The sequence below is a fragment of the Anabrus simplex genome, chromosome 2 (genome assembly GCF_040414725.1).
Source record: "Anabrus simplex isolate iqAnaSimp1 chromosome 2, ASM4041472v1, whole genome shotgun sequence".
In the NCBI taxonomy this organism is placed as follows: Eukaryota; Metazoa; Arthropoda; class Insecta; order Orthoptera; family Tettigoniidae; genus Anabrus; species Anabrus simplex.
In genome coordinates, this window is record NC_090266.1 from 418,012,601 (window position 1) to 418,084,689 (window position 72,089).

Consider the following 72,089-nt stretch of genomic DNA (forward strand, 5'->3'; position numbering starts at 1 on the left):
AGAGGCCGTGGTTTTCGACCGACTAATGTCTGGTTTAAAAATACGAAATCAAAGAAGTCTAACGAACTAACTCGCAATTATAAACAGGTGTAGTAATTATGATGATGACATTTCGAGCGATTTGGCTGCGCGATTCCGATCGCAGCCCTGAAGGTGACTCTCCGTGGATTCCCATTTCCACACCTAGTAAATGTTGGTGCTGTACCTTAATTAAGGTCAGGGTCACTCCGTTAATAAATCACAATTGCTCTGCATGTAGGGTTGATACCCAGGTGGTGGATTACCTAGTCGTTCCATGAACGATTTCAAAGTTGCTGAAAATTTATCAAACATCTCCCTTTATAAATTATTCCAGTCCCTAATTCCTCCTCCCATAAACGAGTATTTTCCCCAATTTTTCCTCTTGAATTCCAACTTTGCCTTCAGTTTATGATCTATTCTACCGTTAAAAACTCCACTGAAGCTTATTCGTCTACTAGTGTCATTCTACGCCGTCTCTGCATTGCCGGGCTGAGTGGCTCAGACGGTTGAGGCGCTGGCCACCTGACCCCAAATTGCCAGGTTCGATCCTGGCTCAGTCCAGTCGTATTTGACGGTGCCTTGCCGGTAGATTTACTGGCATTAGAGAACTCCTGCGGGAATAAATTCCGGCACCTCCCGTCTTCGAAAACCGTAAAAGTAGTTAGTGGGACGTAAAGCCAAAAACATTATTCATTTCTGCACTGACAACTCGAAACTATCCTATCCAGTCCTAGCCTCTTTTTCTTATCCCACTGTCGCCATAAAACCTTTTTGATGTTGTGCGGCATTAAACCACTAGGAAAATAAGTAAGCTCGTGTTCTCATCCCAAGGTGGTGCAGCTCTTCTCAGGCACACCCGCAATCGAAGTGAGCTGCATCTGCCACTGCAACCATATACCAGCCCCGTTGCCTGTCTTGAATCGAACCCCGACCCCCGAGGACGGCAACTAATAACACTAACCGTTACGCTACTGAGGTGGAAATAATAATAATAATAACAATAATAATAATAATAATATTAATAATAATAATAATAATAATAATAATAATAATAAATTCGTGTGGCTATTACTAGCCGAGTGCAGCCCTTGTAAAGCAGACCCTCCGATGAGGGTGGGCGTCATCTGCCATGTGTAGGTAACTGCCTGTTATTGTGGTGGAGGATAGTGTGATGTGTGGTGTGTGAGTTGCAGGGATGTTGGGGACAGCAAAATCACCCAGTCCCTGGGCCATTGTAATTAACCAATGAAGGTTAAAATCCCCGACTCGGCTGGGAATCAAACCCGGGACCCTCGGAACCGAAGGCCAGTACGCTGAAAATTCAGCCAACGAATCGTACAATAATAATAATAATAATAATAATAATAATAATAATAATAATAATAATAATAATAATAATAATAATAATAATAATAATAATAATAATTACTCTTCGGTTTCAATTTCTTAGATGAAACTTGAAAAATGTATATAGGTGCTCAAAATATCATAAGTTAAGCGTCCTGAAGTTCTGAAGAATTACAATTAATTTCGTAAGTGTTATAGCATTATAATTTGGGAAAATAAAAGTAAATTGCTGCACATTTCTGTATGTATCATAATTTCTAGTCTCTTCTTCGATACCTCAGCTTTTTTCTTTTGTCATTGACCTTCGGTAGCCAATAATGAAGAAGTGCTGCATCATTCTGCAATTAAGAGTTATTCTTTACTTGAAAACTGAAATTACTACAGCACCGCAGGCTCAATCCACTTATCTATTGGAAGCAGTATCTTATTTTATTTTTCATCTTATGATAAACATGTTTCCGTTAATGTCGTTTTATGCAGTTTTTTGATACAGCAGGTTCGAAAGTTGGGAGCCCACCTCCATAACATAATGGTCAGTGCCATCACCTACTGTGGGAGATTGTTTCCCGACTGATCAGATATTTAAGATTGATTAGAGGTCTGGCACATGACTGAGAACGTCCATGTAACTCACCTCTGATAGATATGTGACAGAAAACTGCTACAGTACACCATCTTCAAGGTTTATCATAATTTGGGATTATAACTGAAACGATGGTAACGTTAGTCTTAAGAGACTTACTATCACCCGGTATTTTCCATCAATTAAAAAGTTGCAAAACCATGGATTTCTGTTCAGGTATGTCCGATTGTCGTAATCGAAACCACTAGTCACGCAGGTCCATGAGTACTTGATAAATTGCTAATTGCTACGTTGATTTCACCTGACAAATTCAAATACAGGTAGTCGATAATTTGTACTTACACTACAATATTTTCAACAGCTTAATTACGACATTTGAATGTGAAATCAAAAGCGTCTTAACTGGCGGCTACAGACATTTCCCTAATTCCGAAATGAACAGCAGTGTGAAATGAATGTATATTGCCTATATGGTGCCAGACATATGTGTCTTTAACTTCGACATTTTAATTGGCAGCCAAAATTAAATTTAAGCCACATTTTTGGAGAATATTTCTCATTCAGGGATTAACCAAACCGTGAATATATTTCTCTGAGTACATTTTATTAAAACACGAATATCGTGTATCATTTTGAGGAGCCACGCCTTACGATAAGAACAAATAATTGAAATGCAGTTGGCCGGAAGTGTTACGTTTCAGCCAGGTACAGTAAATACGTCAGAGCTCATTCGGAATCTAAGGGCTGATTTAACAACTCGAATCTCTTCTATGCATTTCATTGGAAATACATGTTTTTGACCGTTTGGAAATGGAGATCATGGCTAATAAGTAACGCTAATGGTGAAAACTACGTAATCATGCTTTACAAGCTAGTAGAATGTAGGCAGTCTCAGACAGAAGAACGAAAGCCTTAATGTTTCAAGGAAGAATTCCTGAAAGACTAAGAGGAAAAAAATATTTTATCTATCCACTTCGAGCTTGCAATTTCTCTTGTAGATATGCTCTAGGTTTCATAATTTTTCTTCCACTGGTTTATCTCAGAATGAATGCATGAATGGTTCAATAATATAGTTGTGTTGGGATGAATGAACAGAAATATATATGATAAAATTAGTATATCCTAGGTTTTTGAGCCTTAATTCCGACTTCATTATTTATGGATAGCGTAAAGCCGTAAAGTCCTGGGTTTGATTCCTGGCCAGGGCAGAGATTTGTACATGGATCTTAGGGGTGGTTCGAGGTCTACTCAGCATGTGTGTGAGTAATTGACGAGCTAGCTGACGATAACATAGCGTTCCCGGACGAGAAAACTAAGAATTTCAACCAAGAGGATATGTTGGGCGTAGTACGCGTCCATCTTCAGGCCTTAGAGCTGATCGGCGGTCGCTCGGTGTACCAAGATCATCCGGGCTTTAGCGCCATGGGGATTGTTTGTTTCTTTGTTACAGCCTTATATCTATGTGGGGATCACGCTTTTATAAATGTCTTCCATTATGTAACTTGCGTAGATGGCTATTATATAATTCTAATATCTCAATGACGTGTGTATGACTATAATCATTAGGGTCAAGTATTAGGTGCTCCGGGACGTTAGGGAATTTTCTAAACGAACATTCTCCTGGACTAAGTGTAGGGAAATAATATCTATTCAAATTTGTCGTAGATGTGGACAAGTCAACCTCTGACTTTCTTTGGAGAAAGTATCATTTCGTATTCGACTACGAAGTAAGTTAATATTCACTAAACAAGCGAGAAATGTATTTCATATGAGATCACATTTCAGAAAATAAAGAATGCGTACAATTGTGCATAAATGGAATGGTACTAAGCCATAAATGGTGATTTTGAGATAATTTCTTTACAAAATATAAAATATTCTCAGCGAAGTGGTGAATTGATAAGCTTTAACATTTTGTTCAAAGCATTCTTGGTAACCCCGTCTCAGTGTCTTCCTTTTCCTGAAGTTTCATTGTCACTTCATTATTGTAGGTAAATGTAAATATTGTTGCCAGTGCATTTTGAATGAAGGACGTATTATTTAGTGTTGTTAATTGCAATAGGTTATTGATCGTAACATTCACGACCAATTATATATTTATCGAAAGATATTTATTTCAGAGTAGTTAGCCTTACGCTATGGATAGGCTTCATATGTGGTGGAGGTAGGACAATAACAGGTCTGAAATTATGACTATGAGCGTAGAAAGGAAAGGTAAAAGTAACCTGAAAATTCCTTTTCTAAATTATTCAACCACAGAAAATAGGAAGCGTTAAAATCTTACACAGTTTCGTGGTGTTTGAATCTATACAAGCATACTTCGTTTAGCGTAGTGCTGAAGAATGTTGAAAATTTTACTGTTCCGTACTCAGAAGCGTAGTCATTTTACTTCTGACCATTATTTCTTACCGTGCTTTTATTTGTCAAATAGTAATTTTATTCCACTAACAAGCAGTATCATATATCAATAAACGTAAACGAAGGTGAAAATATCCTGATGTAAAAATAATCTTACATCCCACAGCAATTGATATTTAACCACCAATGGATATGATTCCCATAGATCTGCTGATGTGCGCTTCGGACATGTCTTGAACTTAGAAGTCTGGTATCTAGTCAATTTTCCTACACATAATTATTCGTGTAATTCATTATGTTTCGTCAATGGAAACTTTATGTGATCTTAGGAATTGAGTGAATAATCTTGCATTTGGCTTTTATCTAGTGACTAGTGTCCAGTCGAGTTCCAGCGTACAAACAAGCGTGTCATAGTCATGGCAAAAGTATCTTATACACTGACTGACAGAGCAAATGCAACACCCTGGAGGAGTGGTTCTAAAGGGATGAAAGTTGGGGAAAAAACAGAGACGGCACGGACGAATAATTGATGTTTATTTCAAACCGATATGCAGGTTACACAATGCGCACGGCATCGACTCAGTAGGATGTAGGACCACCGTGAGCGGTGATGCACGCAGAAACACGTCGAGGTACAGAGTCAATAAGAGTGCGGATGGTGTCCTGAGGGATGGTTCTCCATTCTCTGTCAACCATTTGCCACAGTTGGTCGTCCGTACGAGGCTGGGGCAGAGTTTGAAAACGGTGTCCAATGAGATCCCACACGTGTTCGATTGGTGAGAGATCCGGAGAGTACGCTGGCCACGGAAGCATCTGTACACCTCGTAGAGCCTGTTGGGAGATGCGAGCAGTGTGTGGGCGGGCATTATCCTGCTGAAACAGAGCATAGGGCAGCCCCTGAAGGTACGGGAGTGCCACCGGCCGCAGCACATGCTGCACGTAGCGGTGGGCATTTAACGTGCCTTGAATACCCACTAGAGGTGACGTGGAATCATACGCAATAGCGCCCCAAACCATGATGCCGCGTTGTCTAGCGGTAGGGCGCTCCACAGTTACTGCCGGATTTGACCTTTCTCCACGCCGACGCCACATTCGTCTGCGGTGACTATCACTGACAGAACAGAAGCGTGACTCATCGGAGAACACGACGTTCCGCCATTCCCTCATCCAAGTCGCTCTAGCCCGGCACCATGCCAGGCGTGCACGTCTATGCTGTGGAGTCAATGGTAGTCTTCTGAGCGGACGCCGGGAGTGCAGGCCTCCTTCAACCAATCGACGGGAAATTGTTCTGGTCGATATTGGAACAGCCAGGGTGTCTTGCACATGCTGAAGAATGGCGGTTGACGTGGCGTGCGGGGCTGCCACCGCTTGGCGGCGGATGCGCCGATCCTCGCGTGCTGACGTCACTCGGGCTGCGCCTGGACCCCTCGCACGTGCCACATGTCCCTGCGCCAACCATCTTCGCCACAGGCGCTGCACCGTGGACACATCCCTATGGGTATCGGCTGCGATTTGACGAAGCGACCAACCTGCCCTTCTCAGCCCGATCACCATACCCCTCGTAAAGTCGTCTGTCTGCTGGAAATGCCTCCGTTGACGGCGGCCTAGCATTCTTAGCTATACACGTGTCCTGTGGTACACGACAACACGTTCTACAATGACTGTCGGCTGAGAAATCACGCTACGAAGTGGGCCATTCGCCAACGCCGTGTCCCATTTATCGTTCGCTACGTGCGCAGCACAGCGGCGCATTTCACATCATGAGCATACCTCAGTGACGTCAGTCTACCCTGCAATTGGCATAAAGTTCTGACCACACCTTCTTGGTGTTGCATTTGCTCTGTCAGTCAGTGTATAATATATAATCCAGTTCCCAAATTCATAGACATAATGTTCAGCAATAAATATAATTTCTTCTTAAGTGAATATCAACTTAATTTTATCAATACTTTGTATAAGCATCGGGTAAATACCTTTACATAAGGTGCAGACTCGTATTCTTGTAGGCAGTTCTTGTGTCTTCATTTTTTGGTTTTGATGGACAAATATTGAATGACATGGTGCAATAGAACTTCCTGGTTTATACGAACAAGTGATACAGCTAAAATTATAATGTTAAATGCATTGTGCTAATAGTAAAGGAAAAATTGATGAGCAATACCCCTCTCCACCAACGTGCATCCTTCCGCTTCCTGACAACCATCCGGGTTTTTATAGGCAATTCAACAGCACATGCGATCAGGTGGTTATCGGAATTGAGAATGTGATGCATCGTCAAATGTATCGTAGTAGGTAGTTTATCTTTTTCATAACCCACCTATCCTTCACTCGATGTTTTACCATCCTATGCGTAAGCGTTTATATACCGATCGTTTTTCATTAATAATCCTTGGTCTAGTTCGATCAATTAAAAATCTATGATGATAAATAGATAAATTGATGTATTTTATATGAAGTAGTAGTTCGCAATTTAAGAAACGATACCATGTATCTGGCAATGCGCTTCCTATCCTTTATTTTCCTTAAGACTGATCACGCCTCCCAGACACGTATGCTTATACAGTCCATTAGAATAGTTTTCACTGTCTTCATTTATCTATGCAAATGTGTAAGGAAAATAATCCTTAAATATATACTTACTGTAGGAGTGCGTAAATACGTCATGCAAACGTGCATTCCTACAGTATGCTACTGTAAGCTTTTTTTTTTACATATACGTGTAACGAGTGAACACGACAAAAATTGTTATGATGGACTGCATATCCATATCTGGTTCGGAGGTTTGACCATTTTTAAGGAAAATATGAATATAAAGAGCGTCGTCGTATTGTTTCTTAATCCTCGAGTAGTATTAGCAGTAGTACATCATGAAATAGTAGTGTCGAATACAGTCAACGTACGTTTCTAGAAGAAATATTGGGTTTATCAAGTGGAGTGTGAAGGAATGGATAATCAAGTAATTGTTGAGACTAAGAGAGGTGACAAGAGATGAAATTCGGTCAGCAACGAATGAAATATGTAAAAGAGGTTTTCTGAGTGGACGATGTGTGGAAAGCATTGGACAATATAGGAACGGGAGATTTGAAGGAGATATACGTAGTAAAAATCGAGGACAGTAACAAAAGTTATTTATAAGGGATAAAAAAATCCAAGGAATATCAAAGAAGAGAAGGTAAGTATGGCACGTAATGAGGATGCTATGAGTAGGTACCCTGAAAGGGATTTAAAGTGTAAAAAATTTCTCCAAGTTTTAATGCAAGTTCAAAAATTATAATATTTATCCGGAAACAATGCTTGGGATAAGTACAATAAATTCTAGTTTAATTTACTTCCACAGCACTTGTAGTTTGTTTGTAATATCCTAGTATTTTGAAGAAAATATAACGGACTGTCCTATGGCGTCGACGGGATAGGAAAGCGCTAGGATTGGGAGTGAAGCCGCCGTGGCCTTAATTTACATCCGCAGCGTTTGCCTGGTGTGACAATGGGAAACCACGGAATACCATCTTCAGGGCTGCCGACAGTGGGGTTGAAATCGACGATCTCCCTAATGTAAGCTCACAGCTACTTGACTCAAACCGAATGGCCATCTTACTCGGTACTCCAAACACACTCTGCTTGATAATCTCCATTAATCATAAAACAATCGCCATCTGATCAATTACATCAACTAAGTGCAAACTAATGAGTTAGAAAATGAATGGTACAGTTGAAATAAACAAGAGCTTCGTACAATCACTCACTTTCTGGGTGTAGTCAGATTTATTGTCAGAACTATTTGGTTCCTTACGGCATGGTCTCACATTATGACGTCTACCTTTCTGATTTTGTCCCGTATACCTTGTTGGCCAAAACGCGTGAGCACTTCGCGCTATGCCACTTCTACTCCCTATAACTGAATTTACTGAATAAAACAAATTATCATAAAATCTATGATGAATTTATGGAATCAGACTCAAAAGTTCCTGTGGGATTTTCCATTTTGCTTCTTCAATCTGAAGGGGACCCACAAGTAACGGAGTGAGTGATTTTAATGGTAGTCGTTCTCTCAATCTTTTTCTAAAGTCTTGCTCATGAAATTCGTAATCAAGATATTCTTCCGGTTTTTAAATCATAACAACTGGCTGTTCATTTCAAAACTCATCCGTCTTAAGCACAATCATTTAATCGGTTGTCTAGATTCAGCTTTTCATTCTGACATCGCAGCAGCTTAATCCACTGCATCAAGTGAAATACTATAAAATTCAAGTAAATAAATTATTAATAAGAACGCCATTGATGATGATACTAACCTTTTGCATTTTAACTCAATCCAGGGCCTAAAGTCACAATATTATTCTTTATATCCTCCATGCTGCCCTACACATATCACCTTTGTATTGGCACACATGCAAAGCTGTGTTAGTAGTTTACTTTTACGTCCGCATATGGTAGCACCAAACGGATATACGAATGAACCACGTTTATCCTCACCAAATAATTTTAATTTTATAACTCGTACAACTTTTTTACTATGAACCTCAATTCACTATTGAGAAATTTCTGATAGTTGTGTAGCAATATAATATTCACTCTTAGTTTCTATAATTTAGTATATTTGATCACAACGAATAATACTTGCATTAGACTAACAAAGCCGTTCCTTCCCCCGTGTATGGTTTGCAAATCAAAACGTGTTCGAAGTAAAGTTCTTATCTAGTATCATGGAGATATTTTGTCATGTAATCGCTTATGGCAATATATTTGCTGACACGAGATATTCTGAATGATGATCTAAAAAAGAAAGAACTGAAAAATCAATTCATTTATTTTGTTTAAATACTTTATAGGCCCTATGTTACACAACGCTGTCGAGCATACTATGCATCTTCGAAAATTTTCCTTACGTCAATTGCGTTATATGTCTGATGATCATGATGATGATGAAGCTTAGGCCCTTCGAAGATCAATCCCCAATTATGTTGTTGCTAACGATGAAGATGATAAGATTGTTGTTCCAAAGAGCCAAGTATCAAGTTCACCATATCCTTGCCAATTATGCTTTTCACTTCTCCATTATTTAATTGAATCACAAGCAAGTATCATAAAACTGCTGTTCTTACGCACCGCATATCATTTCGGTGAATGACGTTGGAATACATCGGGGATTAAGATATCTTCTATGTTCCACATCGTTATGAGTATACCCAATTACTTGCCATCACCATCATGGAGTTTGAGTAGTCTTTAGGATATCTTTCACTTTTAACAGCTTTCTGATTGTAAAGTGTATAGAATAAATAATTTAAGAATGGATGCCATTATATTATTCTTCTTCTTCTTCGTCTTCTTCTTCTTCTTCTTCTTCTTATTATTATTATTATTATTATTATTATTATTATTATTATTATTATTATTATTATTATTACGTTTTCTCAGCACATCATCAATCAGGTGCTATGGTTAGTACGATCCGTCATTTAGAGGGGAAATAATTATCCTCATTGAAATGTATTTCCATCCCAAATAAATTGGCTATTATCTCCACTTGTTACCGAATATTTTTCAGGTGTTCTTATGATTTCAAAATATTCAAAGTTCCGTGGCAACCATACAATCGTCAATTATGTTTTTGCTAGTGATGAAACTGAAGATGATAATGGTTGTTGTTCCGAGGAGCCAAATACCAAGTTTATCAACCTCTTGCCAATTATGCTTTTAACTACATCACCAGCAAATATCACAAAAAAGTTTGAAATAACGTGCAGCTTGCAGTGCCAGATATTCCTACCCATGATCTAATATATGTCTGATATTCATTAACGGTGCCCAAACATGAAATTTGGCTTCATTTATTAATCTACCTAAGTTATCCAATCTGTCTAACATTGAATATAACTACTACAATTTTATAAGAAACCTGCAAAAAACATACTATTAAACAAAGAATTAAAAACACACCATCTTTTGTTTAATAACGTAAGATAGTTTTAAAACAAGAGTAAAATATTGGCAATTTCAGTTCCAACAATTCCTTATTGACCAGAATTTATGTTAGAGATGTTCTGGCTAACAATCACAAAGTACTGACCGGAGCTTTTTATAAAGCCCCAGACGTAAGACATAAAACTGACCTTGAACTTTGCTTAGCCTTTTTAAATCCACTGAAAGAAAATATAATTATACTTCGAGATTTTAATTCAAATCTGCTGACTGCGAGAAACAACGTATTAGGTTTACAATATATGTTCTTTAGCATGGACCTACATATACTACCTCCGGACGACTCACACTCTGATTGACTTAACCTTAACGAACAATCGTAAGAAAGTTTTAAATCAAGGACAGGTTGCAGTGCCGGTTACACCCATGATCTAATATATGTCTGCTATTCATTAAAATGCCAAAACATGAATCTAAATATATTACACGAGGCGACATAAGAAATTGGGTATGACACGATGCAAATTATATGCCGTGGAATGATATTTTAGGAATGGATGATACTGATGTAAAAATAAATAAATGAACTGCTTTGGTTTTAGAGAAAGGTATGACCGATTTACTTCAGAGGAAGAGATCCGGGTGACCTGCCCATCTTCTCCAAGGTTGACTAGTGAGAAGGAATTAGAAAAAGCAAAGCGTGACTCAAGATACAGGATGTTTACAGTAACAGGTAATCCTATTGACTTTGAAAATGATCGCGTTCTTCAAGACAAGGTTAAACTGTTATTCGCAAGTACTAAATTCCCCTATGAACACAGAAGTATCAAAGTTCAAGAACATGACAGGTATATGGAAACAATTACCGTGGTATTACGATGGGTATAGGGTGAAAGTTATTAAAACTGGCCCAGAATATTTCCCTTGATGATTTAAATTTACGCATCACGTCGGCCAAATCCACTATATCAGCAAATAATAATAATATTTTTTCTCCTACGCCAATTCAAGATACATTTTTGTTTAAAGAGGTTGATATAAATGACGTAAAACGAGCTGTGTATTCTGACAAACCTAAAGATGTCTGACACTACGATATAATGTACCTCTGTTTTCCTACAAATATGTCATTTGAACCATTCTGCCGATCTTAACACATACTTTTAACTACTGTTTTACCCAGGGAATTATTACCGACCAGTTTCTAGTCTGCCACCCCTGTCTAAGGTGCTGGAACGCCTGGTACACGAGGAAATTTTTACGTACTTAAATAAATAAGCTTTACCCGACTCTTACAAGCCAGGCTTTAAGTAAGCAACATAGATGAACGACAGCACTGCTAAAAGTGAAAGATGGCATTAGATATGCAATGGACAATAGACAAGATTTAAGTAACGCATTTGATACTGTCGAACCAAGGTTGGTTCTTTCCTAATTCCAGTCCTTAAATTTTAGCCAGATGGTGCTGGAATTTTCCTGTTTCTACCCCACAAACTGCCGGCAGTGTGCTGTTGTAAATAATAATATGTAATAATAAACAACGTGGTGAAAAAATCTTTGGTGTTCGAAAATGGTCAGTCCTGTGTCCGGTTCTGTTCACTTTATAAATGATATCATCAGATCAATTAAGTACTGCAAGTATCATCTTAACGCTGATTATTTGTAAATTTATTGCCGCAATAGAACTAACAATATACAATATGCAAGTAAGTAAATGCTGAAATGGAACTAATTAATGGCTACGCAATTAAGAACAACCTTAATTTTAATCCGCATAAAACGCATGTCTTTATCAATGTTGTATCAAATAATGTGGATCGTTTAAAACAAAATTGGATTCCTACCATAACTTTAAATAATATTCTTATACTCAACCATTAAAAAATCAGCTTGCTCACTCATTATTTTCCACCTTCGATTACTGTGAAGTAGTTTTCATCAATATAAAAATAATTTAAGTGGAAACTACAACGCACTCAAAATTGTGGCATTAGATATAATACGGATTTAGGTTACGATTCTCGAGTTCCTGCTTACTACAAACATCTATCGTGGCTACGAACACGGCAGACTTTACCTACTGTCAACTACTGTTGTCTACCAGGTGCTTACAGAAGACATTACTGCTTACCTCTCCAGCAATTTTCGTAGCCTTGGCTCATTATATCCGTATAATTCTTGCTCAGTGTCCCTCCTAAAAATACCGTCCACCGAGCAACCACGTATCATTGATAATTCACGCTCACCTCCTCAGGAATGCTGAATCAAAAATAACATTTGAAACCTGTTATAAGCAGTTCCTCGTTGCTTCGAGCAAGGTAAGTGACTGTGTGTGAAAATGATGTTAGGAAATAAATGTACAGTTTGAGACGGTACCGAAAATTTAATTTAGTTCTGGGCTTGTAGTAAATTAGTTGAAATCTATAAATTTCATATTAAATGGAGGTTTATTAAGTTCTTTTTCCCTCTTAATGTGTTTTCGAGCTTATTTAACAATGCAAAAAATAATAAAATTGAATTTAAAAAGTATTTACTAATTGGAAGTAAACACAGTTAATACGAATTACAGTAGTTAATTTTGATCTAATTCTGCAATAATTAGTTAAATTTATTTAATATTTGTATAAGTACTTTTCAGTTTGCGTCTCTTAGAGATATTGTAATGAATAGTTACCATATATATGTTATGTAGGTACTTCCTTCTTTTGTATAGGCCTATATATATTTGTCATAAACAATACTGTTATTTTGTTCTTATTAGTATTTTAAGTTTCAATCATTTTTATAGTATTAATAAATAAAAATGCGTATATGGTGAAGTGTAAGAGAGTGCCAGGATCCCTACCTTCACCACGGATAATAAAGGCTTTGCTCTGCCTGTCTACCTGTCTGAAATATATTTCATTGAAAAAACATAAAGACGTGTCTCTTTCTTGAGTGAACAACGACAGACTTAATAAAATGACACTTTTCCTTCTGCTTCTTCTTCTTCTTCTTACTGTTATTGAACTGATGAATTATATGAACAAGTGTAAAGCATTTATGTTATTATCCTGAATACACATTCCTAATAACTGATTTGTTTTAACTTATTTTGACTGATTTCAAGTAATCATTAACAACATTTCTGTACATTCAATGGAGTAAGAGACTGTGAAAACAACTCATGTAATACCAATCTTATGGAAATGCATACAAACCGTTTGCCAATACTTCTCTTCGATACATTGCACGGATGTTAGTTCCAGTGTGCGGTTAGGAAGTAAAGTGTCAATTAGGTCCCTTTTGATCATTTTATCAGTACTAAATTTTAACCTTCTTTGGTCTCGAAAATGTCTTACTATTATATCCATATACCACATATGAGGCTTAAAACTTTTCTCACAGTTTTGAATAATTATCCGTTCACTGGATAAGCATGAAATTAAAGTTTAGGTGAACAATTTTCAAAACGAGGTATGTGAAAAATACGTACAAACGATTGTGAAACTTCGTCATAAAGGCTAATTGCAGCTAGAGCTCGTGGGAGATAAGTCTCGTAATGAAGTACATCTACAAGGTGAATCAAATCCATTCTTCAGAAATAAATTTGAACCATGTGCAATTTCCTTTTTATGTATAAGTTACATGGATACGAGCAATTTAGTTAGGAATAATGGCAATAGTAGCTTCCATAAACCAAAATTAAAATCAAATTGCTTGACAATGGAACTGCATCTATTGATAGTCAAAACTTAGTTACTAATATACTGATTACAAAGTACGCCCGGGGTTAAAATAAAGTTCAAGTTATGACTTAATTGTCAACATTCACGTACTAAACCTTTATATCAGAAAATGTTGCCATTAATACTGTAATTTGAATTGAGCCCAAAAAACACATGATATGAGCAATGGGCACGACATTTCTGACATTTAGATATAGCAATACACCTTAGTTCAGATAATTACCTTTATGAATTCAATTACCAACATTTCTGTAAATTCAATGGTGTAAGGGACTGTGAAAGCAACTCATGTAATATAAAACATATTCATAGAATACAGGGTTCTTAAAAATTATAGTATTACTATATACATAAACATTGAAGCTGAGTAACAATACAGCTTACCTGACAATGCTCTATCAGTCCATAATTTTTCTTAAGATTGTTTATGCCTCCCAACAACGTACGGATATGCAGTCCATTAGAACAACTTTCGTTGTGATCATTTTTTTATGCGCAAGTGTAAAGGAGAATGAACCGTGCCGTAGTGCACTAAAGAAATGTGTTTCCCTGGCGTTCCTTCGCACTCCTACAGTACAGCGTATTTAAGATCCATCCTGCTTTCTACATTAGCATGGGACAAAGAAAAAACAACGGAAATTTTTCTAGTAAACTTGTAGGCGTGACCAGTATTAGTAAAAACAAAGTAAAAGAAGTGTGTTGCCGGATATGCGGTGTTGCTCACGCAGCGACGAAATGAAAAATGGAACTGCTGGAATGAACTTAAAGCATTAATTAACGTTTTCTAAGGTTATCTTCAAAGCATTATGTATCCCATGGTCCTATGGTTTTCTACTTTATAGAATTTCCAGTTACTGCGCGAAAAAGTTCGAACGTTACTGCTCTAAAACGACATCACTACTCAAAATGAACGGACGCAACTAAGACGGAAAACTCACGTATTTTATGTTGGCAGAATGGATGTTATACTGTGAATGTTACCACTGTACATACTTATAAACATATGGTGCTAAGTGGAGAAAATATACCAACTTAAGACTTGAATTTTGAATAAAGTCATTCAACGTTTATTCCCTTTCTAGTCCTTTGTTCGCCTGTTGTTTTCATTTCTGTGGAGTGAGCGGTGAAAACACTGATACCATTAAGAAAACTTGGAAGATACATTTTGAAAATTATATTTGTAATAATTTGTAATGATGGCAGTTTGGAGGCGTTAAAAGCAAAATAAGAAAATAAAATTAAATTGATATTAAAATTATGAGTATGACATCCTATAAATTGAAATACTTCTTCCTGCCTTGATTGGTTTCAGGCAATAATTAACAATTATTCTGTAAATTCAGTGGAGTGAGACGGAAAGAAAATCATACAATAAACGTTTCTTATCTCGACCAGTAAATAATCTGTTTTAAATTTATCCATCTTATTATTGGCCTGCGTGGTTCAATCAGTTACTGCTCATCTGTATTTACGGCAGTCGCCCAGGTATCAGATTCCCTATGTGTTGTTTTTCCTAGCCTTTCCTTAAATGATTGCAAAGAAATTGGAAATTTATTGAACATCTCCATGGGTAAGTTATTCCAATTCCTAACTTCCATTCCTGTAAACGAATATTTGCACAAATTCGTCCTCTTGAATTCCAACTATATCCTCATATTGTGATCTTTCCTACTTTTGAAGACATCACTCAAAGATATTCGTCTACAGATGTCATTCCACGCCATCTCTTCACTGACAGCTCGGAGCATACCACTTAGTCGAGCAGCTCGTCTCTCCTAAATCTTCCCAGCCCGAACTTTGCAACATTTTTGTCGGAAATCACCCAGAACAAATCGAGCTGTTTTTCATTGGATTTTTCCAGTTCTTGAATCAATTAGTCCTGGTGAGGGTCCCATAGGCTGGAACCGTACTCTAGTTGGCGTCCTACGAGAGACTTAATTGCCCTCTCCTTTACGTCCTTACTACAACCCCTAAATACCCTCATAACCATGTGCAGAGAACTGTAACCTTTTTTGCAATGAAATTTATGTGATTACCCCAATGAAGATATTTCCATATATTAACCCCTACGTACCTACAATGATCCTCAAAAGGAACTTTCACCCCATCAGCGCAGTAATTAAAACTGAGAGGACTTTTCCTATTTGTAAAACACCCAACCTGACTTTTAAACGCGTTTATCATCATACCATTGCCTGCTGTCCATCTCACAACATTTTCGAGGTCATGCTGCAGTTGCTCACAATCTTGTAACTTGTTTATTACTCTATACAGAATAACATCATCTGCAAACAGCCTTACCTCTGATTCCAGTTCTTTACTTATATCATTTATATATATAGGAAAACATAAAGGTTCAATAATACTGCCTTGATGAATTCCCCTCTTAATTATTACAGGATCGGATAAAGCTATACCTACTCTAATTATCTGAGATCTATTTTCTAGAAATATAGCAACCCATTCAGTTACTATTTTGTCTAGTCTAGTTGCAGTCATTTTTGCCAGTAATCTCCCATGATCCACTGTATCAAATGCTTTAGACAGGTCAATCGCGATACAGTCCACTTGACCTCCTGAATATAGTATATCTGCTATATCTTGCTGGAATCCTACAAGTTGAGCTTCAGTGGAATAACCTCTCCTAAATCGAAACTGCCTTCTATCAAACCAGTTATTAATTTTGCAAACATGTCTAATACAATCAGAAATAATGCTTTCCCAAAGATTATATGCAATGCATGTCAAACTGACTGGCCTATAGTTTTCAGCTTTATGTCTATCACCCTTTTCTTTATACACAGGGGCCCCTGTAGCAACGCTCAATTCATTTGCTGTAGCTCTTTCATGCAAACGATAATCAAATAAGTACTTCAGATATGGTACTATACCACAATCCATTGTATTTAGTATATCCCAAGAAATCTTATCAATTCCAGCCGCTTTTCTAATTTTCAACTTTGTATCATTCTGTAAATGTCATTGTTATCATAGGTACATTGTAATACTTATTTATTATTATGCACCTCCTCTCTCTGGACACCATCCTTGTAACCAATGATCTTTACATACTGCTGACTGAGTATTTCTGCCTTTTGATGATCCTCCTGGTTCGTAGGCACGGCCCTCCTTGAGATGAGGCGGCTAGGACTCTAGAATCCACTGAGGTCCCTAGCCTGTCAGACGAGACATCCTCACTGTGAGTATGTGTAAGTAACGGTAACACCCAGCTTCACAGAACATTCACCGAACACGCTCATAACGTTTTAAGCAAGAATCGGTCTTATGGGTGTAACGGTCCCACTACCATTTGATTGGCGAGGGACACCTTGGTAACATCTTTGTGAATGAAATGTAATTCGATGGGGAACTATTAATATAAATGGGGCTTATCGAGGAAAGAAGGTAGAAGTGGTCTATTCAACGAAGGATAATGATATTCGGGTAAGGGGAGAATACGAGGAGGAGATAAAGGAATATTTCTTGTAGTGGGTGGGTGTCAAAAGGATAAGGGTAGAGTGTGACGTAGATCTGTTCATGACGCAACATGGTTTCTGTTAGGCACGTAAATGGGCGAATGATGTGTGTAGATATGGGAGTTGGATGAATTAGGACGAGAATTGTCTCAGTGTATTCGCCTCGTGAGGGTGCAGATGATGACGAAGTTGAGAAGTTTTATGAAGCATTGACTGGCATCGTAGTCAGAATCAACAGCAAGGATAGGATTGTCAGTTTCAGTGCGAGAATTGGAAATGGAACTGAAGGATACGAAAGGGTGATTGGTAAACATGGGGAAGAAATGGAAGCTAATAGGAAAGTGAAGCGTGTGCTGGACTTCTGTGCTAGTATAGGATTAGCTGTTACGGATATATTATACAAGCATAAGGCTAATCACCACTACGTATGGGAGAATCTGGGTACCAGATCCACAAAAGACTATAACTCACCGACTTTAAATTCAGGAAAAATATGAAGAATATGCGTGTTTTCCGGGGATTTTTCGATGATATGGACCACAATTTTATCTGTAGTGACCTAAGTATATCTAGGCCTAGGATAGAGAAAGTGAAATCAATCTGCAGACGAGTAAGTCTGGGAAATCTCCACGACGAAGAAATTAGACAGAAGTACATGGATATGATTACTGAAAAGTTCCAAACAATGGACAGTAAGCACGTCAGGATATAGAAAGTGACCGGGTGGCTTACATGGATGCTGTAGTAGAAACAGCAAGGGAATTCCTAGAAACAACTGCGTCTAAAGATGGGATAAATCGAAAATCTTAGTATAAAGATAGTTAGAGCAGCTCGGAACCGTAGAAGGAAGGCATATCAGACATGGCTCCGAACAATTACTGATGCAGACAAGGAATTGTACATAGATGAAATAAAGCGAAATAAATAGTTGATGAAACCAAGAAGAAGTCGTAGGAAGATTTTGGTAATAACCTGGAAAGGCGAGCTCAAGTAGCCGGGAAACCTTTCGGGATAGTAATGAATAATCTTAGGAATTGAGGGAAAAAGAAATTTGGTGTTTTGGGTAAATAAGGCAAACAATGGAATCAATGAACATGTGCAAAGAATATTTTTAAAATCTTTCCAACGTAAAAGGAAATCTTCCTGGTGACGAACCGGACAACTTAATTCGCGGAGAGGAGGACAATGATGTTGGTAAAATTAGGCTTGAGGATGTGGAAAGGATGGTATGTAAATTCCACTCACATACAGCGACAGGAATTGATGAAATCAGACCTGAAATGGTGAAGTATAGTGGGAAGGCAGAACTGCATAGAGTAATAAGATTGGCATGGTGTGTTGGTGAGGTACCTACTCATATGCTTTTAATTTGTTTAAACATGTATATTATGTGGAAAAGTGTTCATGTAATAAAATGTTGTCCCCATTAATATCCAAATTTTAGAAAAGTTTTCCTAAAATATTATATATATATATATAAGAACTATCCCGCCTGTAGGATAATTAAAACATGGATACATTCAAAATAGCTTACGTGCTGGTTAATGTAAGAAACATTCAGTTTACGATTTGGCTTATTTTATTCCCCGCACTTATAATATTTTTTGCTAGTTGTTTTACATCGCACCGACACAGATAGGTCTTACGGCGACGATGGGACAGGAAAGGGCTAGGAGTGGGAAGGAAGCGGCCATGGCCTTAATTAAGGTACAGCCCCAGCATTTGCCTGGTGTGAAAATGGGAAACTACGGAAAACCATTTTCAGGGCTGCCGACAGTGGGATTCGAACGTACTATCTCCCGAATAATGGATACTGGCCGCACTTAAGCGACTGCAGCTATAGAACTCGGTCTTATCATTTTTCGCACTTATGGAATGTGCAATTTACTATCGTACGAGATATTAAATATATAGATTAGGTTGTGCATGTTTTCAAATTAAAAATTATAGTACCTTAATATTCTACTTGGCTTCATAAAGAAATTGGTTTTCGGATATAGCATCCACCGTATCAAGAAATGATACCAATGAAATATGCCGCAGAATGTAATTTAATTAGGATCAAATTATTATATTTCATCAGTTACCCATATTCAACGCTTATTCCGTATAAATTCTGATAAATAACCATATATATGATTATATTGACCAGTTGTTCTTCAGTTTTTATCCCAGTGACGCAACCTTGAAACTATTAAAAAGTAGGTGAATTAATTGTAGCCTAATTGGCTTTCTATACGAACCAGGCGAATATTTTGTTTATGTCCTAAGTATGTAAATTATTTCCAATATATAGCATATGCTACTAACTCGTTTGCACATGGATATTAAGTTTAAAATTATTCATGTACTAAGATGTTGTCCCCATTGATATCCACATTTTAGAAAAATTTTCCAAGAAATATTTGAGTAAATTCCAATTTAGTAAGGATTTAAACTATGACACATAATGACTACTGTACGTGAAGTGTTATTTTCGAATATGTAGACTGATGTTGAGAAATGTTCGTTCTCCATTTTATTCCTGCCACAATAAGAGTAGATAAACATTTCTGAAGTTTTGAGAAAACATTTCTATTTTGTTCGAAAGATAAATAAAAATATTAAAGCGTTAAAAACTAGGCGAATATTTTGTTTACGCACTAAGTTTATAAATGATTCCCAATATATAGCGCATACTGTAACTCGTGTGTACATGTATATTAAGTTGAAAAGTATTCATGTACTAAATTTTGTCCCCATTAATATTCAAATTTGAGAACCTTTATCCAAAATGTTATATATATATATAAAGCGTCCAGGTTTCAGGCTAATTATAATATGTACAGATTGAAAACAGCTTAAAAGGTAAGAAACATTCGATTTATGATTTTGCTTATTTTATTCCATGCATTTCAGCCTTAATAATTACATATTTTCATCTCGGTACCTTATCATTTTACGAGCCACAAATTAGCATATATTAACAGAAAAACGATTAATTTATGATAGATATAGAATGTGCATATTATTATCGTACGTACAGGGCATAGGCATTAAATATGAACTAAATAGATTCCTATCTATAGTATGTATTGCACGTTTCCAATATCACAATTCGATGGCTTTCTTTTAAAACCTCGTACGTCCGAATATTCTTCCTACCCATTATATTCCTTAAGACTGGTCACGCCTCCCGGTCATATATTTGTACGCAGTCCATCAGAATAATTTTCGCTGTGTTCATTTTCCTTTGCTAGTGTCTAAAGGAAAATGGACCTTACCGTACCGTATTGTAGGGATGTTGACTGCATGGCAAATTTACACACTCCTAGAGTATAATGTATTTAAGGTTCATTTTCCTTTACACAGCGGCAGAGGAAAATGACCATAACGAAAATTCTTCTTTTGGACTGCATATAAATATGAGACTGGGAGGCGTGACCAGTCTTAAGGAATATAATGGATAGGAAGAGTATTCGGACTTACGAGGTTTTAAAGAAAGTCGTCGAATTGTAGTTCCTTAAAATTCTACTTGACAACATGAAAATTATTATTAGCCCCAAGGATAAATTTGGTTTACGGTATCCAGGATGATACCAACGGAATATGCTGCAGAAAATATTTTAATAAGGATTCAAATTATTATAATATACTGTAAAATATGCCTGTATTTCAAGTCCATTCCGCAAAATTTCTGATAAATATCTATATATAGCGTTATATTTAGCCGTTGTTCTTCACTTGTATCGTCCTAGTGCGCTACCTTGAAACTATTAAAATGGTAGTGAATTAATTGTAATTGACTTCCTTTAAGAAACAGTAGAATATTACAGTCAATTTAAACTTAGTATGAATTTAAACTATGGCACAATAATTACTGACTGTAATTGTTATTTTCAAATATATAGGCAGATGTTGAGAAATGTTCGTTATCCATTTTAGTCCTGTCATGACAAAAGTATATAAATTGACAAAGGTATATAAATAGGTGAAATTCTGAGAATGAATTTCGATTTTCTACGACAAATAAATATTAATGAATAAAAATCGTTAAGCACTAGGCGAGTATTTTGTTTACATCCTACGTTTTATATTATTTCCATTATGTAGCATTTCGATGGCCTAATTATAATACCATGTATCTGATAATACTCGTCATATCCATTATTCTCCTTAAAACTGGTCATGCCTCCCAGTCACGTATGGATATGCAGTCCATGAGAACAAATTTTGTTGTGTTCATTTTCCTATGCTAAAATGTAAATGAAAACGAAATCTTACATTACTGTACTATGGGAACGTATCGTCGGTTTACTTCTAAAACCTCGTATGTTACAATGTTCTTCCTACCCATTATATTCCTTAACACTGGTCACGCCTCCCAGCCACATGTTTATACGCAATCCATCAGAACCTTTTTCGTAGTGTTCATTTTCCTGTGCAATCGTGTAAAGGAAAATGGACCTTACCTACAATATTGTAGGGATGTTGTTTTCATGGCGAATTTAAGCGGTCCTACAGTTTAATGTATTTAAGGTTCATTTTTCTTTACACGTAATCATAGGAAAATGAACACAACGAAAATTGTTCTGATAGACTGTACATCCAATTGTGGCTGGAAGGTGTGACCAGTCTTAAGGAAGAAAACTGATAGGAAGTGCATTGGGTGATACGAGGTTTTAGAAGTAAGCCATCGGTATGTTTGCATGACGTATTTGCGCATTCCTACAGTATAATATATTTGAGGTTAATTTTCCTCTCCACATAAGAACAAGAAAATGAACACAACAAAAATTGTTCTGATGGACTGCATATCGCATGTGACCGGGAGGCGTGGCCAGTCTTAAGGACAATAATTGATATGAAGAGCATTGTCAGATACATGGTATTAGAACTAGGCCAACGATATGCTGTTAACTCCTTTAAACTCAGTTACTGACAACCTGCAGGAAAATAAGAGGAGAAAACATGAACTGTTTAAGTGGTTCTACAGAAATGGATGTGTATTTGTAACCAAGACAAGGAAACATTGTGGTTATAGCACGGCATTATATTAAAATATTAAACAAATAACTAAATTATTGATATCCTTCACGTGGAAGCTACAAGCGTGTGCATCCTATTTCAACTCACAAGCTAGAGTGTGACGAGTTTATCTCACAAATTTTAAAATATCTTCATTGTTGAAATTTCACGGCTACGTTTTCTGTCAACCTTGTATTAATTGCCAGGGTACTATGTTGTTGCTATATTTAGTTATAAAAATATAAAGTTATTATATTTTTTATTATTGATATGTCTTCAGGTTTGTGACAAGTGAGAACACGTCCACTGTATTTTGTAGTTTTAGATAAAGGTTGCATAGGGTTTAATGTAGTATATTATGGCATTCAGAAGTCGATTACATTATCTTAGTTTCGTGTTAATGGAGGTACGGAATACAGCCTACTTCCGTTCAAAATGATTTTTACGCGTTCTAAACATCAAGGAATATGTGACAATCTTTAATATTGTTATTTACTTTTCATGTATTTTTGTTTGAATCTAAGACAAAAATGCAGTTTGGAATCGCAACCAGATTCTATAACTATGAAGATTATTATTTTGATGTACTAAATGTTCTGTTGCCCTAACAAAAATTGCAATATAATCGGTAAAGTGTATTATTCATTGGATACCTTCAGTATATAAAATATGACCTGGGATTTTATTCTGAATATCGCTCAAAATATATTACTTACCGAACTTCTCAGAAATGGGTTAATTGACGTGTTACTTTATTATTATTATTATTATTATTATTATTATTATTATTATTATTATTATTATTATTATTATTATTATTATTATTATTATTATTATTACCATTCGTGTCCAGCTCCGTATTTTCATTTCTCTGGTGGTTTCAGGTACGATTTCCGCTTCTTCGAGAATTTTAAATTTGCTGTCTGAAATGAAGTGGCATTCACCATCGCCATGAAGACAACTGAAGAGCTATTTGAAGTGGGATGCAGCGATCCCGATAGGGAGAGACAGGCAATAAGGCTGGTGAGGCCATCACACTAATGTAATGAAACTACAATATCTGCAGACTACCCGGTAAGGCAGCGGTGAACTTGGCAGATCCAATGCCATTAATAGACTGCGTGGGCCAGGAGTTTAATTTTTTTCTTCTTCTGATGAGTATTATTATTTTAATGAACTTATGTATATCTTGGGAAATATATATATAGTTTGCTAACGCATCTTATATGGTATGCAAAGCAATTAGAGATAAACAGTCCGCCCCCGTAGCGTAACGGTTAGCACTATTAGCTGCCGTCTTCAGGGGACCGGGTTCGATTTCCGAGACTGCCAGAAATTTAAGAACGGCGGGAGGGATGTTATGTGGTTAAAATGGTACATACAGCTCACCTCAATTAGGAAATCTAGTGGCTTTACGTCGCACCGACACAGATAGGTCTTATGGCAACGATTGGATAGGAAAAGCCTAGGCGCTGGAAGGAAGCAGCCGTGGCCTTAATTCAGGTACACCCCCAGCATTTGCCTGGTGTGAAAATGGTAAACCACGGAAACCATCAACAGGGCAGCCGACCGTGGGATTCGGACCCACTATCTCCCGGATGCAAGCTCACAGCCGCGCGCCTCTAACCGCACGGCCAGCTCGCCCGGTCCTCCATTACGGGTGTACCTGGAAAAGCCGCACTACCTCGGGATGAGGAGACGTGTTTACGTTTTGCGTCCACTCAAAAGACCTGCGCCTGGCCTCTTCGGAGGCCACACGTGATCATCAGTGGTAAATAACCTAGCATTCCAAGGGAAATGTAGCATAAAATAGCACACAACGCCATGAAGGATCCTGTTCGACATGTGACCAGAATGCTGTATTGCACTGTATAAATGCATTTAATGCATACAATGTGATGAGCAAGAACATTTCGTACAGATCTGACTCACAATTTCGTTCAATACCGACCTAGGTGAAGCCAAGAACGAACATGTAACAAAGCCCCCTTCAATCAGATTGAAAAATACTGATTGCATTATACTTCTCTTATTATATTCAAGATATGCTATTATTGAATTCGTAAAAAAAGTAGGAATGACTCTTCCACTACTGACAAGTGTGGAAATGCAACGAATTCTATAGTATTAATTGGCCTTGTGTAATGTAAGCATAATTAAATATTAAATAACTGTAGATTTAAGCCCCATACTTCCGTTTTTGTAAAAGTTATATCTCGGTACAGAGAGAGCCCGTTGTACAGTATATCATTTGCTTTTCTTGTTTTCCTTATAATTATAATTGACACACTAGCACTGTATGCGCGGGGCGTACTTATTATAGCGAAACTCTAAATCGAGAGGAGCACAGCGAGCTGGCAGTGAAACTCATTCTACATTAGAAAATAATACAAAAAATACTCTAATCATCATTCACATTTACTTGACGCGGGCTTGAAGTTGGCGCTGTCTATCGCAGCCAATGGTAAAGCATTCTGCGCAGCTGGGGCCAATAGCAAGTGCAGGGCGTTACGTAGCTGTCACTTTGAGTCTCAGATGGACACGAGCTTTGCTTACAGGAATATCGACCCAGCTACTATCAGGCAGACGAAATGCCACGTACAAAGTAAAACCGGCCTAAAAGTCAACATGCGATTGTAATGAAACTCAAATCCTGCACGTACATGACGAGGAATTCTCTCCGTCCCAGTAGATCCGTACCCTGATATTGCTGCTGAATCAAATGCATTTCTACCGTCTTTCCGTCTCCAAATATTTTATTTATTTATTCAACAATTCCTTGCCGTTATGGTAGATTACTGTAAATGCAAAAGCGTTCTCTCGTACAAAACTTAAATAACATATGTATTAAAAGTACAATTTTTTTCATATAAATTAAAAGATTAAACTCTCCCGAAGATAATATACCCGGTATGTCATTTGAGGTAGTCTCTCATAATACGTATTGGGAAATAATAAAATTCCTTTCATTCCCAACCTCGTACTGCCACTGGTTGGTATAGAGTATTTTAATATTAACCATTGATATACGTGTTTCTTCGACGTTTTTATTTCACAAAATGCATTATCCACTTTTCTAAAAGCCTTACTCGTGTATGCTCATTAAGAGTTATTAAAATCAAATCAAATTACAATACATCTGAAAAATCTTAATATTAAAATATTAGTATCTGTGGTAGTATCCTTCACCGAAAGAGGAAAGATATACATGAAATAAAATTATTAATATATGCATGAATGAACAAAGGTTTGGAAATATACATTGTTAAATCTGTATCGATTGTGAAAAACCGGGTAACTGTAAATGTACCTCCTAACCATTATTTTCCTTAAGACTGGTCACGCCTCTCATCCACTTAAGAATATGCAGTCCATCAGAACAATTGTTCTTGTGTTCATATTCCTTTGCCTAAGTGTACAAGAAAATGAACCTTACATGCATTATACTGTTGGAGGGAATCATGCTCACATTTCTGCAGCAGGCCTATGCTACATTTCCTTTACACATAACCATAGGAAAATGAACACAACGAAAATTGTTCTGATGGACTGTACATCCATATGTGGCTGGGGGGCGTAACCAGTCTTAAAGAAGAAAATGGATAGGAAGTGCATTGGGAGATACGAGGTTTTAGAAGTAAACCATCGATCTGAGACACACTCATGCCACTCCTATCATATTCACAGTGTGGAAGTGAGGTATGAATTTTTGGATCAGCTGTCAAAGAAATCTTGTTACAGGCCAAGTCAAGGATTCGCTAGTCAGACATAAAAGGTCACGCTTTTCCTGCCATAGAGTGACCAGGTTAATTTCCCAGCTTTACCACCCAAACAAGCCAAACCCCACGGTGCAACGGCCCCCAAGGCGACCACTGCTCAGCCCGGAGGCCTACAGATTACGAGGTGTCGTGTAGTCAGCACGACGAATTCTCTCGGTCATTATTCTTGGCTTTCTAGACCAGGAGCTTTATCATCCATCTCCATAAAATACTTAAACAAGTATGGACTATTCAGTGCATTATATTATGGTTTCCTTAAATTTTTAGTGGTACCTACTGCCTATATTAAATGTTGCTCTACTCTCGAGTACTTAGGACATCGATGTTTCAACACGACTTCACCACAGATGGATCAAATATCATTGCGAATACCTTTCAGTCAGCGTATTCGTAATCCAATGTAAAAATAATGACAGACATGATTTAAGAGATAATATTTTAGCTAGTATATATATATATATATGTGTGTGTGTGTTTTTGTGTGGGTGTGTCCAAGAATATTATGAAAGTGAAATATTGTACGTGGTATAAAAGAAATTACAGAAATTAAGTGAAATATCAGTGTGTTTTTCAGGATATGTATGCCTATATACTATACCAATATGCACGCTATCGCATGAACTGTTTAAATTATAATCACAGTTCTAGAACATGACAAGTTGATGATCCTAAATGTAAATTTAAACATGGTTCTAGAACATAATAAGTTGATATTCTCAAATATTGGTATAATAAATTTTAAGAGAAAATGGGATGCTATTATTCTAAGGAAATGATTCCTTCTGCCTTTCTTCATGTATTTATTTATTTACTTGTTTACTTACTTTTTAGCCCGCCTGGTGGACGAGTTCGTTCAGATATCAACTCTAAACGGTGTGAAGTCGTCGTTAGCAGGTTGCAGTCTCCCTGATAGGAAAAATAAATCACCATCAGAATGTTAGCCGACAGGGTAAGAGAGGTGGTGGTATACAATACTAATACCAAATGGCATACCAAAAGCATAAATTCAGTTTCAAACCTCTACCCAGTGTTTATATGGATTGAGAGCCTATGACTCTGATGATGGTGATTGAACCGTCGGATGTTACTCGACAAGATAGAGACATTGGTCTTACCCTCTCCCTGCCTTATTTTCACCGTCATTCCTCCTCAACCGTCACCGCACCTCTACCCAGAAGAGCAGATTGCCCAAGAGCACCAAATCGAACGACCTGAACCAGACATTCCCGGCTCTAAAAGCCAATACCGTAAATAAATCTATATTTCTAAAATAACTTTTACTGACTGACTTACTGACTGACTGACTGCCGTAATGACTGAATGACAGATTCATCATTGCCAAGCCAAAACTACTCCACATAAGGAAATGAAATTTTGGGAATAAATTCATATTACAATGTAGGTGCTCACTAAGGGAGGATTTTTGGATATACCGTCACTAAGGGGGTAAAAAGGGTGTGAATATCTAAAATTAGTGTATGAATACCTCGAAAAATGAGTAGTTTAAAGACGTGAAAATTGGTATTTGGAATCTCTTTTAAAAAGTAAGCAAACACGTATTATTTTGTTTTCAGAAAATCCTGTTAAGTGGGGTGAAAAAAGGTGAAAAATGGGTTGAATGCCTTTTATGCGGATACTTGTAACTGATAAACTGAAGATGTTACAAATATGAACATTTGTACTTGGAATCTTTAAAAATAAGTAAACACGTATTTTCTTAGAAAACCTACTTGAGGGAGGTAAAGGTGAAGGTGAACAGGACTCTCAAAATGGGGTGAATTTTTAAAATTGCTATGTCTCAAAAACGTTAGATGTTAAAGATGTGAAAATTGGTATTTTAATCCCTTTTAAAAATAAAGAAAAACATCCTTTTTCGTTTTCGCAAATGTAAAGGTACAAGGTAAAAAGGACTGAAAAAGGGGATGAATTGTTTTCGTTAGGATAGTGCTATCTCAAAATATGAATATATTGCAGACATGAGCATGTGTATTTGGAATCTTCTTTAAAAATATACAAAGGCGTATTTTTACGGTTTTTGGAAAATCCAATTAAGGGCGGGTAAATAAAATGAAAATCTAGTTTAATTCTGTGTATGGGGATACTTATATATCAAAAAACGAAAGATGTTAGGCATGTGAAAATTGGTACTTGGAATCTCCCTTAAAAATAAAAAACATCAATAGCTAATTGAATCAGGTATTCCAAAATGTTATATATTTGCTGCATTGCATGTGACACACATTAGTAGCGTGGACAGACTCCAAATTCTGAAACTACACACTTTATAACTATCGTAATTATCTACGTTATACTTTTGGTTAAACCTTAAGCGTCATCACAAACAGCAGTGCATGTCCTCAGAGAGTCGTCCTCCCTCATGCCTATAATACCAGAAGAACTGACAATACTGATTTAAAATCGGCCCGTCATCATCACCAAGTTGTCGCTGCAATCAGAGTACCCTGTTACCAGTTAGGACTTTCAGCTCTCCGTACTAACTGCCAACCGACAAAACACAAAATTGTAAGGCTGTTTGCAGGTTACAAGCATAAGTACTGTTGCTGTGACTGTGAGTTTCTATTTTAATTAGTGCAGAATATCTAGTTTTGGAGTGCTTTTGACGTGTAAAATTTGTTAAATCAACATGTCACGGAAATGTGTAAATTCCGTGAATAATTTTTGTTAAATTTGTGGTGAAATGACATTTTCGTCACATAAACGAACTCTGACGCCTCTTGTGAAGACTGCCAATTATCATTACTTTAGTATCAAGGTAGGGGACCAGGATAAATCATGGGCTCCACATACAGCATATGTTGCAACTCTTATTCAGTTATACTACGAGAAGGGATGAAAAATACACTGACTGACAGAGCAAATGCAACACCAAGGAGGAGTGGTTCGAAAGGGATGAAAGTTGGGGAAAAAACAGAGTCGGCACGGAAGAATAATTGATGTTTATTTGAAACCGATATGCAGGTTACACAATGCGCACGGCATCGACTCAGTAGGATGTAGGACCACCGCGAGCGGCGATGCACGCAGAAACACGTCGAGGTACAGAGTCAATAAGAGTGCGGATGGTGTCCTGAGGGATGGTTCTCCATTCTCTGTCAACCATTTGCCACAGTTGGTCGTCCGTACGAGACTGGGGCAGAGTTTGCAAACGGCGTCCAATGAGATCCCACACGTGTTCGATTGGTGAGAGATCCGGAGAGTACGCTGGCCACGGAAGCATCTGTACACCTCGTAGAGCCTGTTGGGAGATGCGAGCAGTGTGTGGGCGGGCATTAACCTGCTGAAACAGAGCATTGGGCAGCCCCTGAAGGTACGGGAGTGCCACCGGCCGCAGCACATGCTGCACGTAGCGGTGGGCATTTAACGTGCCTTGAATACGCACTAGAGGTGACGTGGAATCATACGCAATAGCGCCCCAAACCATGATGCCGCGTTGTCTAGCGGTAGGGCGCTACACAGTTACTGCCGGATTTGACCTTTCTCCACGCCGACGCCACACTCGTCTGCGGTGACTATCACTGACAGAACGGAAGCGTGACTCATCGGAGAACACGACGTTCCGCCATTCCCTCATCCAAGTCGCTCTAGCCCGGCACCATGCCAGGCGTGCACGTCTATGCTGTGGAGTCAATGGTAGTCTTCTGAGCGGACGCCGGGAGTGCAGGCCTCCTTCAACCAATCGACGGGAAATTGTTCTGGTCGATATTGGAACAGCCAGGGTGTCTTGCACATGAGAAGAATGGCGGTTGACGTGGCGTGCGGGGCTGCCACCGCTTGGCGGCGGATGCGCCGATCCTCGCGTGCTGACGTCACTCGGGCTGCGCCTGGACCCCTCGCACGTGCCACATGTCCCTGCGCCAACCATCTTCGCCACAGACGCTGCACCGTGGACACATCCCTATGGGTATCGGCTGCGATTTGACGAAGCGACCAACCTGCCCTTCTCAGCTCGATCACCATACCCCTCGTAAAGTCGTCTGTCTGCTGGAAATGCCTCCGTTGACGGCGGCCTGGCATTCTTAGCTATACACGTGTCCTGTGGCACACGACAACACGTTCTACAATGACTGTCGGCTGAGAAATCACGGTACGAAGTGGGCCATTCGCCAACGCCGTGTCCCATTTATCGTTCGCTACGTGCGCAGCACAGCGGCGCATTTCACATCATGAGCATACCTCAGTGACGTCAGTCTACCCTGCAATTGGCATAAAGTTTTGACCGCTCCTTCTTGGTGTTGCATTTGCTCTGTCAGTCAGTGTAAAAGGAACGATCTATGGGTTTTGCTGTGCCTATGGTTTGGCGGGAGCCTACACACCATACAGATAACTGCAATTTCTGCTGGACTCTACCATTTAAGTCAGGATTGTCAATGATGTAAAGAGCAACCGTTGAATATGCAAATCTTCTATCTGCTATTCGAGCTATTCCACATTCAGATAGTTGAGCAGTTCCTACTCCACCACAAAATTATGAAATGGAAATAGAAAATAAGACAGTGTAGAAGTAGAAGAACCCAACAAACCTCACTCATCCCGTGACCCTGATTTTGAGGAAAAAGACGCTAAACCACACAGACTGTGTCAAGCGGAAATGGATGATGTCACCCGAGACCTTCACTTAACACAGTATAAGGCAGAACTTCTAGGGTCAAGACTACAGCAATGGAATCTTCTCCAACGTGATGTCAGCGTCTCATAGTACAGACAACGTCAGAGGGAACTGCTTTCCTTTTCAGAAGGAAAACAATCTTGTTTTTTGCTGCGATGTTAATATTTTGATGAAAGGTTTGAATTTGAACCATGATCCAACTGAATGGAGGCTATTCATGGATGCCTCCGAGCTTAGTTTGTAAGCTGTATTACTTCACAACGGCAACCACCTTCCATCTATTCCTGTTGGTCATGCAATTCACATGAAGGAAACTTATGCGAAAATGACAGCCCTCCTCGGCGCAATCAAATACACTAAACACAAGTGGAAAATCTGTGACGATATAAAAGTCACAGCTGTATTCTTAGGAATGAAACTGGGGTACAATAAATACTGCTGCTTTTTATGTGTGTGGGACGCTAGGGATATAAAATCACATTATATTAAAGCAGACTGGCCTACAATAAATCTTAACTCAAGTGAGAAAAATGTTGTTGCTGTGCCTCTTGTGGACCCAAAAGATGTTCTCCTTCCTCCCCTACATTTAAAGCTCGGTTTGATGAAAATTTTGTCAAAGCTATGGACCAAGAAGGACTGGCCTTTAAGTACTTACGAGAATAATTTCCTACATTAAGTGATGCTAAAGATAAGGAAGGTATTTTTGTTGGGCCACAAACTCGTAGACTTATAAAGGACGCTGCGTTTGAACGAATTTTGGATGGGAAAGAAAAAAAAGCTTGGGAAGCCTTCATTGGAGTTATACATGGATTTTTATGCAACACAAGAGATGATAACTACACTCATTTGGTAACAGTGCTTCTGCAAAAATACAATCTAGTCGGATGCTACATGTCTCTTAAAATTCCTTTTTTTTTCCTGTACCACCTAGACCTTTTCCCTTCTGGTCGTGGAGCTGTCAGTGATGAACACGGAGAGACGTTCCATAAGGATATTTCGGTAAAAAAAAACAAAGATATCAAGGCCGCTGGAATGAAACAATGCTTGCGGATTACGGCCTGTTTCTGAGAAGGGATACTCCGGAACCTCGCTTCTAAGAGGCAAGCAAAAATACAACGATCTCATGAAGCCACCACATGCTTCTCTTCAGACCCAGCCACCTGCTAGGTTTCTTCCATTATTTTACAACTCTTAGAAAGTTACTGTCATTTTAAAAGTTTCAAATAGACTTTCAACGTTGTTGGCATATGTAATTAAAACCTATCGTTTTATTTCGATACGTAAAAATTAAATACTTCCAGGTATTGAATATCACAGAAACTAGAGCTAATAAGAAACCGTTGTGATATTCATTTTTCTCAACCCTAAATTAGTAAAAATTGACTCATGAAGTGAAGGGAACCTTCGACTTTTTTGCTGTTGTACAGTGTTATTGATATCCTATCCAAAATAGTTCCTATTAACAAAGAATGCGTTTAAAAATATCATTAATCTGAGTGAAATTATTGAATTTCAGGCGAATGAAATTTAAATTAAATTAACAACTCGAACAATGCCAGATCAATTTTATTATACAACACTTTCGCAGATGAAGTCCCGTAGGAGGGATGTGATGATACACCTAACCACAAACATTCCTACAGCTGATTATGCATTGTACATATAGATAGCATCTCATCAGATTCAACTTTGAAAAATAAATGTTGTGTCAAATATTGAGTCCACTCAGGACTTTATCCTTAATTATATTTGCATACTAGTCAAGGATGACAATGCAATTACCCACTGTGGACAACCAACATGACGATTTGTTAACACAGCCTTTGACTCTCTTACCACAAAGAAGTTGAAAAAAAAGCAAACAATTTTATATGTTTTTAAAAATCTGAAATTTGCTATCGGAAACCTCACTTTACAGCCTAAAGAGCTAACTTTCAGTTCTAAATGAAACTCTCTCTGTGATACCAAGTTAGTACATGTACAGTACTGTGGTTGGATGATTTCTCAGGATAATCCATCAATAGATAATTGAATCAGGTATTCCAAAATGTTATATATTTGCATGTGACACACATTAGTAGGGTGGACAGACTCCAAATTCTAAAACTACACAATTTATAACTATCGCAATTATCTACGTTATACTTTTGGTTAAACCTTAAGCGTCATCACAAACAGCAACGCATGTCCTCAGAGAGTCGTCCTCCCTCATGCCTATAATACCAGGAGAACTGACAATACTGAATTAAAATATGCCCGTCATCATCACCAAGTTGTCGCTGCAATCATAGTACCCTGTTACCAGTTATGACTTTGAGCTCCCCCTACTAACTGCACGAAGTTGCTTCGTATACGATAATCTTCGTCGTCGTCTTCATTATTTGTCTAGAACTTTCCATTCCAGATTTCAAGATATGAAATTATTACGTCTTACTATGTGCACCATTAACTTGGCCTTTCTCTTCTCCATTCCACTAATGATATATATGTTCTCATTTATGTCTTTCATTAATTCCTCACTCTTCCTCCTATCACTACAGCGTATTCTGTTAACTCTACTCCAGAACAACATTTCTATTCTTTCCAGGTTTTTATTTTCTGTTATACCTAACTTCACTTGTATCACTTCTGTATGTAAGCATGCTCCAGGCATAGGCTATTATCAGCTTCTTTAACGCTCAGGTTTTCGTTCATTAGCATGGATTTATGTACACTGGAATGTTTTCCTTGTCATCGCAATTCTTCCCTTGAGCTCTTTCATGCATCTAATATCAGTGGAAATAATACTTGAAGGTAGTAGAATCCAATTACTTCCTCCAGATTTGCATTTCCTAGTATTATTATCCGGGAGCCGTTCCTTGGTTTACCTTTCCTTACTACCATGGCCTTAGACTCTTAATGTCTATGTTTTCAGAGTCGATTTCAATATGAAGAGCATCCGACTCTTGTATTTCCTTGAAACTGATATGAAGGCGATTTCATTTACGAACCACATGGAGTTTACCTGTTTTCTATTCATTTTTACTCCACTTGTGTTATCTTTCAGAATTGCAATGGCTGATTTATGCTGTTTACTTAGTTCCGTTCACCTCTTTTTCCGTGGATTGTGATTTGTACGAATTTAGTAAGACATGCCTGTCTTTCAAGTCGATCTCTATTGTCTTCATTGACTGGAGCAGTCATCTGCAATTCTACCTAGCGGATACCTTCCATAAGTCAATAAGAGTTATATATGCTTGCATATTTCATTCCAATCTCATTTTAAAAATTAAGCGTAAGGATGACATTTCCCCTCTTGTTCCTCTGTTGGCTCCGAAGCCAAACTGTCTTCCATCTAATGACTATTGAACTTGCTGTTTTATTATGTTTTCATGATGTTGGGAACGATGTGGTATGCATGACGTTGAAGAGTTACTTACGATAGTTGCAGCAATCCATGGAATTGCCTCTATTTTAAGGTGATTCTTTTACTAACAGCGAAGTTCTATAGAGATATTCGTCTCTCATAGCATTTTATTATGATTTCAATCATTTTTCTTCATTATTTCTCCCTTCGTCCGTCAGAAGTTCTACCTGGATATTGGCCGTATCTTTTCCCTTCTTATCACGAAGATTTCTTAATGCTGCTTGAAACTCAGCCAATGATATGAACGGACATTTGCTGTCTACACCAAGAGCCTATTCCCCTTCTAAATAACCCCTGGGGGTATTCAAATTATTCTCTTCCATATATTTCATCTACATATTCTTTCTAGCGTTAAATGTTCTCCTCTTAATCCATCAGGAACCTACTGGTTTTATAGTTAACTATAATATGTTATATTCTTGGTCCGAATTTCAGAGATCTTGTAATACGTCTTTCCCATTTTTCCGTTTCCCATGTCTCTCTCACTATCTCTCACCCACTTTCCTGTGCCATGTGGACATTTCATTGTGATGAGTTTCTAAATTACTTCATATTCACTGAGATGCTCTTACTTTCTGAGTTTGTTCTTAATCAGTATGAGGGTAAGGAATTTCCTGTGTAATACATGGGTTCCTTGCTTCCAATTTCACTTTGCTTAAGACCTGGTCTTCTGCTCCTACTATTTATTAATTTTGAAATTCGCACACAAGTTTATCGATATCGGCTCCGGTGGTTCCTTTGTTGAATTACCAGGTGCATGCATACGTATTTTCCGGTTTCACTAAGAGATGGCGCCAGCGAACAGTACGCAGCGTATGAATTTGACACGTACGTCAGCCTGTTCGTATGACATTAACCTACCATATATAAAAGTTGAGTCCGCCAAACACTAGCGTCTGTGTCGTATCGTTCAGCGATTATGTCTACGTTCGTGAGTGGAACAGAACATTTGCGGCACGCATTGATTTTCTTATTTAATCAAAAGGAATAAGCTGTGAAAAGTTATCGTTTACTTGTAGAATCATGTGGTGAACATGCTCCATCGATTAAAACAAGTGAGATATGGTTCCGATAATTTAAACGTGGTGATTTCAATGTGAAACACAGTGCGGGCTCTGGATGATGACCCAGCTCAAACTCTACAACCATTCAGCAGACGTTTACGAGCAATGACGATGATTGGCAAACTCGGTGAATTGGTCCCAAACGATTTGAATGAACGGTAAATGGAAAATCGCAAAATCACTTGTGAAAGGCTGTTTCAACGCAACGAAAGAAAATTATTTATGTACCGCATTGCGACGGGTGACGAAAAATGGAAAACCCGAAGCGGAGAAATTTGTGGCTGTCACCTGTCGAAACTGGTCCTTCAACTCCAAGGCCTAATCGCTTCGGAGAGTGACCATGCTTTGTGACTGGTGGGACCAGAGCCGTATTGTGTATTATGAACTCTTGAAGCCCGGCGAAACCATTAATGCACAAAGCTGTCGCAAAGAAGTGATTTACATAAATCATGCATTGATTGGAAGGCGACCGGAGTGGGCCAGAAGATATGGCGAAGTGATTTTGTCACACACAAGGAACAGTGAAAGACACCTTGAAATCGCTTGGATGGGACATCCTTCCGCACCAGCCATACCACCCCGACCTGGTGCCATCTGACTATCACCTCATCGCATCAATGGGGCGCGAGCTCGCAGAACAGCACTTCAGCAATTTCGAGGAAATTTGAAAAATGGCTCGACGAATGGTTTGCCGCGAAAGACAAAGAATTTTTCTGGCATCATTTTCATAACTTTCATGAAAGATGGGATAAGTGTGTGGGAGCCGATGGTAATATTTTGAATAAACTAGTGAATGAGAATGCAGGTATTCGGGTAAGATGGATTTATTAATCCAGAAACATGAATTGAATACATACTATTCAAAAAGCAGAAACCAAATAATGGAAAAATCGACCGTAAAATTGGTCAGGGAAAGTAATACGTACATTTGCATGGATTGACACTTAACATTCATATACACACATGAAACACGGGCAACGACCTCTAAATGTGATGTATAGTTACAAGGAGTCGGTATGCTGCATTAATTCAATTGGTTGACTGCGTCGTTATGTCCCTAAATCCTTTGCCCATAGGCTCGATATAAAACCGTCCCTAATATGCGAAAATAACACTCGATACACTAGTAATTGGCCGAATTATCATATGTACATCCCGACCACACGGAAAAAATAAATAGAAAAGACTTGTTCAAGAATGCGACTAAATTACCAATCCAAAATAACACAGACTCAAATCATATGGGTCCGCACAAATGAACAAGGAGTAAGGGCAGAACCTTGCTTCCCTAAAAGTAGCCGACGGGCAAATGTATCCCCGTTACTTAAGAAAGGACATCACAAGACCAAAACAATAAATGCACTGGAAAATAATAAACAACACAAGGTGAATATGCAAAATTCACACCTGCGAAATAAAACACACATAAATATGCAGTGAAGTTGATAGGGGCGCCGGGATTCACATCCGACATATTCGGGCTCCGAAGATCGCATGTCTCAACAAGACACAGCACTTCCGTATTTCGACACGGCAAGGGACATCAGCTGGTGAGCAATACAAATTGAAATATCTGGGGCAGGTAGTCAGCATCTCGTGAAACTAACGGGATCTATCGCAAAATAATTTCACTCAGAGTGTGCTCACAGGCTACAGATGACTCGGGCTTTCTTTACCTGGGGGCTAATATCTGGTCGAGGCCACGCCTATTCCTTATCTCTGCACAATGGCACAAAATTCTCTCTGACGGAAATAACACACTGCCAATATATTCACGTGCACAATCTCAGGCTGGATTATTAATACACATGTAAATCAGGGCTCCCAGTAAAACACTATGGTTTCACAGCCTTTCTATTATAATTTCAGCCCTAGCAACCTCTCACTGCAATTCTAGCCTCTCACATAAGGTATCCTTGGTTGGATACACGTTACATTCCTGAACTTGCCTGCCACTAGAGTTGAAGACCCTGCTCTGAATTCAACAGTAAATAGAACTCTACCGTACCACTCCATGCAGCTAAAATCCTGATCTTATGCTGTCTAAAATCTATTCTGCATAATCTTGTGAAGCTGAAGACGTGCAGCCCATTTGATACTGTGAAGAGTCTGTCCAACATCTCTATCAAAACCAACTCATACAAGAATACAAGAATATTAATACAAAAACACACACATGTATCTAACCTATTCTATCCCTCGTTCCCATCAAATTGAAATATAAACCCTTAGCTCGGGGTTAAGCATGCATTGCAGCCCTGAACGTATTTAATCTTACCAAAACTGAGCCTAGCAAATGCCGCACTGGATTACATTTAACAATGAATTAACTGACTTGAGAAACCCTTAACTAGTGTATGAACATTATTTCGCGTGGTTATAGAACATAAGGACTTAACTTAGCAGCCATCTCTCCACCAGTGACGAATCACATGACCACTATGTCATTCTTGCTTAGCCCATGGTGACATAAGTAAGCGCGGCGTTGATGGTCGTCGCCTCGAGTCCTGGATACATCATGGTTGTCGTCTGCTTGATCCTGGAATCGTATGGAATGGGGATTTATTTCAGAGCATCTGTTTCACCGCTTATCGTGATCGTACACAGTATTTCAACCTTAGTTTTAGATTACCATTGACTATAGCCTCCGAACAAATTTTAGTCTCGATCTGTGCATCACTTATTATATGAGCTATGCTGGTCGAAATCAGTCCTTCACAGCGGTTCACTTTACACGGCTCGCACACGTTGCTATCGCGGTCCGCGTACGCGTTATAAATGTTTGTGTTATTTGATACTATTATTACCTCATGTGAACTACCTCACGGCGATTGAAAAAGTCTTACTATAGTTTCTAATACTTTCGTGAATCACGCCATGCCGCACTTGGGGTTCAGAACAACGCACGATTATCAACCGAAAAAATGACTATCAACGAGTTTCTGTAACAAGACCGAGCGAATAACACTAACGTAATTATACACAATGAGACTAGCAGAATGAGATACAATGAGTGCTGCGAATCAATGAGATGGGAATGAGCGAATGAGAGTGTCACTGAATGACAAAGCTTCCCCCTTGAAGCAACCTTTTATAGCCTTAAGATGACGCCGAGGTCGAAGTGATTCCCCGCCTAATAGAGAGTTCTCCTTTGTATCGGCCCACTAGATGTCAACGTCCCTCCTGTAAATACGCACTATTCTCAATTGAGCACAAGTAAATAATATTACCGAATCCTAGCATTCGATAATTCTGTTCTTACTTATGTGTAGAGTCAGATCTGTGGAATTTGCTTATTGGTGGATATATTGATTTAAATACAACATATTCCAGGACTGGGAAAGAGAGGTTTGTCAACTTGTTACAATTGTTCTGTAGATCCTCCCGTTCACATCTAATCCCCTCCACGTTGTAGCGGTTGGGCTTGGTGATATAATAGGGATCTGCATGACTGAATTCACGGTTTGTGGCTCAATTCCATCTCGAGGAATTCGTTCCTTCCAGACCAATACGGGTTTCTCATGGCCTATGGCACGGCCATCCAGGGTACCTGCCATGAATCCCTGCGACTCTATGACGCATTAAATAAAATTATGCCACAGTGTTCTAATACATAAACTGAGGCATATTACGATAGGGCTCAATAGGTCATCTTTACCACAAAAAGCCGGAATAAACTTATGTATACACCTGGTATTCTATTGTTTCCATTTCTTTCTGCTTCCTAGACACCATCTTGTTTTCTGTATATTTTTAATATAAAAGTGCCCTTTGACATGACTTGAACTGGTTACTTCCTTTCACAAATATGTATTCAGTCTGATGACAGCTGACATCTCCTGACTCTTTCCAAGTGTAACTTCTCCTTAGTGGATTTTCAAGAAGGTGTTTGTTACAATCACCTCATACTCAAAGCGTAACTGCAGTTGTGTGTCGTTCATTGATTACTAACACCCAAGTCAAATTTGTCTACACACGCTGCGCGCTCCTGGGAACCCACGGATGCATTGAAGTCTACCATGACGATGATATTTCCGTGTTTTTTACCATTTCCATCGGAAACTTTATCCTTTGATAAACTGTTTCACATTCGTCATCACCACTGTTGCATAGTGGTGTACCGGTACCTATTTGATTAGGTAGGTTTGTGAAATATTGGACATACAATTATGTCTCTTAAAGTATTAATAAGTGGTTTGGTCAATGTGTCCTGGATATGCGTTAATTTACATGGATTAAATGAAGAAAAAATTAACCTAATGTAGCTTCATTTTTAAATACCAAAAAATTCTGAATTTGGCTCGTATATTTATTAGGGATTTGGCATCATTCACTAATTAACCTGGGCATCTGTTAACATAATATCCTCCTAAAACTTCAGGTAACGTGAAATAAATTCACTGAATACAGTTACTTGGAGCTATTATGTCCGATACTGGTCTTCACAATCCAGAGAGGTAACAAATGTTCGACCAAACGAAAGAGAACCATAGGTAATTAGCTACATCGAGTATTAATACACCTCAATGGAAACATCTTAAATCGGATTATATATTTTAAAGCAGCTTGGCTTCGTAGCTCAGAAGGAAAAGGACTGCCCTCTGACACAAAGCAAGTAGTTTTGAATCAAGATCATGCGCTGAACTACGCCAGTCTCTCGTCGGTAGATTTATCGGAATGAAAACGACTTCGGCAGGACAAAATTATGTCAACTCAGCTTCTCAAAAATACTTAAATGTAGTTAATGGGACATAGAATACTAATAATAAAATAATAATAATAACAATAACAATAGCACATTCAGGCTTACTTCAGGCACATACAACTTGGCAAACATTAAATTATTCAAAGGCAGCAATTTATAGATTCGCTCAACAAATTAAGATGGTTCTCTGAAGTTGCTGGATGAACCACCCGGAAGGACATCAGAGTACTTGTACACTATATGACAGTACAATCTGAAGTGTTGTTCACAGATTACGCTCGTAAAAAATAGGGACAGTTGCAGTGATTAACGATACCAAATATCCACCTAATATTGTTGTGTTTCATCTCTTGGTGTATTTTAGAGGCGTGTAGTGATTTGAACCAGTTCCCTTGTTCTGAAATGCATATGAGAAATGACACGAGGCAACAATTCATTATTTAAGCAATTATCTAGAACAATAACACCCCCATGGCACCACTTCCTTTGAAGGGCCTTGTCCTACCAAGCGACCGCTGCTCAGCCCGAAAGCCTGCAGATTACGAGCTGTCGTGTGGTCAGCACGACGCATCCTCTCGGCCGATATTCTTGGCTTTCTAGACAGGAGCCGTTATCTCACCGTCAGATCAGATAGCTCCTCAATTCTAATCACGTAGGCTGAGTGCACCTAGAACCAGGTAAAAATTCCTGACCTGGCCGGAAATAATACCGTTACAAATTTGTTAGGAAACAAATACCCGGGTACTTCACATATTAGTAGAAATCATGAGGAATTCCTACAAATAATCTTTTTGGATGATTCACAGATGCATACCTTGAATGATCCGCTCAGTTCTTCTCTCCAATAAACAATCGTATCAATAAGTTCAGTGTAATAGAAGAAATGAATTGATACACCATAAAAAATACACCTAAGGAAGCACATAAAACATTAGGCTTACTTCGGCACTGAGCGAAGGGTATACATGGTGTTTTTTTACAAGCTAAATATTCTATATGTATGTATAAATTATATAAATTGACTTCCATTTTATATAACATTCAGTATACTAAAATGTCTTTCCCAAGAACGTCCACGTTTATGGAAAATTAGCCAGTATTTGAAATTAAACTTAAATGGAATTAAAATTCAGTGAGCAGCTACGTAACATTTTTTAAAAGTCTTCAATAATGTTTAACGCGTTTACAAATTACTTGCCACAGTAATTTGAGTTAATACATGGATAAACGTTGCTTTGTTCAATTCTCGTTACTAGAAATTGACAGTATTATTTGCTTCATATGAAGTGTAGGCTATTTATGACTGAAAATTGTTAGAGAAGTACTGTAAGGTATGACTCAAATATTACGACGTACTCAGCTCACATACGAATCTGATTATTCCAGCATAATTTTTCGAAATATATATTCATTTATAAATTATTATTCTACTATTCACGAAAATTGACACACGGAATGGGCAACACGATTCGGCACAAAGAAACATGATATCAAAACATTTTATTCATTTACTGAGTGTGTTGCCTACTCTGTGGTGGTCCCTTACCATAATTTTTCATGCGAGGAATATTGCGCTCGAACCCTACTGTAGGCAACCAATAATATGGTTTTCCAGGATTTTCCATCTCCACAACCCGAAAGTTACTTCCGTGAACGCGAGCTGCCATCCTAATCCTGACAGTTCCTTAACTCAGTGTTGCCAAAAATCTATATCTATTAGAGTAACATTAAACATGCAGCGATTGAATATATTTCCATCCTATCATTTCAGAAAATTATTTGACTCTCTAATACATTGAAATTATTATTTAAAATGAAGAGATAAGTTTACTGTTCGAATTATTTCTTCCCTTTATTTCTGAAACTCTTAATCCTTAAATTTTTTATTTAAGTGAACTTCTGATTTTTACGTAAAGCTTCTTATTTCTTGTTATTAAATTTTGTGAAATATCCTGAACATGCTTATATCGATGTCTGCACTGAATATTCCATTATGCGTTCGAAAGAACTTTATAGTATTTTGTGTTTAACAACCCTACTTACTTACGTACAAAATTGTTCGTCTATACTGCTATGACGTTTTCTTATGTAATCCTAACATAGGCGGAACTGTTAATGAATGTATGGATTGATGTGCATTGATTTTTTTAATTGGTAATAACATTTTCGAATATTCTATTATTGAAAATAACTCACATTTCTTAACTAACACATGAGAAATAGCCATTCCTATCAACAGCTGAAAACGAATATGTTTCTATAGCTCTGGAAGTGAAAATAATGTAACTGAAGCCCAGAGTATCATTATAAATCACATTTCAACAACCACAGGAAATAAAATTGGTCCCTAGTGTTTATTCAGGTGGGTCTGAAGTTGCACCTTTCGAAAAATTCCATCTGCTAATTAACAAGATATTAATTTTCTGAATTAAACAACTGATTATGCTTGAAAATTAATATCAATAACTATACATCAAGAAAAGATTAGATTTATTACTTTCCGTCGTATTTTCACTTCCTTCAGTAATGTAAGTTATACTCTTGGCTATTTAAATTACCAAATTTTAAAATATTACAGTAAATATTATTCAGGAGTACGCAGTGAGTCTGAAGCAATTAGCATGTAATAAAGCTTGCACTCAGTACATCATTGCCAATACCTTGCACTATTTCCGAATCGATGAAAATAATAAGTAATTATAAAATAATTAAGAAACATTTTTTAAATTAATTTTGTTTTTGTTCAGTTAGGCTGCTGCAGCCGTCTGTTTTCTGCTGTATGATAGTGTGTTAATCAGATCACTCTTATGGCTGAATTTGAGGGTAATTACGAGATAAGAGCCATACAGTATCAGTATGATTATCTCTTTGTATGAAAGCTCCTTCCCCAATTACATGTCTCTTCAAGCGACTGGCAAGTGATTTTATTCTATGAAGAGCCTGAATCCTTAAAATCAAGATGTACCAAATTATTGGCTCATATTTTCGGAAATGAGCTTTTCAAACTTGTCAATGAAGAGTCAATGCACACAACATTCCTCTCAACCCATACTTACCCTTTGCTCTCCACGGAACTGAGTTGTTGCCTACAGAATATTCCCTCACCTCCTACTTAGCTACCAATACTGGAGCAAGAAAACCGGCTTCATCCCAAACGCAGTTGTTGCAGTTCACGAACGCTTATCAGCTAGGTAAATACACAAACATTTCAAACAGTTACTAAAGTGACAGTGGGAGACTGCTGCAAACGTTATTTGAACTATTTTTTCATAACATAGATAGATGGATAGACAGATAGATAGACTGACAGAGTGAGAGAGAGAGATCAATCATATTCCCTATAAAATAATAAACTATATTTATAATGAAATTGTGAATGTTTATCTAATTACAGAGTAAGGAGAGGTCTATGAATCAATCTACTAGATCTCACAGTAAATGTTGTTATTATTATTATTATTATTATTATTATTATTATTATTATTATTATTACACTACTAAAATATTATTATTTTAGCTTAATAAACAATATTGTTCATATCGTCACCTTACTATTAAACCTCGTATGTCACAATGTTCTTCCTACCCATTAAATTCCTTAAGACTGGTCACGCCTCCCAGCCACATATTTATATGCAATCCATCACAACTTTTTTCGTAGTGTTCATTTTCCTATGCTGATGTGTAAAGGAGAATGGACCTTACCATACAGTATTGTAGGGATGTTGTTTTCATGGCGAATTTAAGCACTCCTACAGTATAATATATTTTAGATTCATTTTCCTTTACACACTACCATAGGGAAATGAACACAACGAAAATTGTTCTGATGGACTGTACATCTTTATGTGGCTGGGAGGCGTGACCAATCTTAAGGAAGAAAATGGATAGGAAGTGCATTGGGAGATACGAGGTTTTAGAAGTAAGCCATCGATATATGATCATGATTTAGAGTGATTTCATTAAATCTTATGATGTTCTTGTAAAATGAAGCACATCGTTGTTTTTCAGTAGAGTGCATTTTACAAGCAGGTTATAGTGGTATATGTGTTATAATTTGTGTTTGAGAGAGAGTGAAAACCCTTAAATTTACATTAACACTGGACTAGGGGAAGGGTTCAAAATGACAACCACCTTCAGTTTTTCTTTATGTAATGTGCACACTCCTATATCGTTTCTCTTTAAATATCGTTACTTTTCATAGCTGTTGTTCTATTTGCGGTGATGAATTGCATACAACAACGTATTTACATTTTCGTATATTTTTTATTCGAAATACTGTGGACAGCGGAAGGGGTCACACCTGTACAATTCCTTATTACAACGCAACCTTTCGCATTGTCAGACAGCAGTGTATACCCAGCCTGGATTATTAGTATTGTTGAGCTCTTACTGCCAGATGAGAGTTTCAGTTAGAGGGATTATTGCATTTGTATCATCATGTACAAAGTGTTCTTCTTACAGACGTGTCGTGTTTTGGTCCTGCAAAGGTGTATCGTATGTTAGCAAATTCAGATGTTGAATCCGAAAGTGAGCTGTCCGGTCAGGTGATGATCCTTTGGTTGAGACAAGCGAGACTAATAAGAACGAAGATCGTAATGAGACAGAGGATGAATTGTCAGCAGAGAAGTCGAAATTGCTTAATCTGCCTCCGAAATCGCATCAAAAGTCTCAGTCTCAGTTTGGTGTTTCATCAGTGGACATGGTCACTCGAAATAGAACCAAATTAGAGGTCTTGGATTCGAACTGTTCATCTAGAAGGCAGGCTGCAGTGAACGTCCTGAAAGAGCGGAGAGGTTTCACTACGTGAGCTTGCCATCGAGTTGACTCCTCTCCCATTAGTGCCTTTCGTCCCATCTTTGATGAATCGATGCTTCGTCTAATGAAATGGCACTCAGAACCAAACGCTCAAAATGATCTCAAGAATACGGACTGGACCGTTTCTCTATAGGAGATGGAGACTATGGTTGCCATCTTGTACAGCCGGGGTATTCTGCGTTACTGTGGATGATATCTGGTAACGTTTTTGTGGACAGCATTTTATGAAGTACAAAATGTCCAGAGGCAGATTTCCAGAGCTTCTCAGTTTCTTCCGTTTCGAAAAGAAATCCACAAGATGTGAGCACCCTCCAGCTAACAGGTTCATTTTTGTCTCTGAAATCTTGGAAAAAAATATGTTACATTACCTTTATTGTAGACGCCCAAGTTGAAGTATAATAGTCACTGAAGAGTTACATCCCAGCGAAACTGGATGGAAATGTACCCAATTTATAACCAACCTGCCCCCATAAGTATGGATTTAAATGCGGGATTTCTGAAGATGTGGCCACGAAGTACATCTGAAATGCCTTTACATACATTAGCAAGGTCGGGATAAGCATCCACTGGCAGAGTGCATCGTGCTTCGCCTCATTTATAAACCAAGGAAGAAACGTGACGACAGACAGCTTATTCACATCTCTTCAACTTGCTAAGAAGGTCCACGAAAAATGAACTTCGTTGGTGGGAACAATCAACCCCATTTGTATTGAAATCCCTACTTAGGTGAAGGAGTCAGAGTCTCAGTTATACTCTTTCGGTAGACTGGGAACTCACTCTGCACCTTGACGGTGTTCCTAGGGAAGGAGAAGAAAAACATCCATCTTCTTAGCACACGGACGCTCAAGCAACTATGAGCACACAACGAAAGAAGGAGCTAAAAAATGTAACTTTCTACAACGGCATGAAACACGGGGTAGATTTGTCGATTAAATATACCATATACCACCAAGGCAGCCTGCAGGAGGTGGCCAATGCACGTCCTTTAAAAAATTCTAGACCTAACTGCCATCAAGGTTTGGGTCATTTACAAGCATATGACAGGTGGTAAGATGAAGCAGAAAAAGGTCAGACTCAAGCTGGCGAGTGAACTAAGAAGCCGGAGCGAGGAAGGGCAACAACAAGAGAAGAAGAGGTTGTAAGACTGTGTCCATCTGAAAAGTGGAAAAGTTCTAAGTTAGTCTGTGTAAAGGCAACAAGTCTAGCGACGCCCGCAGTAAGTGCATCAAAGCAGTGTGCGGAAAATGTGCACCAAAAATAGAAGTTGTGTGTGCAAAATATGTTTAGGTTGTTTTAAAATTTCATAAAGTATTTCTGAAAATGTATAATTGTTGCAGTGTTGAAGCTTTTGAGGGATAACTCATTCTGCCATCCCATCCTTGTATCTACGGAACAAAGACATGAATGCTTACTTACTTACTTACTTACTTACTTCTTTTGCATCGCTTCTCAACTGAAAATCTGACCATAATAACTTTTTCATTCAAAATACCTGTCATCACATGTCATTCTACTTCTATTAAATTGTGTCTTTTGCAGGTGTAATACTGTTACCATATGTTTTCCCTTTGAGGTGATTTATAAATATATTTACTAAAAGTTAGTTTCGGCAGAATGAAGTTCCAAGTAGCTATGAATTATATTCAATTATTTTCTTCTCCCTCCCTGATAAATTGTATTACAACACAGTAAAGTCTCGTTGCCAATTCCAGTTATTTGCACTGGCTTGTGATGATTTTTCTTATACTCAAGAATCATTTGTTTCACTTTTATTTCCTCCAATCCTCCAATTCAAGAGCGTTGCTTCTTTGCCAATTCAAGAGCGTTGCTTCTTTGAACTCGTCCTACTTGCGTTTAGCTTTACGTATATGAGTTTTCTTAACCGTATCATTCACATAATACACATATGTTTTCCACTTCAGCACACTGGTTTTCCTAAACATTTCATTAGCGGTTTAGTACAACATACCCCGATGCATGATGCACTTTCAGAATCTTGGATATGATTATTACTTGCTCAGTGAAAGCCTTCACAGTTCCTGTCCATTTCTGTCTGTCAAATTTCGATATCCCAAGGTTTATCCATAAGCATATCGGTGGCTTACTTCTAAAATATCGTCTCTCCCAATGCACTTCCTATTCATTTTCTACCTTAAGACTGGTCACGCCTCCCTGCCACATATGGATGTACAGTCCATCAGAAGAGTTTTCATTGTATTCATTTTTCTATGGTTATGCGTAAAGGAAAAATAACCTTAAATAGGTTAAACTGTACGAGTGCTTACATTCGCCATGGAAACAACATCCCTACAATACTGTATGGTAAGGTCCATTTCCTTTACACGTTTGCACAGGAAAACGAACACTACGAAAAAGGTTCTGATGGATTGCATATAATTATGTGGCTGGGAGGCGTGACCAGTGTTAAAAAATATAATGGGTAGGAACAACATTGTAACATACTAAGTTTTAGAAGTAAGGTGACGATATGCAAAAAACCACACTTTCTGTATTATAAGTGTGCCAGCACTCAGTTTTCTTCACACCGAGTAGTGATAGGTTTCAGCGAATGGGTTCCTGAATGACTGTCATTTCCTTATAGACTTCAAGAAATCAAAAACAATAATGAATTAGTCTTTTAGAGATCTGGTAACTCACCCTTCCATGCATAGCTGTGGATAGCGTTGTTATCAAGGATTTGCTAATCCTACGCAACCATAGGTATCCAGTAAGAGATTCCAGCGTTTCAGATTGACTTCGACGTCTTGAATAATCATATTATCTATTTACCTTGCCGTAATCATTGATTCTATTTCCAATTCTTGTTATGAAGTCACTAATTCTATATTATACATGCTGTTGACACAGACTGCTACTGATCATTAGTCTTTGCTTCAGAAATCTATGACCTTCATCGCCATCTTCTCATTGACATGGTGTATAACCCAATTAAATTTCTGCATCCACCTATTTTGTCCTAACAAGTGTTCACATGTGTATCATACTGCATCGTCGTTGCCGGGACATAACCTCCTATGTGATAATGTTTTTGGAGATGCACTGACCCGCAGCACATATATAATGAAGAGCGAGAATGCCTTGACCATATTCACACAATATTGCACCTTAGATGACAGAACCTTACCGGCCAAATTTCTAAGGTAAAATATTTCACATAGGAGGTTTTGTCCCGGCAGCGACGATATTCCTTATGAACCTTCCTACTCCACAACATATTATTTATCCCCCATGATCAGAAAATAACCAATTTATGACATATTCCTTCGTATCATTTGAATTATGAGGTCTTTCTTCCTTACCTAGGTCATGTTTTTGAAAGTAAATTTACAAATGGAATTTTATTTATGACATGCATGCAATATGCATTTACCCCGATGTATTAAACCCGAATATTCTCTCAGTCTATGAAGTAAAACTTCATTTCGGAGCACAGCATACATCAGTAATAATGTTTACAAAATGTCTCATTGCACAATCTTGTACAATGTATGAAATTTAATTAAAAATACGTAAATCGTTAGTTTTAACTAAGTGCATGAGAAAAGCTATTTCACAATGTAGTTCAGAACTATTTCCATGAATTAAACGCACTTAATTTCGGTCAGGAATTGTGTATATGACAATATTGGACATCTTCTTTGTGTATGTATATGTGTTTATATGTGCAAGTACATATATATGAATGTACTACGTATTTAGGTATGTATGTTGCACATACTCTATTATTTGACTTATAATTCCATCTTTGTATGCTGCATTTTCCTTTTACTTACGGTGAAGGAATAACCATAATAATTTGGAGTATATTGTGCATTGCTTATGTTCTGAAGTTTGAATAATCGTCTATTCGTCACTCTTGTACAAAAAATATATATTTCCTGACAAATTATGTCTCTTAGTTCCTACATTATTTGATACTTCATATTTTCAGTTCATTCATAGTCGTAAATTTCATTTCACCTTTCCAAGCCAATCGGGTATTCAAATTGCAGTAAAATGGAGTAAAATGCTCATGTTCTTCAGAATAAATCAGTAATGAAAAATGCGATATGCAAAGAAAACCTCTGTGTCGTTTGTACCTTAAAATGCATTTCGACAAAACAATTACAGGCTTCGCGTCACCGAAAAAATAAATATAGTGGATCAACATGTTCTTGAGGGTCAGTCTTTATACCGATCTTAGAAAATCTTACTTTAAAGCCTTCAGAAATTCTGACCTTCGCAACTCCCTTCAAATACTTTAGAAATGCGACCATAAATGTTATAAAATAACACTTTAATATTTTTAAATTGCAGCTTTTGGAATCAATTTTCCATCCAATTTTGAAACGTAGGTCTATCAATAACAAGTTTTCAAAATGTTCCTTATAGTATTATCTACACAGTGAGGCCCAGGCTATAATTTATAAAATATTAATATAGTATACAAATAGTCCTATGTTATAATATTATTCATATGAACGTTACTAACATATATTCATATAATAACTACCATTTTCATTTCTTATTGGAAACGTAGATAACGTTTTCCTCTATTTATTTTACGTCGCACTGAGAATTTGTTTTGAATTGTGATCAGTGTTTGTGAATCCTGATTTCCGTGTTATGTTATAAATAGCACTTCTGACCTTTCCTTTTGGATATTTCTTTTCTAAAATCGCATGTTTATAAATGAGCACTGTTGACTGTTACCTGTGACTTATTGTTTAGGACGTCACGTACCAGCGCCGAAGGCCCAGTAGTTAACGTATTGTCCTCTGGTCAAATTCGTGGACCGACATCGGTGTATTTTGTAAACGCTCCGTGGAACGTCATATTGTCCCGGTTGTAATTTTAAAAGTCATATTGTGTACGCATTCGGAATAATTCTCCTGATATTCTGATCTGTCGATATCAAGTTCTGGATTTTACTACTAGGACTACTGTAATTTATTGACTCTACGATGGGGCGACCAGTTAGCGAGAACGGAACGTTGAAATTGACTCTATAGTCGACCTGGAAGCATAATCTCAACATACTTGCTTTTCACCGGCCATTTACCATTATTATTATTATTATTATTATTATTATTATTATTATCATTATTATTATCCACCACAACTAAAAAATAAGTGTTTTTTCCTATTCATCATCAAAAATATTTGAATTCAACATCATCTGAATATGACATTGCTCTACACCTCCCCTATTCCATCATAATCCTGGGACAGCACATGTATCAAGATATTTATACTGGACATGTTCCTCCGGCAATAGTTATCATGCTTATTTCTCTGAATCCTATGACTGAATTACGTGTGAAAACATTGTATAAAATACATACTATTCATAAACACATAATAAATATTTATTTACATTGCTGGATAAGTGTGGAGACAACGAGATCCTGGCCCATATCCCATGAGAAAAGTAGGGATTATATGACAGCAATTCAATAAATGTGTTGTCCATTTCAAAACAGTGTCTTGAATACCAATAAAAACATTTCCCACCTTCTGTTTTTGTTGATGCACATAATAATTTAGTGTTATAGTTCCAAAACTCTTCTTATAACTATAATAAATGACCTTTAAAATCACTTTAAGTTCCAAACTGGCTCTTGAACACAGTCAACAATCAAACATGGTGGAATCTTTCAATTTTACATTTTACAGGACCAGAAAACTCATTGTCTTAGCGTACTTGGATGCGTGTTGAATTGTTGAGTTACAAATTGCATCTTGTCCATTAACCAGTGATATAGTGTACTTGATTAACTCCAATATGCATTTGGCATTTCTACACTCTCCAAGGCGGGGAACTCAGGAGCATTACGGTGTGGTTGCCTAGCTGTACTTCCCATTATAGAAGTAATCACCATTATTACCATTTACGTGTATTGAAAATGAAACTAAGAAAATTACGACACTTTATAAACAGGAAGATTACTAGAGTACTTTAGAGTTATAATGGAACCCTTCTGAAGTAAGGCTGGAACTTCACTGAACAAGTAAAAGTTTCAACAAACTTATCCAACTGATGTTCCTCTTTACTGTCAGATGTTCTTGTTCGAAGTAAAATAGCATACAATTCACTGCAGAAATATGGAATGCTGTATAAATTAATTCTATACCAACTGAAATTCGGTAGGCTTACTGCAGTGTGAAAAGTCGAAAATATAAGAATCAAAATAATTTCGTACTCATAGTACTGGATTGGAAATCTTATTGAAACTGAAGTTCTACATGAACATAATGAACATACTTTCAAAACACAAAACAGCATTAAATGGGGATCATCTAAAGGATGAAAAATAAGGTTGTGCTATGCAGATTATTTAACCCAGTGAAAAAGGCAAATTTTTGCATAATGGACCGGACAAGGAAAGGATATCAAAGGCGTTAAATTTCAACTTCAAGAGAGTTCAGAACAGATAAAGTTACGAATATTCCCTATGATTTAAAATGATGTTGTTATATTATTCTATGTGAGAGTGGAAAAGTTTTTCAATGAGCCTCCAAGTTGATTGAAATTCATTTGCCTTATACAAATTCGAACAAGCACAAATAGATTTGTACACAGAAGTATTCATTTATTTTAAAGTGACTCACTGTGGTAATTGCATACTATACCAAAACCTCACTTGTCTTTCTGACACAGTGTCAGCAATGTCCTTGTGAACCAAGCGCTTCCAAAAAGTGTCTTGTCTCTTTCATTTAAACTGTTTTGAAAAAAACGCGTGGTACTCAATACGCTGTAATTTCTACAGCATGTTTCTACGACCAACTGTATTATTTGTACCAAGACTGTAAATTAATGTTAAAAAATGACCAACAATTGTTTTGTTTTTTGCAGTTTCCCTAACATTAGAACATAGAACCCATGAGCAACGATACCTTAGAACACATGAACAATGATACCTTTGAAAATGGACTGCAGAAATTAAGTAATCTACGGAGAACATCTCCGAAGCTGCCGGTGGTAGCGTTCGAACTGACATTTTCCGGAGTGTAATCCCATAGCTTCACGACCCACATCATGCAACCAGGTCACTCGGAATACATGACAATGACGTTTGTGCCTTGTTGTGTGCCAGATTACTTAAATCAAACTATATTAAATTAAAGAACACATAGTCAATCGTCACTGAAATTCACTGCATATTTCTAATTTTATCCAACATAAATGCTTCTTTATCGGTCCACATGGACGGATATTATTTAGCATCAGGCCAAGAGAAGATGCTATAGCAACTCCCTACGGTAGCGCCGTTGCAACTCGAATATGCGGCTGGCCGGGTTTGGCGAGGCATCGTACTTAAAATATACCGTCGCTGTTCAATGAAACTGAGGCCGAATTTTACACTCCTTCGGACGTTGATACATCATTTAAACAAATTACATTCTGCACTTCAATGTTGATTCAGTTCTTCGTTGGTTCTAATGCCTTTTGTTTGATGTAAGAAGTGCATAACAGGTAACAGGTGCAGTCTTATGATCGTGAGGAGACATGCCACGGTGTGACGGGGATTAGAAAAACATTACCTGGAAACTACTCACAAGTGATTCCTTGCTCAGTTGTTAGATAAGAAATAACATAAATTATGTTAGTAAATTTGATAATATTTTCCTGAAAACTTGTTTGCAAAATGTCCGTAATAAGAAGAAAATCAAATAACACCCAACAGTACTGTACGTGGAGCAATACAACTACTTTCCCCATCGGGCTCTGAAAATCTATTTACCGTCTGAGCTTAGTGTTCCAGCAACTTTCTGCTACACAACGATCCGCATTCCGGTTACCCTCCTGTGGTTTCCAGCAGCGGGACATGTGCTGTCTGGTTCTTTTTCATAAAGAATGGATTTTTCTGAATGTCCAGACGGCTAACTAGAAGTGCGATATTATAGCACCTGAACTATGACGGCTGTACTCAGACCAGTCTCTCTGCAGACTAGACCTCCATTCTAATATAACACACGTAACCAACATCAAAACCGGTTCTTGTGTTACGACGGCCTATTGTGGTCACTGTCTTTGTACATTCTTCACATCCAACAACATTCGCAAGGAGCTATTTTTCAATTATGACATTGGTTCGTCACTCCGGAATAAGATGTACACTTTTAAACTTGTCTGCTATGTATAAAGGACATAGGAAATAAATTAAATTATTATATTGCTATAGCAAAATCATTGTATATGTGAATACAGTGGCTTTCAAATAAGAACATTTATTTGTCTCAAAAATTACGAAATCACGATGTGAAGACCATCACATGACATTTGCTGTTCTTGTTACAGAATAATTGGTACTCGTTTTAGTTAATAAACTCGTTTCCCTACTTGCAAAAACAGCACGGTGCATTAGTTTAATGTTATATTCCACATTCACATATGCGTGTAAACGCGTAATATTGACGACGTACAACGTTTTCATAGGCGTCTGTTATAAATTAGTAACTAAGAAGAAACAATATTTAATGTTCAAGAAAGAAGGAAGAAATCATTTTCACAAGAACAAAAACATTGCCAGTCACTCTATCGTTATCCGCATTCTTCTTATACCTACATGAACTTACTTGACAGTTTTTATTAAAAATATTACTTCCAAAGTAAAATAGTCTATACATACTCTGTTCAAGACAAACATATATTATGAAAAAGTTTCAGACCTGTTCAGTTCGCAGTTATGCAAAAATGTTCTGTTTAAATGAACATATTATTATAATCAATTTATGTTTCTAGTCATATGAATCATCGGAGCATAGTAATAAAAATTAGGCGGTAGTATTGTAGGTTTAGGAACGATTTAAACACGGAAGTATTTAATAAGATTCTGCCTACGCCTATCAAAATCATTTCTTTGTGCAATTCTATTCAATATCCTGTAAGGAGAGGTAAAGTCAATTAGATGAACACTGGCATGCGAACTCCAGCCATGGAATGGTACGATGTAAACATCAGCCAACCGGAATTTAAAGGAAGATGATATCAACATTCAGACACCATGATTTGTCACTCTGTAGCCCGACTTGCGTTGTCAACACCATCTGGACATACACGAAATAAAAAGAGAAGGGAATGCACAAGTAACAAGAAAACAGGAATATGAAAATATCAACATAGTATTACGCCTGGCCTAATGACTTTCAACCTATAATCATGGGTGATAAATACACACATTCTCATAAAATCCAGAACACCTTGAACGATTAGAGATAGGAAGTTTATATTCACAGGACATGTGCACTAGTAAGTTCTGAAGAAATTATTAGTATTTGAAACATGCCGCCCTCAGGTTCAAGGTCCACATCGATATCTCGGCGCACAACCACCGACTGGTAAAATGTGCCTGCGGCTCTCGTTGGCGCTATAAACCGAAGGTAGTGGATCAGTGTGACTTGAGTAGACGAGCAGGATGCCTCGCAGACGTATGCAAGAATCGTACCGTCAAATGAGTGAGTTTGAAAGAGAGCGCATTATTGGCATGAGAGAACGTGATGCATCCACCCCGGAAATTGCTGATCGTGTGGGACTAAACGTGTCGGTAGTGCAACGGGTGTGTACAGAATAGTTCACAGAAGGCCGTAGAACACGACTAGATGGGTAACACATCGTACACTATCAGGTGTGGCAGTCCGTCGCCGTTTATTACGGTCTGAGTTACCGGCGCGTCGTCCACTTCTCCGCCTACCTTGTATGGAACGACGTCACTGGGGAAAGGAATGGCTACAGATATTGTGTTCGGACGAATCCAGGTTCTGTTTGTTTGAAAATGATGGCCGCATTTTGGTTCGCCGCAGACAGGGGGACAGGCATCACATTGACTGAATTCGCACAAGACATACAACGCCAACTGAAGGCCTTATGGTGTGGAGTACTAATGGGCACAGCCACAAATCACAATTGGTGCGTGTCTAGGGCACTGTGACCAGTCTGACCTACGTGAATTACACACTGCAACCCGTAGCCATACCCTTCCTACATGACACCTCAGACGCCATATTTCAGCCGGACAATGCGCCAACACATGTTCCTGCACGAACACGTGCCTTCTTGTTGGCACAGGATGTCAGACTGTTGCCCTGGCCCGCCCGATCACCGGACTTGTCACAAATCGAAAATGTGTGGGATATGGTGAGACAACGGGTGCGGTGCTATGACGCAAAGCCAACCACCAAAGATGAACTGCAAAACCAGGTGAATGCAGCATGGATGGCTATACCAAAGGATGCCATTCGCGCCTCATACGCCTCGATGCCATCACGCATGGAACAAGTTATCAGTGCCCATGGAGGACCCAGTGCTTACTAGGCAACAGGACACATGCTGAACCTAGGTGACTGGAATGCTAATCGCTTATGCAGAACATACCGTACTAATGAACATGTCCTCCGTATATGAATTTGCTATCTCTAGTCTTTCAAGGTGTTCTGTTGTTTATGAATATGAGTGTATTTTGTGATCACTCTTCTGTTTAGGGAAGAAATGCTTCTACGTCTTCACAACTGATGATTAGGAAAATCCTTTCTAAGCATTTTACAATGGACGAACAATGACTTTGCATGGTGCTACTGATGGGTTATTTATCGAAAAACAAACTGACAGATAATTGTAAAGTCTACATAACAGTACATTACAGTTTGTTTTCTGCTAGAACATAATAACAGCATAAATTTTGTTTGATTTAACTTCTTCTCCGTAATGTCATGATCATCAATTATGTGAAATTATAAATGAAAAAGATACTAGAGCTGTTATTCTGTCATATAGGTTAATTGTAATCATTTTGGATTAGATCCACAAGTAGCTTAGAATAAAATTCATTATTACATCATGCACTTCTCATATTCTTGGTTAAATAGTCAACGTAGTGGTCCTGAAATGATAGGACCCCGAGTTCGATTCCTTGTCGGGCTGGAAATTTTGTGCGCGAATATTTCGGTACATTATCTCGATGGCTGGGTATTTGCGTTCGTTGTAATACACATATCTTAATCTATGCAACAAAGCACAATACCAGCCAACACAGAAATATGCAGTAGTAAATAAATCCTTCTGCATGGTGTTGGTGGCAGTCATAAAACTGATGCATTTTCCCACCACGACCCGACATTTTTAAATTAGGGCTGGGGGCCAGGGTGGAGAAGAAAAATATGTAATATATTATTTATGCGATCTGATTTTGTATGAAAGTAGAATTTAAACTATCTTCTCCTAAGGTTCATTTACATGTATGTATGCCAATTTTAATTCACGAAATAAGTAAGGTCTAGTAAGCTCTACCACTCTACCAGATTTCACTGTTCATGCAATTACTGCAGCTATCTTGAGAATACATCTTTTCAAATATTTCGATACTTACACCAAAAACATGATAGAAACGAAATTTCAGGTCACCAAATCATATATAATTCATATATTATCGTACAGCATCCATTCACAAAACTGGCAGGATCAACGGTTCATTAAGAAAGATTTTCCAGGTCCCCAATATAAATGTAAAATAATATATAATGGGGCAGATTATTTAAGAGTAGGATGACCAGTTCGCTAATATAAGAAACTTTCTCTTACAAATTTTGCAGATGTATCATTAAACTAAAATGTATCCAATACAATCTTAATGAAAGTTATTGTAATATAATCTGAATGTAGCTGTCGTGATTTCCACATTTTTTTCCATATACGGTACGATTTAAATAGTCACTTGTATTTTCAAACAGAATGCGCAGAATTGAATGACAGAAGTCATGACATTATAGTGATACATGTAGAAGTTTATATGTAATCATCAATTGGATACCATCTGTAAAGTGATCTTACCAGGCAGGTCTGTAATTGCGGTGTACGGTTGCAACAACGGATTTTGTTAGAATTGCTAGATATTGAATTACATTTATCGAGCACTATTTTCAGTTACATTTAACCTAGTCGCAAATTATTCTTAACATACGAGTGTATACAATGTACATTTGATTATGTATTTGTATACATGTGTCTCTCTACTTATGAACTCTCTATATGAGCAGAAGATAACAATGTTTAACGTCACAAAAACATATGGACATATTTAATACAAATTTCCATACCGCCCTAACGTGAGTCAATTTCATCATCATTACTTAACATTGAATTCTATATCTTCCAGTTCTTGGATTTCTCAAATGAGACCTTCTGAAACCAATTAAGCAAGGCCTGAGGGTCGAAAATGTTGAGCAAATTGATCATCATTTCTCCTTTCCTAACTTCGTGATTATCATCTACATCACCAATTTGATTTAATTCTTGTTCAATTGTGACCCTGTATACCAAACTCACCGATAGCGTTCCTGGAAAACTCTACATATTTGAAAGTTCCAAACTCCTTGCGTCTCTGTCAGTTATTCTCAAAGTTTAACTTCTCTCCTAGCCACGCTCCACAAAAAATATTTCCAAAAAGCATGTCTATGACCGAAATGAGCCAATTTCTATTTTTAACTAAGTGTTCGTTACTTTAGCCAGTCACATTTCGTGCCTTTACAATTGCCAACAATTTCGTTCTATTACACAATATACAAATTGCATCTACTTCTTGCAACACTCCATTGACTAATTTGATATATCGTCGCTGCCGGGATAAAACCTCCTATGTGAAAGGTTGCAACTTAAAAATTTATTCTGTAAGGTTCTGTCATCTAAGGTGCAATATTGTGTGACTACTGTCAAGGCATTCTCGCACTTCATAATGTATGTGCTGCGGGTCAGTATGTCTCCAAAATTATCACATAAGAGGTTTTGTCCCTCAACGACGATATACCACATCATCTGACTTCATTCTAATTCATTTCTATGTGTCCAGTCAGTGTGAGATATTGAGATATGGAGGGGATTTGGTTTTGTAGCTTGACTCTTGTAGATCATACTGTAAGCTGAGATGTCTCTGATCCATTTTAAGGAATATATTTTATTTATATTCTGCCTGAAATGAGAGCCATATTGTCAAAGGAAATTATCCTTTTTCCGTACATGTATAATAAAAGTACCAATGAACTACAACTGTAGCAAGCACAGCATTGGATATTTTCTCATCCTTATCAGAAAGTAAATTGGTGTAATGTATCTTCATAGGGGAGAATACCTTACTCTAGCTGGAATGTTGCTGTAGTTTCCAAGATAATACTGGGTATAGACAAAATATAAATATTTTCAGTGAAACAATGACTCAGTTAATTCAAAACAAGGAATACTTACTTGAGATTTTAGCAGTACTTACAAGTATGTTAAGCGTTTAACTACAGAAAACTGGAAAATTATGAGACAATCCCAGCAAAGTCGCATTTACTGCTGGATTTGGCAGAATAAAGTATATTTTAGGGATATTGTGTATCACTCTTTCACCTTCCTTAGTCCAGAATTATCGGTGAGATATAATTAATCGGAATTCCATATATTTCCCCTTGGTAAATTGATCAAACCTCTTCCTTAATTGTAATGTATTCCAAAAGAATCACTTTATTTATTGTATCCCTACTGCGTTTGATGTTAAATACAAAGATCGCTCATGTTTTTTATACATTCGGAAAGCCCTCTTCCTCCTTTTGACTGAGTATAGATGGTTACCTAGGATTTTTTCGTTCTTTAACTATTTCTAAACATTATGACACCGTTCATCCTGTTTGTTCAATAAACTATTCTGGGAGACTACACAATTCAAGTGCTCTACGGGTAAAAGTCCATTATTTCCTATAAATATCATTCAATTTTAGGTATTAATCTTACTTCATAGGATATTTGCCATTATAAAGTAGGTATGAAATTGAAATAAATGTGTTCTATCAGTACACTGAATATAATTTTGTTAACTTAATTAGTATGAATAATATGTTCAGTCAATAATAGATTATTTGTCATGCATGAATGCTTCATTACGTCAGCTATAAATCGAAATTAACACGTTACCTTCGAACGATTTCCTTACGTAATACAAACACCAAAGAATAAGAATGTTGCGGCGAGGGATAATTCTTTTTATTTTAGATATTTACCGAACGTTGTTAACCTCGTATGTAAAGATACGCGATGACTAAAATAGAATAACTTAATTATTCTGCCTTCCAGCGACCAATTAGTAAACCACGTACAGTATGTCTGAGGAGGCAAAATTTAGAGTGAAATACACCTGGCCATGGTTTATGATTACATTCTTAAATGTATTTGTTTATAATAATGGTTATTCAATAAAATAACTTATAACTAATAAACAATGTACAATTACAGATTTCAATCACCTACATTAAATAACATTTTCAAGTAAACAATTAATTATTTGTTTATTTCATGCAAAATGAGTTATAACATAGTCTCTGAAAATTTGTTCAAATATAATGAAAACCTCTTAACAGACAAAGTATGACAATTGTGTATGTTCATTAACAGGCATATAAAGTAAACATTTGTTAAGTTGTCAACACATGCATTCTCTGTGACAACGTGAAAATAAATCTAAGAAGGGGGACATTGAAAACTGAAAGAAAATTCTTATATGCTTCTACTGCGATGTTAAGTAAATCGGACATACGTGTTTTTATTTACAGTATTGGTTACTATTTTTATTCTTTATTCTTAAGTGCGTATTGTTCTCTCTTAATAATTCGGAGAGTTTCACACTTTTCGAGTAACAAAGTTGTATTCCAATGTTGACCGAAGTTTGAGTTCTTGTAGTTGTATTCGTACATACACTGGTACTTTAAGATGAAATGTAATAAATCCCTACTGAGATATTCCATTATTGACTGTTTCTAGAATCTATGCAATACTGTTAGACTTTTGCATAAAATGAACACTTAACTAATTACAAAGAAATATTCTTTGACCCAGTAGTATATTTCTTTGATCTTAACTGAAACAACGGAAGGATACAAATATCTAGTGAGAATGAATAGTTAGGCCTAATTGTTGATTAATGATGCATCACGATACCTACATTTGTAAAAATTCACATATATGAGGGTTACTATCACACTTATTTTCCGTCCTTAGACTAAAAAATTCTTTAGCACCCAATATTAACAAGAAATATCCCACTCAAACCCTTATTTTAAGAACTGTCCACTATAACTCCTCAACAGCACTCTTCTTAATGATCCTGTGAAATGATGAATAACTTCATACGTAAATATCCAGTAGAAATATTGCATACTTCAGTTATTGTCATAAATAAAAAGTGGATTTGTATGAAATGTCACATTTATTACAAAATTTCAATTTCATATTTAACTAGCCTATGTAAGAACGAGTTAGTCTTCTGAAGGAAAAGCGGTGTATTTGTTTTGCGTTATAAGTAATATTTTATTACTTTCCGAGATATTGATCTATTTGTGTATAATTTTGTATAAAATCATATTTTTGTCACATTCCATACAACTTAATATTACAGGTACGTACGTTTCTGAGGCAAACTTCCATATATTACTGCAACAAATGGGTGGTGTATTTCTGTGGAAGGAATATGTGTTACGTTGGGCGAAAAGGGACACAAAGTCGGATTTTCCAGTTTTGAGATTTTTGTGGTTCTATAATTGGTGTAACGTACTGAGCATTTAAATAAAATTGTAGGGGGTCTGCTGTCTGTAATTTCTTTTGTTTTGCCAATTTTTCCGATATTTATCCGTTTTAGGTCAACTCAAGACCGAATCGGTGGTTTTTACGTTTCGTGTCTGTTTGTTTGTCTGTTTGTGTCTGTCTGTTTGTCTGTTCCACCATCACGTCGAAACGGCTGGATAGATCTCAACCAAACTTCATATTTAGAGTATACTTATCCCGGGGAAGGTTTTGATATGCATATCGTTTTAAAATCTTTGAATACACGGGGGCTTTATAGGAAAACCAGAATGCTTTTTCACCATCACGTCGAAAAGGCTGGATAGATCTCAACCAAACTTCATATTTAGAGTATGCTCATCCCGGGGAAGGTTTCGATATGCATATCATTTTAAAATCTTTGAATAGACGGGGTTTATAGGAAAACCTAAATGGGTTTTCCACCATCACTTCGAAACGGCTGGATAGATCTCAACCAAACTTCACATTTAGAGTATACTCATCCCGAAGAAGGTTTAGATATGCATATCATTTTAAAATCTTTGAATAGACGGGGGTTTATAGGAAAACCAGAATGGTTTTCCTCCATTTTCTCTCATACTATTGATTTTCTGTAAACTTAGTTTACCGTACGTGAAACGTCTCTTCATTATAAACAACTTTCGTTATGTTCATAATTTACCTTACTCTTCACATGACGGAGAAATTTACAATTTTCCGCTGGTATCATGCTCTGCATTGAGTGACCGACAGACCGACAACGAACCTAAAGGTTACCATGGCAACGTCTCTGACTGCATGCCAGCAGGGAAGTAACGTATTGCCATTTTCCTCATCATGCCTTTAAATTCGTGGTTGTTCCTTGGGTAGAAGGCAAGAGAGGCGTCAATCGGCCTATCTGGGGGATATTGGCGGAATAACGTTGGATGTTATAACCGCCCTCGAATAGATTAAGTAATAACACCATTAGTCATCTTCTTATTATTTGTTTACCTAAGAATCACTGGACCTAAATTTCTCCTCTGTTACTGCTTTATTATATCCATAACTCACACTAGCATAATTTATTGAGGGGCATTTGATTTTCCAATACATTCACTTGGCATTTACATATTTGTCGTTATCTGGCTGTCCTCAGTTATAATCCATTTTCTATTACTTTCAACTTTCTTAACTGTATTATTTTCTTCCTTAATTACGCCATATGTACGCGAGTGCTACAAACTACTGGATGTATTTCCACCAAGACTCATATTTAGAATACACCTGTCCTTGATAGGTTTTAGGGCAAATATTGTTTCTAAATCCCTGAACTGACTGGGGGTTTATACGAAACCGAAACAGTGATTTTGCACTTCCACAAAATATACACAACCAAACTTAATGGATATCTACCTACCTTGGTAGAAATTAATTTCTAAACCTTTTTTTCTCATGTGCATCATTTCGATACGAGGATTAATAAGGGAGATATCATTAACGGACCGTTTTTCTGTACAAGCCCCATCGGACTTAACTCACGAGCGGGTGCGTGTAAAGCGTATTCCTTACAACTTGAAAACTACTGAAGACATTCGAACCAAAATTTATATTTAGCTTCCACCTGTCCAAAGGTAGGTTTTAAACGTAAATAACATTTCATGTTCCGGAATGGACTGGCGGTTTATAGGGAACCGAAATGGTGACTTTACTCTTCCACAATATATACAGAACAAGACCAACCTGGCTGGAAATCGAACAAACGTGATGGAATTCCACCTCTAAACCTTTTTTCATGTGCATTTTTTCGTCAGGAGGATTAATAAGGGAGATATCATGAATGGTCACTTTTGCAGGTTAAGTCCAGCGGACATAGCCCAAAAGGTGTTTTACATGGAGCAGATTCCTTATCTATATAAATCAAATCGTAACGACTTTGTGCCTCTACATTGACTATTTTGGCGAAATTTTCGTACAGCTTTCCGTTTAAGGCGTAATAATGACCATCTCCATAATTTTTTATTTAGTTTCCTGAAAGTCCTCATTTTTACCCGCCTCGTCCAAAATCCAGATTGCGGCATAATCTGCCAGAAGAAAAAGAAGATAATTGAATTTTGACAAAATTATACGTTTTAGCCTGTAACAAACGGAAAACATCGAAGATCATTAAATTTTTCACTTTTTATCCCCGAAGAATATCGAAATATGCAGGCAATTTTAATGATGGTGCAGACCTTCGGAAATTCCTATCACATAACGGATTGCACAATCTCCGTTCAATTTGGAATGATCTACAACCTTGGTCTTATTACTTCTTGCCGTATCTGTATCCCTTTTACGTTTGATTTTTCTCTGTTGATCGATGTTAAGTCAATTTTGAATTTTCACATGCATAATTCATACTTTAATCAAACTTTTCACAAAAATTGGCCCACTATATAGCCATATGTGAGCCAAATGCTATGTATGTAGCTGTCACATAATTATCCGAAAGTGTAATGTGAGATAATCTTACAAAACCTTTACCCTGTTCCACTTTTCTAACTCAATCTGACCCAAGAATAGATGACATATCATAGGACCAGCCATTTAGGCCACTAAATTCCGCGTGTCTTATGGCATAATCCTTTGTCGATATGACGTACGTTTAGTAGCAGTTAATCTGTAAATGAAGGTCTTCAATATTGTAAACACGCATATACTTTCGTATGTCGATCTATATATATTCACTGATGTCGATTTTTAGCGATCGAGAAAGGGTGGGTCTGCTATTGTAATCAGTACTCACCACACCGACTTTGACTGGAAGTAGGAAAGGGTTCCTTCTCCAACTCCTGTGTAACTGTCATTAGTAAGGAAGGCCTACAATTGTAATGAATAGTTCCCTTCTCGATTTGACTTGCAGAAGGTAAGTGTGCATGCAGTTTTGTTTAAAACTCCCCTACCCGATTGTGTTTGGCAGTAGGCAAGGGTGCCCGCCATTATAAAGAAATGTCCTCATCTAAAATGTGACTGGCATTAGGCATTGTGGCCTGCTATTTTGATGGAAACTCACGAACTTGGTGTGACTGGCAGTAAGCTCGCTGGCAGTAGGAAAATGGGCCTGGCATTATAATGATAACTGCACAACTCAATTTCGAGTGATAGTAGGGTCATTGCCTCTCATTATAATAGAAACTCCTCAACTGTTATCTTTCTGGAAGTAGGAAAGGGTGGCTGCCATTTTAACGAAAACTTCCCAAATCGATTCTGTCCGCGTAGTAGGCAATGGGGCCTGCAATTATAATGTAAACTTCCCAACTCGATTGTGAATGGTAGTAGGCAAGTGAGCCTGCCGTTATATCACAAATCCGTAACAAACACTCTCCACTGGAAACAACGTACGGGGACCTCCCCGTGCTCTTTCTCGGATAACGCTAAGAGACATGCTACTCGGTATTATTGCAGGTATTATGATTACTTTGTGAGAGTATTTCAAGAGTTTTCGTCATCTTATTAAAAGTATAAAAATTTGATTTCTTCTAAGAGCTTGGTCAGAATCTTGGTATACTTAACATCAAACTATGACAAAATATCACCATCAATCACTCGCCGTGAAATTGCGGGTCTTCCGTTTTATGATGCAGTGGAAATTGTAAAACAATCTCAGGATGATCTAAAGCGAGCAAGAGACGAAGTTACTGATACAATTAGTGCAAAATTGGAAAGGGAATTTTTGTGTAAGCCTAATGTAGGTTATTCTATGCTTCGCAATAAGTATCATTATCTGTGGATACGAAGGAGAATTTAAGGAATCTGAACCAGAAATTTCACCAGATGAAATCACATTATTCAAATGTGCTTCCATAACATCACTTGATGTCGAGCGGAATTTCTCCAGGTATACAAACACTTGTCTATCAAGTGAAGAATCATCCCGTTTGGCACCTGGAAAATGCACATGATTCTCTGGTGTAATTTCATGGACATTAGGAGCTAATGCCAGGTACCGAGATGTTATTCTCGATTTTACAAATAATTATCTGTGTAGGCATTACCCAAGTATTTCGTCACTGATTGTTATTTCCTGTTTTTAATTTCCATGGTACATATCTTGCTATAGCTGAAGGCGAAATGAAACAAATCATTTTCAGATAAATGATAGAAATAATACCAGATGTATGTATAAGTCTTTTACGGTTTCACTGAGAAACGGCGCTAGCGAACACTACAAAGCGTATGAATTTGACACATACGTCTGTTTGTTCGTCTGACATTCACCTACCAACACACAGAAGTTGAGTCCGCCAAATACTATCGTTCGACGTTTGTCCCTGAAAAAGAACATTTGCGGCACGCATTGCTTTTCTTATTTAATCAAGAGGAAAAGGCTGTAAAAAGCCTTCGTTTGCTGGTAGAAACGCTCCATCGATTAGAACATGATTTCGCCATATCGCTTCGGCAAGAAGACCAGAGCGGTTTTGGGTATTATGAACTCTTGAAACCCATCGAATGCACAACGCTATCGCCAACAAATGATTAATTGAAAACACGCATTGATCTAAGAACGGCCGGAATGGGCCAGAAGACATGGCAACGTTATTTTCTTACACAACAACAGCAAAACCAGTGAAAGACGTATTGAAATCGCTCGGATGGGACATCCTTCCGCAGCCGTCGTACTACCCGGACCTGGCGCATTCTGACTTTCGCCTCTGCGCACCAATGAGGCATGCGCTCACAGAGCACTTCAACAATTTCGAGGAAGTTGGAAAATTGCTCGACAGATGGTTTGCCGCAAAAGACAAGCAGTTTTTCTAGCATGGTATTCACAACTTACCTGAAACATGGGCGAAGTGTGTAGAAGCCGTTGGCGAATCATTTGAATAAACAAAAAAAATGAATTTGTCTTGAAAATCACAGCCTTTACCACAACATCCGGCAAAAAATTTATGATACACCTGGTATGTAACTCGGGCTGTGGTATCGCCAACATATTACAAGGATGGAGTTATGAATCTAAAATAAGATAAAAGAGGAAAAAAGCAAATGCTTCAAAATACTCAATTTTTAGTGGTTGATGTTGCTTATCTCTCGGTAATCTAATATGATCAGACGGAAGCATCGCGTGTTTTGAAATTATGAACGTTTTTGAATCGAAACTGTGAAAGAAAGTATCTTCGTAAGAACGGTAAGCAAAAGTGCTATCTGTATAATTCACTTTCTGCAGCAGTAAACATTCAACACTTCAGACTGAATAAGTTACACATGTGCATAAAAATAATAGGCAACTTGATATCTTTGGAGTGTACAGACCGGAAAAGGGAGCGCTGACACGGATTCAGAATTATTTGATAAGATAATCAGCTATGTGGGAAACGACATGGAAAGGAATGTGATTGTAGTGGGAGATCTGAATTTACCAAATGTCAATTGGGAAGGAAATGCGAACGACAGGAAGCAAGACCAACAAATGGAATATAAGCTAATATGGGAAGGACAGCTGATTCAGAAAGTGAGAGAACCAACTAGAAGAAAATATATCCTGGTCGTGGTGCTAGTAAAACCAGATGAACTCTATAGAGAAACCGAAGTAATACATAGTATTAGTGATCATGAAGCTGTTTCTGTCGTAGTTAAAAATAAATGTGATAGAAAGGAAGGTCGTAAAAGTAGGATTCTTAGGCAGTGCCATATGGCTGATAAAGCAGGCAAGGCAGTTTTCAAAAAGTAACTATGATCAGTGGAAAACGGTAAATAAAAGTGTAAACAGATTCTGGAATGTGTTTAGAGCAATTGTTGAGGAAGGTGAAAACAGGTTTGTACCCTCAAATAGGGTAAAAAATGGTAAAGATACGCCTTATTATAATAGATAAATAAAGAAACTAAGAAGGAATTGAAGATTGGAAAGATATAGAGTTAGAAAGGGCTGTCAAAGTAAAGAAAAATTGAAACAACTTACTAGGAAATTGAATCTAGCAAAGAAGGCAGCTAAGGAACACATGATGGCAAGCATAATTGGCAGTCATACAAATTGTAGTGAAAAATGGAAGAGTATGTATAGGTACTTTAAGGCAGAATCAGGTTCCAAAAAGTACGTTCCAGGAATAATTAATGACCAAGGGAAGTGTGTGTATGTGAGGACCTTCAAAAGGCAGAAGTATCAGTCAGTAGTTTGTAAAGATTGTTGGTTACAAGGATAATGCTCAGATAGATAAAGTGACTAATGCTAAAAAAAGTATTGAAATTTACATATGATAAAAATGACATTTACAAAAGTTGAAAACAAGAAGAGCGGCTGGGATTGATAAGATTTCTGGGCATATACTAAAGAAAATGGGCAGGGATATAGTACCATATCTGAAGTACTCATTTGATTATTGTTTGAATGAAGGAGCTATACAAAGTGAATCCAGAGTTGCTATAGTTGCCCCTGTGTATAAAGGAAAGTGTGACAGACATAGCGCTAAAGCTGAATATTACAGGCTAGTAAGATTGACATGCGTTGCATGTAACCTTTGGGAAGGCATTCTTTCTGATTACATTAGACATGTTTACGAAATTAATAACTGGTTCGATAGAAGGCAAATCGATTTTCGGAAAGGTTATTCCACTGAAGCTCAACTTGGTAAGATTTCAGCAAGATACGGCATGTTTCTTGGATTCATGAGGTCAAGTGGAATGTATCGTGATTGGCCTGTCTAAAGAATTTGATAGGGTGGATCTTGGGAGACTACTGACAAAAATGAGTGCAATTGGACTAGACAAAAGAGTGACTGAATGAGTTGCTATATTTCTAGAAAATAGATCACAGATAATTAGAGTAGGCGCAGCCTTATCTGACCCTGTAATAAATAACACGGGAATTCCTCAAGGCAGTATTATTTGACCTTTATGTTTTCTTATATATATATATATATATAAAGCATATGAATAAAGAAGTGGAATCAGAGATAAGGCATTTTTCGGATGATGTTATTCTGTGTGGAGTAATAATGATAAACGGGGTTAAATGTCAGGTTGTGAGTTTCACAAATAGGAAAAGTCCTCGCATTTTAAATTTCTGCGTTGACGCGGTGAAAGTTCCTTTTGGGGATCATTGTAAGTATTAGTATTTGGAATCTCCTTTAAAAATAAAGAAACACGCATTTGTTTTTTTTTTCTTTTCGGAAAATCGACATAAGGGGTGTGGGGTTGAAACAAGGATTTGAAAAATGTTCATGAGGATACTTTATCTCAAAAACTGATGCTGTTACAGACGTACAGACATGAAAACTGGTATTTGGAATCTCCTTTAAAAATAATAAAAATGTATTTTTTGTTTTCGGCAAATCCAAATAAGGGGCAGAAAGGAATTGGAAAATCAGGTGAATTTTTAAAATGAGTACCGGTATATCTATATTATATGTCGAAAACTTAACATGTTGGGGACAAGAAAATTGGTATTTGGGAAGTCCTTAAAAATACAGGAACATGTGCTTTTTTGTTTTCGGAAAAGGCACGTAACAAGGGGGGGTGTGAAAAGAAGTAAAAAAATAGTTGAATTATTTTTTGAAGATACTTATGTATTAAAAACTGAATATGTTACAGACGTGAAAATTGGTATTTGTAATCTCCTTTAAAAATAAAGGTACATGTAGTTTTGTTTTCGGGAAATGCACTTAAATGGGGGTGGGGGTGGGGGAAGGACTGATCAAGGGGTTGAATTCTTTTTATGGTGATACTTATGTATATCTCAAAAGCGGAAGGTGTTACAGATGTGGGAATATGTATTTGGAATCTCGTTTAAAATAAAGAAACCTGTATTTATTTTTTCGACTTGAGAGAAGACTGTTATCACAAGTACAGTTCTATGTCGCATGGTCGTCTTAGCCCCAAAACGTAATACCATGAATATGCTTTACAAAGAATATCTGGCGTAAATGAAACTCAACTTTTGGGTGAGTTTTTATACTTAAGGAATTTTCAGATAATATCTTAGTACAATGCTGAGGAACGATTTCATTTGATCAAGTAAGGAAATCCACGCGAGCGAAGCCGCGGGTAATTGCTAGTATAAATGTGTTTTATGAAAGAAAGTGTTCAATGAATTTTATTTTTAGGCAACTTTTGCATTGTTGCCGTTTTTGAGAGAGAGGGCATTTTTGGTGGAAATTTTAGTTCAATTTGGTCATTTTTCTACTATTTTCAAGAAAGAAGGGTATATTTGTTTTATGTTTAGCTATGTTTACCTGTTTTAAGTCTGTATTTGACTAAATTTTCGTGTTGAATATTTAGCTTGATTTCATGCAAGCATGGCATATATTTTACTGAAAACGGATACACTCTTTCCACTATTTCGAAAGGTATGCCTCTCACGTAGGTGGAAGTGTGCAGGTAGCTATGAATCATTCAGTCCGTGGTGTTTCTTCGAGCCGGAAGTGCTGTTCTATTGGACGCGAAGTTAATATATGCCTAAAATATAGCGAAGTGTGTCTGTCAAAATAAAACCATTTGTTTAGCAGTATGGAGGATGGGTCTTCACCCCTGATGGGACAATACTTTACTGCAAACTTTGTGACGTGAGAGTGGCCGCTGTAACGAGGTTTACGGAGGAGCAACATATATCGCGTGTGAAACACAAACGTGGTCTGCAAGGACTTCACGATGAAGAAACATTACTACAACAGAAGCTTCTTGGAAAACCCACTCATCATTTTCACCATTCATTGAAGAACTGTGTAGAGTGTTTCTTTGTGCCGATACCACATTTAGTCATTTAAACCACCATAAATTTCACCATGTCTTAGAGAAGCACACGGGCACATCCATACCCGATTCTTCTCCGTTAAGGAAAATCCATCTTAGACGAAGCTATGAGAAAACTTTGGAAGATATAGGAAAAGGGTTGCAAATCGATGGCTTACTTCTAAAACCTCATATCTCCCAATGCACTTCCTATCCATTTTCTTCCTTAAGACTGGTCACGCCTCCCAGTCGCATATGGCTGTACAGTGCATCAGAACTGTGGAAAAACCAATCAATCAATACTGATCTGCATTTAGGGCAGTCGCCCAGGTGGCAGATTCCCTATCTGTTGCTTTCCTAGCCTTTTCCGAAATTATTTCAAAGAAATTGGAAATTTATTGAACATCTCCTTTGGTAAGTTATTCCAATCCCTAAATCCCCTTCCAATAAATGAATATTTGCCCCAGTTTGTCCTCTTGAATTCCAAATTTATCTTCATATCGTGATCTTTCCTACTTTTATAAACGCCATTCAAACCTATTCGTCTACTAATGTCATTCCACGCCATCTCTCCGCTGACAGATCGGAACATACCACTTAGTCGAGCAGCTCTTCTTCTTTCTCTCAATTCTTCCCAACCCAAACATTGCAACATTTTTGTAACGCTACTCTTTTGTCGGAAATCACCCAGAACAAATCGAGCTGCTTTTCTTTGGATTTTTTCCAGTTCTTGAATCAGGTAATCCTGGTGAGGGTCCCATACACTGGAACCATACTCTAGTTGGGGTCTTACCAGAGACTTATATGCACTCTCCTTTACATCCTTACTACAACCCCTAAACACCCTCATAACCATGTGTAGAGATCGGTACCCTTTATTTACAATCCCATTTATGTGATTACCCCAGTGAAGATCTTTCCTTATATTAACACCTAGATACTTACAATGATCCACAAAAGGAAATTTCACCCCATCAACGCAGTAATTAAAACTGAGAGGACTTTTCCTATTTGTGAAACTCACAACCTGACTTTTAGCCCCGTTTATCAACATACCATTGCCTGCTGTCCATCTCACAACATTTTCGAGGTCACGTTGCAGTTGCTCACAATCTTGTAACTTATTTATCACTCTATAGAGAATAACATCATCCGCAAAAAGCCTTACCTCCGATTCCACTCCTTTACTCATATCATTTATATATATAAGAAAACATAAAGGTCCGATAACACTGCCCTGAGGAACTCCCCTCTCAACTATTACAGGGTCAGACAAAGCTTCACCTACTCTAACTCTCTGAGATCTATTTTCTAGAAATATAGCAACCCAGTCACTCTTTTGTCTAGTCCAATTGCACTCATTTTTGCCAGTAGTCTCCCATGATCCACCCTATCAAATGCTTTAGACATGTCAATCGCGATACAGTCCATTTGACCTCCAGAATCCAAGATATCTGCTATATCTTGCTGGAATCCTACAAGTTGAGCTTCAGTGGAATAACCTTTCCTAAAACCGAATTGCCTTCTATCGAACCAGTTATTAATTTCACAAACATGTCTAATATGATCAGAAAGAATGCCTTCCCAAAGCTTACATACAATGCATGTCAAACTTACTGGCCTGTAATTTTCAGCTTTATGTCTATCACCCTTTCGTTTATACACAGGGGCTACTATAGCAACTCTCCATTCATCTGGTATAGCTCCTTTGACCAAACAATAATCAAATAAGTACTTCAGATATGGTACTATATCCCAACCCATTGCCTTTAGTATATCCCCAGAAATCTGATCAATTCCAGCCGCTTTTCTAGTTTTCAACTTTTGTATCTTATTGTAAATGTCATTGTTATCATATGTAAATTTTATTACTTCTTTGGCCTTAGTCTCTTCCTCTATCTCGACATTATCCTTGTAACCAACAATCTTTGCATACTGCTGACTGAATACTTCTGCCTTTTGAAGATCCTCACATACACACTCCCCTTGTTCATTAATTATTCCTGGAATGTCCTTCTTGGAACCTGTTTCTGCCTTAAAATACCTATACATACCCTTCCATTTTTCACTAAAATTTGTGTGACTGCCAATTATGCTTGCCATCATGTTATCCTTAGCTGCCTTCTTTGCTAGATTCGATTTTCTAGTAAGTTCCTTCAATTTCTCCTTACTTCCACAGCCATTTCTAACTCTATTTCTTTCCAGTCTGCACCTCCTTCTTAGTCTCTTTATTTCTCTATTATAATAAGGTGGGTCTTTACCATTCCTTACCAGCCTTAAACGTACAAACCTGTTTTCGCATTCCTCAACAATTTCTTTAAACCCATCCCAGAGTCTGTTTACATTTTTATTTACCGTTTTCCACCGATCATAGTTACTTTTTAGAAACTGCCTCATACCTGCTTTATCAGCCATATGGTACTGCCTAACAGTCCTATTTTTAAGACCTTCCTTTCTATCGCATTTATTTTTAACTACCACAAAAACAGCTTCATGATCACTAATACCATCTATTACTTCAGTTTCCCTATAGAGCTCATCTGGTTTTATCAGCACCACATCCAGGATATTTTTCCCTCTGGTTGGTTCCATCACTTTCTGAATCAGCTGTCCTTCCCATATTAACTTATTTGCCATTTGTTGGTCATGCTTCCTGTCGTTCGCATTTCCTTCCCAATTTACATCTGGCAAATTCAGATCTCCCGCTACAATCACATTTCTTTCCATGTCGTTTCCCACATAGCTGACTATCCTATCAAATAATTCCGAATCCGCATCAGTACACTCCAAATATATTAAGCTGCCTATTATCTTTAGAAATGAGCCTTACACCTAGAATTTCATGTGTCTCATCTTTAACTTTTTCGTAGCTTACAAATTCTTCTTTCACCAGAATGAAAACTCCCCCTCCCACTTTTCCTATCCTATCTCTACGATACACACTCCAGTGCCGTGAGAAAACGTGTTCATTTTCCTATGG